At 43.0% G+C, this 66,793-nt stretch overlaps 2 protein-coding genes across 4 annotated transcripts; one reads left to right on the top strand and one right to left on the bottom strand.

Annotated features, from left to right (window-relative positions):
* Nucleotides 1-15,711: 15,711 nt before the first annotated feature.
* On the bottom strand, nt 15,712-51,735 carry LOC111968795 (TOG array regulator of axonemal microtubules protein 1-like). Of its 3 annotated transcripts, none has more exons than XM_023994667.2 (22): nt 49,729-51,735; nt 43,526-43,592; nt 38,525-38,650; nt 38,198-38,440; nt 37,802-38,103; nt 37,212-37,441; nt 36,897-36,997; nt 36,627-36,797; nt 31,062-31,127; nt 30,489-30,658; nt 30,159-30,336; nt 29,766-29,987; nt 29,134-29,257; nt 24,335-24,440; nt 23,812-24,047; nt 23,487-23,645; nt 23,245-23,371; nt 18,711-18,826; nt 18,287-18,467; nt 17,958-18,068; nt 17,678-17,764; nt 15,712-17,366 (listed from the first exon to the last, which is right to left on the bottom strand). In XM_023994667.2, exons 1-21 carry the CDS (start codon nt 50,764-50,766, stop codon nt 17,717-17,719), a joined length of 4,122 nt encoding a protein of 1,373 aa, XP_023850435.1. In that variant the 5' UTR covers nt 50,767-51,735; the 3' UTR covers nt 15,712-17,366; nt 17,678-17,716. The 3 variants fall into 3 exon arrangements, with proteins under 3 accessions (XP_023850435.1, XP_023850432.1, XP_023850436.1); XM_023994664.2 differs by having other exon boundaries at nt 17,849-18,068; nt 49,729-51,732; XM_023994668.2 differs by lacking the exon at nt 49,729-51,735 and adding an exon at nt 44,339-44,521 and having other exon boundaries at nt 17,849-18,068.
* Nucleotides 51,736-53,986: 2,251 nt separating this feature from the next.
* Nucleotides 53,987-60,822, top strand: LOC111968794 (kelch-like protein 28). The gene is made up of 6 exons (XM_023994663.2): nt 53,987-54,110; nt 55,378-55,638; nt 58,331-58,968; nt 59,080-59,523; nt 60,282-60,490; nt 60,591-60,822. The coding sequence occupies exons 2-6, from the start codon at nt 55,378-55,380 to the stop codon at nt 60,752-60,754; spliced, it is 1,716 nt and encodes a 571-aa protein (XP_023850431.1). The 5' UTR covers nt 53,987-54,110; the 3' UTR covers nt 60,755-60,822.
* The last annotated feature ends 5,971 nt before the right edge of the window (nt 60,823-66,793 follow it).

Raw genomic sequence — 66,793 nt, 5'->3', positions numbered from 1 at the left:
GAGGTACAGGATAACATGCACACCAACCTGTTGGGTCCCCAATAGGGGTCCCCCACGAATACCAGACATCAAACAGGAATGATGGCCTGTGGCATTTATTGCCCATTTTTGGCCCAGCTATTGTTGATGCTAAGCAGAATGCCTGAATCAATTATATCTACTATAATCACAATGATTTGTTAATTACACCCACACAGTACTTTACGGGGATGGCTGAACGATTGGATGCTACCTCTCAAACCAGTAGACAAAATAGACTAGAACTGGACATGATTCTGGCCAACCAGGGAGGTGTATGTAAAATGATTGGAGAACAGTGTTGTACGTTTGTTTCCTAAACAATAACTAGTCCGGATGGGAGCATTTCAAAAGCTCTGAGTGGGTTGGCAAGGTTTATCATGGAGATGAAGGGTCTTGCAGGTGTGGAGGAGAGTGGACTGTTCCCTGGCTGGGTGGTTGGTTTGGTAAGTACACTACAATGATGGTTACTGGATTTCTGACGCTAGTTGTTGTTTTTCTTATGCTCATGTGCTGTGCTGCCTGTTCATACCTTGTTTGAAGAAGTCTGTTACAAGATGTGGCAAGGAGGCTGATACGGAATCAAGCTTTCGCAGGAGGAGTGGGCCTGACAGAGGAGGACCCTTGGTTTGCTGTAGTAGAGGTTGTCGAATGAATAAAAAGTGATGTTTGTCCTCCCTATTGTGAAGGTTTGAAGTTCCCGGGTGCACGAAGCCCACCTGGTACAGGTTGTATAGAGGGATGGACCTGAGGGTGTTAACATTTTCTCGTTTTTGGTTAATAATGTGTGATTTTGGACTCAACAAGGCTTTGAGGCGGGTCCATGGACAATTGGCAGCTACATCCCTGATGGCATTTCAAAATAGAATCGCGTGATATGTTATTGCAGAAGGGGGGGGGGGGGTCTGTGCCATGTTGGTGAGCAGTGTTGTACTTTCATTCCCAACAACACAGCTACGGATGGGAGTCTGACTGTAGCATTGGAGGGACTTCGTACCCTTAATGGTAAGATGAAACAGCATTCTGGAGTGACACTTCTATGTGGGACTCATGGATGGATGCTTTTGGTAAATATAAGACGCTGGTTTCCTCTATCCTAGTATCTATTTCCGTTTTTGCGGGCATTCTTGTACTTTGTGGATGCTGTGCATTTCATGTGCGCGCACGCTTGTTAGCTGTGTTATCACTGCCGCCATAGACCCTAATCAGGAAAGGGCCCAAATGTCCCATTGCTTGATGATGGGAAGCTGGACCTGTCTATCTATTTGAGGACTAAGAAACTTTTATGTCACGTCTCTTGTGAGACGTGAAGAGGGGAATTAAAAATTTGTCTTCTGACAAATTTTATCCCATAGCTTTTGTCTTTTTTACTTTTATGTCACGTCTCTTTGAGACGTGAAGAGGGGGAATCAAAAATTTGTCTTCTGACAAATTTTAACTAGTTTATTCACGTCTATAAGACGTGAAGAGCGGGATTTGTAAGAAATTTGTAATAGATACTGGTAACTTGTTTTTAACAACTTCTCAACACTAGCTATACTTGACACAAACATGCACCCATCCCCCACTATACCCCCCACACTTTGTACCCTTATAAATAACCACAGAACCCACACACACTCCCCCTCCCCATGAATAGGCCCTGTTAAAAACAAGCGCACATCATTCTGCTCGAGAATGAGACTTTAAGACAAAGAACTGTGTGAAGAGCCAAATGGAAACGTCGACATCAGGCCCGGACAGACAGGACTACCCACGACCCAGATCGACCAATCGGAAGGCCAGACTACAAGATCAACCTACTTTACTTGTTGCCTATATAACCAGTACAAACTGTTTAGAGCGCTCTCTTTTCCGACGATTCCATACGAGTCAGACAGAAGGGGCCGTGCTGCACGATTGCTAAGATATTTTTACCTGTGAATAAACTGCCTTATTATACAAATATCCACCTCGTCCTATGTCTCAACTTGATCTCCTGTCTCCAGTAAACGTTTTATCAACACTAACTGGGATTTTCTACAAGGAATCTGCCTCCTGAAAAAAGCTTCTCCCAAGTGGGTGTGACACCTGCACTGCTGTTTGGATTCCACCTGGCGATCTGTTCACCATCTGCCCTGGCCTGTCTCCCCTGTCTGGTATAGGTACCCCCGTCACTCTCCCTCATCTCTTCCAAGCTTTCGCTCAACTACAGCACACACGCACTGTTGAGGCGAGTGACTCTGAACTTACAACGGCTAGCTCCAAGTTGTTATATTTTTCGCTTGTGCTTTATGCCATTTGCCTCATGACTACTGAGTGCTTTGTTGACTATGAACTTGCTTGTTTACCCAACCGTGGGACAGTCTATGTTTGTTCCCACACTCGGGACTCTGACTCTCTATTGGTTACACATACTCTTGGCCTCCCATCCTATTCTAACCACCTCTCGCCGGCTTTGTATTCATGTTACCTGATGAAATTGCTGTACAATATGATCTTGATGCCATCTAATGCACATTCAAATGTTATAAATCAACACTGCAGAGCTCTCCCTGTCCTCTGTCGTGCCCTAATTGTATTACTGCTGATTATAGCTGGAAATGTGTATATACACCCTGGCCCATCTACTGTTGCTAGCCCCAATTCTGATTTGTGCTCTGATATCTGCTTCACTGACTTCTGCTCTCGTAAAAAGCCTTGGTTTTCTCCACGTTAACACTAGAAGCTTATTACCTAAAATGGATCAATGGAAAGTGTGGGTTCACAGCTTCAATCCAGATGTGTTGGTCATTACTGAGATGTGGTTAAGAAAGAGTGTTTTGAACACTGATGTTAACCTTTCTGGTTATAACCTTTTTCGGGCAAGACAGATCTTCCAAAGGTGGTGGAGTGGCAATCTTTACCAAGGAACACCTTCAGTGCTCGGTTATCTCCACCAAGTCTGTCCCCAAACAATTTGATTATCTGGTTTTACGCATTAAACTTTCAAATAACACTTTGTTGACTGTTGCTGGGTGTTATCGGCCACCATCAGCACCGGCCTGTACCCTAAATGCCCTAAGCTCTCTCCTGGCCTCTTACACTAAGTCTGAATTTGTCCTGCTAGGTGACCTAAACTGGGACATGCTTAAACCACCTGACCAAGTCCTAAAGCAATGGGACTCCCTAAATATTTATCAGATTATTACCAATCCCACAAGGTATGACTCCAAACACCCAGAAAAGCTACTCTCCTTGATGTTATCCTCACAAATAATCCTGATAGGTATCAGTCTGGTGTTTTCTGTAATGACCTTAGTGATCACTGTTTTACAGCCTGTGTTCGTAATGGCTGCGACCTGTCCTGACTTGTCATAGACGCTTGCTAAAAAACTTTAATGAGCAAGCCTTCCTTCATAATCTGGCCTCTGTAAATTGGTATAGAATCAGCTTGATCCCCTCTGTTGCTTGGACCTTCTTTTTTTATATTTTCAGTGGTATTGTTAACAAATACGCGCCCATAAAGAAAATGAGAATTAAAAACAGGTTTGGCCCCTGGTTCGACCGTGATCTGGCAGAGTTACTCCACCTCAAGAATTCCATTTGGCAAATCGCTCGGCACACGCATACTCAGGCTGACTGGCTCTCGTTCGGGCAAATTAGAAATAAGTGCATTCAGGCTATCCGGAAGGCCAAAGTTACTTTAAGGAGCAGTTCTCTCTCTGTGGGTCTAAGCCCAAGAAGTTCTGGAAAACGGTTAGCGACCTGGAGAATAAACCCTCCTCCTCACAGCTGCTTATGTCCCTTAATGTTGATGATGTGGTTGTTACTGACAAGGAGCACATGGCTGAGCTCTTTAATCACCACTTCATTAAGTCAGGATTCCTATTTGACTCTGACATGCCTCCTTGTCCGTCCAACATTTCCTCATCTCCCACCCCTTCTAATGCGACTGTCCCCGATGCTCCTCCCTCTTTTTCCCCTGCCCCGCTACAAAGTTTCTCCCTGCAGGCAGTCACTGAGTCCAAGGTGCTAAAGGAGCTCCTTAAACTTGACTCCCAAATATTATCTGGTTCAGATGGTTTAGACCCTTTCTTCTTTAAGATTGCTGCCTCTATCATCGCCAAGCCTATCTCTAACGTTTTAACCTGTCTCTCCTCTCTTGGGAGGTTTCCATTGCTTAGAAGGCATCCACGGTGTGTCCTTTATTTAAAGGGAGAGATCAAGCTGATCCTAACTGTTATAGGCCAATTTCTATTTTGCCCTGTTTATCAAAAGTGTTGAAAAAACTTGTCAATAATCAACTGACTGGCTTTCTTGATGTCTATAGTATTCTCTCGGGTATGCAATCTGGTTTCCGCTCAGGTTATGGATGTGTCACTGCAACCTTAAAGGTCCTAAATGATGTCACCATTGCCCCAATATTGTGCTGCTATTTTTATTGACTTGGCCAAAGCTTTTGATACGGTAGACCATTCCATTCTTGTGGGCCAGCTAAGGAGTATTGCTGTCTCTGAGGGGTCTTTGGCCTGGTTTGCTAACTACCTCTCTCAGTGTATAAAGTCAGAACATCTGCTGTCTCAGCTACTGCTTGTCATCAAGGGAGTACCTCGAGGTTCGATCCTAAGCCCCACGCTCTTCTCAATTTACATCAACATCATAGCTGAAAGCAGTAGGAAGCTCTCTCATCCATTTGTATGCAGATGATACAGTCTTATACTCAGCTGGCCCCTCTCCAGATGTTGTGTTAAACGCTCTACAACAAAGCGTTCTTAGTGTCCAACAAGCTTTCTCTGCCCTTAACCTTGTTCTGAACAGCTTCAAAACAAAGGTCATGTGGTTTGGTAAGAAGAATGCCCCTCTCCCCACCGGTGTGATTACTACCTCTGAGGGTTTAGAGATTGAGGTAGTCACCTCATACAAGTACTTGGGAGTATGGCTAGATGGTACACTGTCCTTCTCTCAGCACATATCAAAGCTACAGGCTAAGGTTAAATCTAGACTTGGTTTCCTCTATCACAGTGGTTCACAAACTTTTTATAGTCCCGTACCCCTTCAAACATTCAACCTCCAGCTGCATACCCCCTCTAGCACCAGGGTCAGCGCACTCTCAAATGTTGTTTTTTGTCGTCATTGTAAGCCTGCCACACAGACACTATACGATACATTTATTAAACATAAGAATGAGTGGGAGTTTTTGTCACAACCCGGGTCATGGGAAGTGACAAAGAGCTCTGATAGGACCAGGGCACAAATAATAATATAATAATAATCAATCATTTTGCCCTTTATTTAACCATCTTACATATAAAACCTTATTTGTTCATCGAAAATTGTGAATAACTCACCACAGGTTAATGAGAAGGGTGTGCTTGAAGGGATGCACATAACTCTGCAATGTCATAAATAATTTTCCACACACCTGTATTTAATTTTTTGTATTTAATTTTCATGCTAGTGAGGGCCGAGAATCCACTCTCACATAGGTACGTGGTTGCAAAGGGCATCAGTGTCCTGACAGCACGATTTGCCAAGGCAGGATACTCTGACCGCAGCCCAATCCAGAAATCTGGCAGTGGGTTCTGATTAAATWAAATTTTCACAGAACCGTTTGTTGCAATTTCGATGAGAATCTCTTGTTCAGATATCGGTAAGTGGACTGGAGGCAGGGCATGAAAGGGATAACGAATCCTGTTGTTTGTGTCGTCCATTTCGGGAAAGTACCTGCGTAATTGCGCACCCAACTCACTCAGGTGCTTCACTATATCACATTTGACATTGTCCGTACACTTGAGTTAATTTGCACACAAAAAATCATACAATGATGGAAAGACCTGTGTGTTGTCCTTGTTAATGCAGACAGAGAAGAGCACCAAACTTTTTAATCATAGCCTCAATTTTGTCCCGCACATTGAATGTAGTTGCGGAGAGTCCCTGTAATCCTAAATTCAGAACATTCAGGTGAGAAAAAACATCACCCAGATCGGTCAGTCGTGTGAGAAACTCGTCATCATGCAAGCGGTCAGACAAGTGAAAATTATGTTCAGTAAAGAAAACTTTAAGCTTGTCCCTCAATTCATTAAAACATGTCAATACTTTGCCCCTTGATAACCAGCGCACTTCTGTATGTAGTAAAAGCGTTACATGGTCGCTGCTCATATCATTGAATAGTGCAGAAAATACACGAGAGTTCAGAGGCCTTGCTTTAACAAAGTTAAACATTTTCACTGTAGTGTCCAAAACGTCTTTCAAGCTGTCCGGCATTCCCTTGGCAGCAAGAGCCTCTCGGTGGATGCTGCAGTGTACCCAAGTGGCGTCGGGAGCAACTGCTTGCACGCGCGTTACCACTCCACTATGTCTCCCTGTCATGGCTTTTGGCCATCAGTACAGATACTAACATGAGCAGCAGCTACGTTTGGCAACATATGGACCGTTAGTGGAATTCCCGCAAGAAAGTAACGGTTAATGTGATTATGTTAATTATTTGACTAGGCTAACTGTATTTGACATTTGACATTAACTGTATTTGACATTATTTCACTGAACACTAGATTGTTTCATTTTATTTTTGGCTGTGAAACGAGCCTACTCAGGCAAGAAAAAAATCTCACCCAAATGTATAGCCCAGTTGGAAAACATAAATGGACTGTTTGAAAATGTGAAAAAATGAAATATATTTACAGTATATACAGTGGGGAGAACAAGTATTTGATACACTGCCGATTTTGCAGGTTTTCCTACTTACAAAGCATGTAGAGGTCTGTAATTTTTATCAGAGGTACACTTCAACTGTGAGAGACGGAATCTAAAACAAAAATCCAGAAAATCACATTGTATGATTTTTAAGTAATTAATTTGCATTTTATTGCATGACATAAGTATTTGATACATCAGAAAAGCAGAACTTAATATTTGGTACAGAAACCTTTGTTTGCAATTACAGAGATCATACGTTTCCTGTAGTTCTTGACCAGGTTTGCACACACTGCAGCAGGGATTTTGGCTCACTCCTGCTTCTTACGGAGCCACTCCTTAGTTGCCCTGGCTGTGTGTTTCGGTCGGTCGTTGTCATGCTGGAAGACGCAGCCACAACCCATCTTCAATGCTCTTACTGAGGGAAGGAGGTTGTTGCCAAGATCTCGCGAGATACATGTCCCCATCCATCCTCCCCTCAATACGGTGCAGTCGTCCTGTCCCCTTTGCAGAAAAGCATCCCCAAAGAATGATGTTTCCACCTCCATGCTTCACGGTTGGATGGTGTTCTTGGGGTTTGTACTCATCCTTCTTTCCTCAAACACGGGGAGTGGAGTTTAGACCAAAAAGCTCTATTTTTGTCTCATCAGACCACATGACCTTCTCCCATTCCTCCTCTGGATCATCCAGATGGTCATTGGCAAACTTTAGACGGGCCTGGACATGCGCTGGCTTGAGCAGGGGGACCCTTGCGTGCGCTGCAGGATTTTAATCCATGACGCGTAGTGTGTTAATAATGGTTTTCTTTGAGACTGTGGTCCCAGCTCTCTTCAGGTCATTGACCAGGTCCTGCCGTGTAGTTCTGGGCTGATCCCTCACCTTCCTCATGATCATTGATGCCCCACGAGTGGATATCTTGCATGGAGCCCCAGACCGAGGGTGATTGACCGTCATCTTGAACTTCTTCCATTTTCTAATAATTGCGCCAACAGTTGTTGCCTCTCTCACCAAGCTGCTTGCCTATTGTCCTGTAGCCCATCCCAGCCTTGTGCAGGTCTACAATTTTTATCCCTGATGTCCTTACACAGCTCTCTGGTCTTGGCCATTGTGGAGAGGTTGGAGTCTGTTTGATTGAGGTGTGTGGACAGGTGTCTTTTATACAGGTAACGAGTTTCAAACAGGTGCAGTTAATACAGGTAATGAGTGGAGAACAGGAGGGCTTCTTAAAGAAAAACTAACAGGTCTGTGAGAGCCGGAATTCTTACTGGTTGGTAGGTGTTCAAATACTTATGTCATGCAATACAATGTAAATTAATTACTTAAAAATCATACAATGTGATTTTCTGGATTTTTGTTTTAGATTCCGTCTCTCACAGTTGAAGGGTACCTATGATAAAAAAAATGACAGACCTCTACATGCTTTGTAAGTAGGAAAACCTGCAAAATCGGCAGTGTATAAAATACTTGTTCTCCCCACTGTATATACAGTATATAAAAAAGAAATGTGAATCACATTTTTATTTGTCGTACCTCCGTACCCCCGTTTGGGAATACCAGCTCTATCGTAATCGCTCCTCTTTCACCCCAGCTGCCAAACTAACCCTGATTCAGTTGACCATCTTACCCATGCTAGATTACAGAGACGTAATTTATAGATCGGCAGGTAAGGGTGCTCTCGAGCGGCTAGATGTTCTTTACCATTCGGCCATCAGATTTGCCACCTATGCTCCTTATAGGACACATCACTGTACTCTATACTCCTCTGTAAACTGGTCATCTCTGTATACCTGTAATCCCACTGGTTGATGCTTATTTATAAAACCCTCTTAGGCCTCACTCCCCCCTATCTGAGATACCTACTGCAGCCCTCATCTTCCACATACAACACCCGTTCTGCCAGTCACATTCTGTTAAAGGTTCCCAAAGCACACACATCCCTGGGTCGCTCCTCTTTTCAGTTCACTGCAGCTAGCGACTGGAATGAGCTGCAAAAACACTCAAACTAGACAGTTGTATCTCCATCTTTTCGTTCAAATATTCAATCATGGACACTCTTACTGACAGTTTTGGCTGCTTCGTGCCTTTTGCCTTCTGGTAGGTCATCATTGTAATTAAGAATTTGTTCTTAACTGACTTGCCTAGTTAAATAAAGGTTAAATAAAAAAATATTTTAMAAAGGGCAATGGTTATKTTACATGCTGTCTGTAAATAAGCAGAGTGTGGTTCTTCCCACACATTCATGTTTACATCCTTAGCAGATGCTCTTGAATAAAACAAATATCTATCACACTGACGTCTTTTGGACAACATCCAGTCCAAAAATGTGATAATGCATGCTTTTCACATCCTATCCAGGCACGCAGTAGTTGGCTGTGGAGAGGCAGCATACACTGACAGACCAGACAGTTTGACCTCAGGCCCAAAATGTGAAATGTGTCCATTGTTAGTTTGATTTCTAGCATCCACTGCTGTGGTGTGGTATGTGTGAGTGTACAGTATGAGTGAGTGTGAGTGTGGTGCGAAAGCCCTTCAGCTCATTAGAGATATGGGTGCCAAGAATACTCTGTAGCCATAGCAGCAAGCAATAATGTAGCAGCAAAACAGATGGGCTGTGAAATGAATTTTCTACTGTGTATATTAGCTAGTAGAATTTACTAATTTGGGCTGATCTAGGGCTTACTAACAGTGATACAATGATTGATGTGGTGAGATGTCATGTATTGAGCTAGCATTCTGTTGTTCTTTTGTTCTGTAAGCCTATACTTCCATCTAATTATGTTTTACTCTGATTACCCCAACATGGGACTATAAAAATGTAAATGTTGCAACAAGTTCCTAATAACACCTATATAAAGGCAAAAAAAAGTATTGAACACGTAACAAAGCCCTGGGACTACATAATCTTAATTTCCCCCTCAGATGGAACAACTCAGCAGCTCAATGTATTCTTTTCTAAATGTTCTCTCGCAATCTCTGGGATTCACCTGATTTACCAGGGAAAACACTGACTTTGACACTGACATCTATGTTTAGCTTGAATCCTTAATGTGCCTGTGTTGGATCCTTAATGTATTTGTGTCCAGACAAAAACTACACCTGGCTAAAAACCAGGACCTGCCCAAGACGTCTGGACGTTGACGAGGAAGATTAGGATGGCAGATCGCTCATCATCCCACAACGACGAGGAAAGGTTCCCATGATATTGATCCAACTGGGCCACATAGAGCCCCTGGTTAGATAAGGATTTGTATATGATTGATTGATTGATTCAAACAGGTGTCAAGCACATAATTTGTGATCTCGAGACAAATACTCCACATTCATAGCACAAGTTCTGCAATTTTAGATATTGTATGGTAGCCCATATCTTTTGTGAAGGAATATTGAGTCCACCACAGGCAGAACTTTTCAAAACTAATGACACATTCATTAGTATATCATATGGAACTGGAACGAATGAATGGAACGAATTGCAAAAATCGCTGAAGTTGGAGACTTATATCTCCCTCACTAACTTTAAGCATCAGCTATCTGAGCAGCTTACCGATCGCTGCAGCTGTACATAGCCCATCTGTAAATAGCCCACCCAACTACCTACCTCATCCCCATATTGTTTTTATTAACTTTTTTGCTCTTTTGCACACCAGTATTTCTACTTGCACATCATCATCTGCACATCTATTACTTCAGTGTTAATTTGCTAAATTGTAATTACTTCGCTACTATGGCCTATTTATTGCATGACTTCCTTACTCCATTTGCACACACTGTTTATAGATTTTTCTATTGTGTTATTGACTGTACTTTTGTTTATCCTATGTAACTCTGTGTTGTTTTTTGTCGCACTGCGTTGCTTTATCTTGGCCAGGTCGCAGTTGTAAATGAGAACTTGTTCTCAACTGGCCTACCTGGTTAAATAAAGGTTAAATAAAAAAATATACTAATTTATAAGATAATTAATGTGTTATTAGTTTTGAAAAGTTCTGCATGTGATGTGTGAGACCAGAGACACATTTTCTTTGGTTCATCAAAAAGTGTAAGATAAGACACCTTTGTTTTACTTCAACTTGCCAAGCCTAGCTCTTTTTCCAATATGGCCTGGACCTGAGTCCCATAAGAAGACCTGTTAAATACATTCTATTAGGTACACCCATCTCGTACCTGGACGGACCCCCTGTAGCCATGAAGGGCTGCGCCTGGTCAGTAACAATGTTCAGATACACTGTTTAAATGTTGCTTAATTAGTATCAAGGACCTAATGTGTGCCAGGGAAACATTCCCCACACCCTTACACCACCGCCACCAGCCTGTGCCGTTGACACAAGGCAGGATGGGKCCATGGACTCATGCTGCTTACGCCAAATCCTGATTCTGCCATCAGCATGACGCAACAGGAACCAGGATTTGTCGGACCAAGCAATGTTTTTCCACTCCTGTGATCGTCTGCCCAATGGAGTCGGCTCTTCTTGTTTTTAGCTGACAGGAGTAGAAACCGGTGTTGTCGTCCGCTGCAATAGCCCATCAGTGACAAGGACCGACGAGTTGTGCATTCAGAGATAAGGTTCTGCACACCACTGTTGTACTGCACCGTTATTTGCCTGTTTGTGGTCTGCCTGTTATTTTGCACGATTCTTGCCATTCTCCTTTGACCTCTCTCATCAACTAGCTGTTTTCGCCCACAGGACTGCTGCTGATTGGATGTTTTTTGTTTGTCGCACCATTGACGGTAAACCCTAGACCAGTGGTTACCAACCTTTTCTGAGTCAAGATCACCTTCTGAGTCCAAAAGCAAGCCGAGATCTACCGCACAGATTTGTTTTCAAATGATTTAAAAAACCTATGCAAAATAAGCCTATGCAGAATTAACCTGTTAAAAACAGTTCTGTAGCAATTAGGTTTGTGCAGTAGGCTATAGGCCCAATACCTTATCACTGCATATTGGCAATGCTTGAATTGCCCTGATAATGTTGTTCTTCTCTGACCATTACACTGGTAATACACTGCTCAAAAAAATAAAGGGAACACTAAAATAACACATCCTAGATCTGAATGAATGAACTATTCTTATTAAATACTTTTTTCTTTACATAGTTGAATGTGCTGACAACAAAATCACACAAAAATTATCAATGGAAATCAAATTTATCAACCCATGGAGGTCTGGATTTGGAGTCACACTCAAAATTAAAGTGGAAAACCACACTACAGGCTGATCCAACTTAAAACAACTCAAAATGAGGCTCAGTAGTGTGTGTGGCCTCCACGTGCCTGTATGACCTCCCTACAATGCCTGGGCATGCTCCTGATGAGGTGGCGGATGGTCTCCTGAGGGATCTCCTCCCAGACCTGGACTAAAGCATCCGCCAACTCCTGGACAGTCTGTGGTGCAACGTGGCGTTGGTGGATGGAGCGAGACATGATGTCCCAGATGTGCTCAATTGGATTCAGGTCTTGGAACGGGCGGCCAGTCCATAGCATCAATGCCTTCCTCTTGCAGGAACTGCTGACACACTCCAGCCACATGAGGTCTAGCATTGTCTTGCATTAGGAGGAACCCAGGGCAACCGCACCAGCATATGGTCTCACAAGGGGTCTGAGGATCTCATCTCGGTACCTAATGGCAGTCAGGCTACCTCTGGCGAGCACATGGCCCCCAAAGAAATGCCACCCCACACCATGACTGACCCACCGCCAAATCGGTCATGCTGAGATGTTGCAGGCAGCAGAACGTTCTCCACGGCGTCTCCAGACTCTGTCACGTCTGTCACGTGCTCAGTGTGAACCTGCTTTCATCTGTGAAGAGCACAGGGCGCCATGGCGAATTTGCCAATCTTGGTGTTCTCTGGCAAATGCCAAACATCCTGCACGGTGTTGGGCTGTAAGCACAACCCCCACCTGTGGACGTCGGGCCCTCATGGATGTTTTTCTGACCGTTTGAGCAGACACATGCACATTTGTGGCCTGCTGGAGGTCATTTTGCAGGGCTCTGTCAGTGCTCCACCTGCTCCTCCTTGCACAAAGGCGGAGGTAGCGGTCCTGCTGCTGGGTTGTTGCCCTCCTACGGCCTCCTCCACGTCTCCTGATGTACTGGCCTGTCTCCTGGTAGCGCCTCCATGCTCTGGACACTACGCTGACAGACACAGCAAACCTTCTTGCCACAGCTCGCATTGATGTGCCATCCTGGATGAGCTGCACTACCTGAGCCACTTGTGTGGGTTGTAGACTCCATCTCATGCTACCACTAGAGTGAGAGCACCGCCAGCATTCAAAAGTGACCAAAACATCAGCCAGGAAGCATAGGAACTGAGAAGTGGTCTGTGGTCACCACCTGCAGAACCACTCCTTTATTGGGGGTGTCTTGCTAATTGCCTATAATTTCCACCTTTTGTCTATTCCATTTACACAACAGCATGTGAAATTTATTGTCAATCAGTGTTGCTTCCTAAGTGGACAGTTTGATTTCACAGAAGTGTGATTGACTTGGAGTTACATTGTGTTGTTTAAGTGTTCCCTTTATTTTTTTGAGCAGTGTATATATTTTGTTGTATTACTTGTGAGGCACAGCTGAGCAAGCATAATCATTACCTTTTTTTTTACTGAACTGATGGCCTGCATCCGATGGTCAGACAGGGGATGGCGGGAGGGTGATAGCACTGGTGAGGCTGCCTCTCACCTGACTCACCTTCCCTCCTCTCTCCCTCCGCTGAGAAAAGAGGACACAGTCTTCCAGCTGATGGCGATTCATGTTATCACTCCGATGACCGATCAGAGACAGTGAAATATTCCTCGATATTAAAAAGGAGAAGCCGCTAATAATAACAATACAAGCTTTGGAAACACTTTGCTGTACTCATTCATTACAGCTGCAGTGCTGGTTGTAGTGTGAGTGGAAGTAGTGGGAACGCTAGCTTTGGGACACAAAATCGGGAACACGCATTTTATGGCTTATAGGCCTAAGTGCTAAACAAAATTTTGACAGTGCTGAATAACAATTTAACATGAACGTACTTATTAAAATAGCAGCTCTTGAGGAAACTGTGCAGACACAGTGATCTAAGCAATATGATTGGCCAGCGGTAGGCCTATAGGTGTACTTGATTTGCTGTCTGGGCCTGCCGGGTACGCAAAGTTTTACCTTCAGACACATTAAATAGTTCAAAATTCTGACACTTTGCCTTCCCGGTGCAAGGGCTGCTGAATCAAGTGCACCTAACGCCAACAGCACAAAACGCAAGGCTTTATCGTTGTTTTTTACAGAAATGTTTGGTGATCAACTACAAATGCCTTGGTGATCACCTCCCTAGACACTGTCATGCGTGAAAGGCCCAGGAGGCTGGCTATTACTTGCGCATACTGGACTCTGCGCACCTGACTCACTGTCTGTAGGAGCGAACCATTTTTGTGAATTGGATAGTGTTCCTAATAAACTGGCCACTGGGTGTATACAGTACCAGTCAAAAGTTTGGACACACCTACTCATTCAAGGGTTTTTCTTTTGTGAAGACATCAAAACTATAAAATAACACATATGGAATCATGTAGTAAACAAAAATGTGTTAAACAAATCAAAATACACTACCGGTAAAAGGTTTAAGAACACCTCATTCAAGGGTTTTTCTTTATTTGACTATTTTCTACATTGTAGAATAAAAGTGAGACATCAAACCTATGAAAAAAACACATATGGAATCATATAGTAACCAAAAAAGTGTTAAACAAATTGGGTTGATGTCAGGTAATTGTGGAGGCCAGGTCATCTGATGCAGCACTCCATCACTCTTCTTCCTGGTCAAATAGCCTTTACACAGCCTGGAGGTGTTGGGTCATTGTCCTGTTGAAAAACAAATGACAGTCCCACTAAGCGCAAACCAGATGGGATGGCGTATCGCTGCAGAATGCTGTGGTAGCCATGCTGGTTAAGTGTGCCTTGAACTCTAAATAAATCAGTCAGCAGCAAAGCACGCCCACACCATCACACCTCCTCCTCCATACTTCACGGTGGGAACTACACATGCAGAGATCATCTGTTCACCTACTCTGCGTCTCACAAAGACACAGAGGTTGGAACCAAAAATCTCAAATTTGGACTCATCAGACCAAAGGGTAGATTTCCACCGTTCAAATGTCCATTGCTAGTGTTTCTTGGCACAAGCAAGTCTCTTCTTCTTGTTGGTGTCCTTTAGTACTGGTTTCTTTGCAGCAATTCGACCATGAAGGCCTGATTCACGCAGTCTCCTCTGAACAGTTGGTGTTGAGATGTGTCTGTTACTTTAACTCTGTGAAACAATTATTTGGGCTGCAATTTCTGAGGCTGGTAACTCTAATGAACTTATCCTCTGCAGCAGAGGTAACTCTGGGTCTTCCTTTCTTATGGCGGTCCTCATGAGAGCCCGTTACATCATAGCGCTTGATGGTTTTTGTGACTGCACTTGAAGAAACTTTCAAAGTTCTTGAAATGTTCCGTATTGACTGACCTTCATGTCTTAAAGTAATGATGGGCTGTTGTTTCTCTTTGCTTATTTGAGCTGTTCTTGTCATAATACGGACTTGGTCTTTTACTAAATAGGGCTATCTTCTGTATACCACCCTCACCCCTAAACTGATTGGCTCAAACGCATTAAGACGGAAAGAAATTCCACAAATTAACTTGTAACAAGGCACACCTGTTAATTGAAATGCATTCCAGGTGACAACCTCATGAAGCCGGTTGAGAGAATGCAAGTGTGCAGCGCTGTCATCAAGGCAAAGGGTGGCTACTTTGAAGAATCTCAAATATATTTTGATTTGTTTAACACTTTTTTGGTTTCCAAATGATTCCATGTGTTATTTCAGTTTTGATGTCTTCACAAATAGTAACATTTATGAAAAACCCTCGAATGAGTAGGTGTCCAAACATTTGACTGGTACTGTATGTCAATGAGAACTAGCTTCTCAAGAAACTTGACATTTTCTACAATCTTTTGCTTTGCTATTATTTGCCATGTAGCCCTGCAAAACAATTTTATTTATTTATTTACATGTAAATAAAAGCAAATCATGTAAATCAGTGACAGTGGTCTTGTTTTAATGACTCAGAYGCTCAATCTTGCATGTCTAATCCCACTAATTGGAAATAGATCCTTACTTTACAGCACTCTCTTCCTCAAGACAGTTAAAGACCAGGAACAAACATATCCTCTTTTCCCCCTTTAGGCGACACAAGGCAACAAGGCCAACCACACTGAGCTGAGGCATTACAATGATAGCATAGGAAAGTTCAACAAAGATGTGAAGCAATAAAGTAAATTAAAAAAAAAMMCAAAGCATATAGTTTGTAGAAATAAACACTTTAAATATCAGTCAGTCTTTCATCTCGTTAACAAACAAGTTCGATATAATTTAAACATAGAATAGTGAAAGGCTACGTTAAGACTGGCACTATACTGAAACAGAATCACAGACCTGGGCTTCACCGTCTCTGTGTCAGTCGTTAGTTTAAACATAAATGGTTTCAATGTTACACTCAGCCAGTATAATTGGTTTACACCCAAAGTTGAGTTAGGCATCGGTGTACACACACATATACATATATATATATATATATATATATATATATACATACATATACATATACATATACATATACATATACATATACATATACATATACATATACATATACATATATATATATATATATATATCCTTAACAAAAATATAAATATATTTTTTGATCACGTCAGTACATTTTGGTCATGCAAAAAGTAAAATGCTAAGACATGCCAGAACACCACTTCATCAACTAATTGTTACAATAAGATTTACAAACCATATACAACAGCAACATCGTACAGCATACAGATTAGGCTAATACTGTGCAATCACACATTTGAGCTATACAAAATATTTGTAATCATTAATCTTCACTCTGACAAATCTTTTAAACAACCGTATAAGACATCTTAGAAATTTCACATCAAATGAAACAGCTAAAATATACATCTTTCAGGTCCCGTTTCCTTTATGTGCATTTCAAATGTACATTCTTCATAATGTTGTCTCTGATTTGCGTACCCATAAGATTCATAAAAAACAACAACAGCAACAAACATATGACGATACATACCAAGCCATATTCATGACGACAACTATCATGATAGTGAGCGACTTCTTCAAAGTGCAAAGAGGGCAGGTTGTTGAGAGTGTAAGACCTGATGCCAACAGCTGAAGTCTCTGTCTGCCTGTGCTCCTTTATTAAAGGACACCATAGCTCGCTGAGAAGAGGGTTGATTTAAGGGCTCTCATCTTAAGGACTTTCTATACTCTGTAACGTTAAAAAAGTGCAGGCACTATCAGAAATGTAGAACATCTCTGTCTTTAAGGAAGGTCAGTGTTTCTGTTCATCTGTCTGGGGGGGTTGATTGTGTTTTGAAGGCTGTGTTTTCTGAGGGGCCCTCAGGGGTAGGAGAGGGTCCTCATGAGCTCGTTGAGGCTCTTGTGGACGTTGGCAGGCTGGGAAGCGGCGAACTCTGCCAGCCCAGGCCCCATGTGGGTGTAGAGGGCTTGGCACAGGTTGGAGGTGGCCCCCCGCACGCTGCCACCCCGGCTGTGGACAGTGCCGCTGTGGCTGGATGTGCCCAGGAGGTGCCACAGCAGGGGTAACACCTTCTGTTCCACCACCTGGGGCTTACGGGGATATAATTCTGTCACCAGATCTGAAAGACAGACCAGAGGAGGAGAGGAGGGAGGGAGGTGGGAGGATGAGGAGTCAAACACGTTGTAACAAGGAACTTATGAAATGCTGAGAGCATATGGGCCTGACATCTGTATCTCCCTCCTTTTAAGAGGCTAAAGACTCTTTGGGTGACAGGCAGAAAGACAGTTGCCAGTGCACTGTTGCTTAGCAGCTTTTGTCAACTCAGATCCTAATCAAAATGTTAAAAGCCAAATGAAGTTTACAAAGTGCCATCTATGTAACTTAGGTACTGAAGGGAATATCTCAAGCAAACTGTTTCAGTGAACATACCTGCAACCTTCTCTATGAGATCCACCTTAGCCTTACCACTCAGGAACTGGGCCTTGGTGCAGAAGGGCTGGAGGAGGAGAGCGTTATCTGTGAACAAAGTCAAGCACAAAGTCAAGCTACGTTCAAGCCTCAAACCAGATGATGTGATGGGAAACATCATCAGACACCCACCCAGGTTTTGGATGAGTGTGTGGATGGCTCCAATAGCAGCAGTGTAGATAGCGTTGTTCTTGGAGTTGAGGTGATTGTCCACGATGGCTGGGACCAGGATGTAGATTACCTGGGCAAGGTTATCCTTCATGACAGTGACAATCTTCTGCAGAGACTCTAGAGCGTACAGGTTGACCTTACTGTTGGACTCCTGCAGTCTGGCCTTAAAGGCATCAAACACCTGCGAGAGAAGGACAGAGGAATGAGAGAAGCATTACTACAGATTCAACTATGACCTGCTTACACAGGTCATTTTATCTATGGAACTTTGCATGGTTGATTTCGTCAATAAAATGTATAGCTAGTATTTTTTGTGATAGTCAGACGATTTCGGCCTTTAGCAGCTTAGGGTATATGAGGCAAAAAAATATCCAGTTTTGTTCAGCTGACATCAGTTACCGGAAAGATACTGCTGATGACCATGTTGGGGTTGTGCTCGCAGTCCACCATTAGCTGGTCGATGCCCTTGATGCGCTCTCTAAAGTCCTTTGAACCCAGCAGGGCTGTGAGCTGCTTGATGTACTCGATCTTGTCTGCAATGCTGTGAGCTTGAGGTCTTCCGTTGTACTGCCCAGACTCCCTGCAGATACACAAACAGTAGGTAAGACATGGAGACGGAGTTCATACTGATGGATACACACATGAACAAACTCTACGTTCATTGACACAAACTGTGCTAATGCATAGACAAACAGCAAGGCTGGCTAGCCATGGCTTCAATCATAACAGTTCAGTATCTAAGGGATGTTGACCTGAAGAGAGACTAAATTCAGGGATAGTATGGATAGTGCTACATGTTTCAGTTGGTGTTGCGTTTTCCCACCTGTTGACCACTTTGAGTGGTTCCCTGTTGAGAGATGAGGCCCTCACTGTCCCACTGCCAGGGTGGGAACGCCGGCCCCTGGCTGACGGGGTGTCCTGGGGCATCTCTCCCAGGCCCTGCAGAACACATTAACACATGTAACTCATAGATGACACAAATGTACAGTACCAGTCAAAAGTTTGGACACCTACTCATTTAATGTATTTATTTATTACTATTTTCTAGAATAATAGTGAAGACATCAAAACTATGAAATAACACATATGGAATCATGTAGTAACCAAAAGGTGTTAAACAAATCAAAAAATATTTTAGATTTTAGATTCTTCAAAGTAGCCACCCTTTGCTTTGATGACAGCTTTGCACTATTGGCATTCTCTCAACCAGCTTCACCTGGAATGCCTTCCAACAGTCTTGAAGGAGTTCCCACATATGCTGAGAACTTGTTGGCTTCTTTTTCTTCACTCTGCGGTCCAAATCATCCCAAACCATCTCATTTGGGTTGAGGTTGTGGGATTGTGGAGGCCAGGTCATCTGATGCAGCACTCCATCACTCTTCTTCTTGTTCAAATAGCCTTTACACAGCCTGGAGGTGTGTTGGGTCATTGTCCTGTTGAAAAACAAATTATCGTCCCACTAAGCGCAAACCAGATGGGATGGCGTATCGCTGCAAAATGCTGTGGTAGCCATGCTGGTTAAGTGTGCCTTGAATTCGAAATAAATCACAGACAGTGTCACCAGCAAAGCACCCACACACCATCACACCTCCTCCTCCATGCTTCACGGTGGGAACCACACATGTGGAGATCATCCATTCATTTACTCTGCGTCTCACAAAGACAAAGACAGATTTCCACTGGTCTAATGTCCATTGCTAGTGTTTCTTGGCCCAAGCAAGTCTCTTCTTCTATTGGTGTCCTTTAGTAGTGGTTTCTTTGCAGCAATTTGACCATGAAGGCCTGATTCACGCAGTCTCCTCTGAACAGTTGAAGTTGAGATGTGTCTGTTACTTGAACTCTATGAAGCATTTATTTGGGCTGTAATCTGAGGCTGGTAACTCTAATGAACTTATCCTCTGCCACAGAGGTAACTCTGGGTCTTCCTTTCCTGTGGCAGTCCTCATGAGAGACAGTTTCATTATAGCGCTTGATGTTTTTTTGCGACTGCACTTGAAATGTTCCGCATTGACTGACCTTCATGTCTTAAAGTAATAATGGATTGTCGATTCTCTTTGCTTATTTGAGCTGTTCTTGCCATAATATGGACTTGGTATTTTACCAAATAGGGCTATCTTCTGTATACCACCCTTACCTTGTCACAACACAACTGATTGGTTCAAATGCATTAAAAAGAAATTCCACAAATTAACTTTTAACAAGGCACACCTGTTAATTGAAATGCATTCCAGCTCTTGAAGCAGGTCGACAAAATGCCAAGAGTGTGCAAAGCTGTAATTAAGGCAGCTTTAACATTAGAAGCCTCCACCCTAAGTTTGTTTTATTCGTTGCTTTAGCACACTCCACCAACCCGGTTGTCCTAGCCGTGTCTGAATCCTTGCTTAGGAAGTCCACCAAAAATCCTGAAATTTCCATCCCTAATTATAACATTTTCCGACAAGATAGAGCTGCCAAAGGGGGTGGAGTTGCAATCTACTGCAGAGTTCTGTCATACTATCCAGATCTGTGCCAAAACAATTCAAGCTTCTACTTTTAAAAATCCACCTTTCCCAGAAACAAGTCTCTCACCATTGCCGCTTGTTATAGACCCCCATTCAGCCCCCAGCTGTGCCGTGGACACCATATGTGGATTGATTGCCCCCCATCTATCTTCAGAGTTCGTACTGTTAGGTGACCTAAACTGGGACATGCTTAACATCCCAGCTGTCCTACAATCTAAGCTAGATGCCCTCAAACTCACACAAATTATCAAGGAACCTACTAGGTACAACCCTAAATCCGTAACCATGGGCACCCTCTTAGATATCATCCTGACCAACTTGCCCTCTAAATACACCTCTGCTGTCTTCAACCAGGATCTCACCGATCATTGCCTCATTGCCTGCGTGCGTGCGTAATGGGTCCGCGGTCAAACGACCACCCCTCATCACTGTCAAAGGCTCCCTAAAACACTTCAGCAAGCAGGACTTTCTAATCGACCTGGTCCGGGTATCCTGGAAGGATATTGACCTCATCCTGTCAGTAGAGGATGCCTGGTTGCTATTTAAAAGTGATTCCTCACCATCTTAAATAAGCATGCTCCATTCAAAAAAAGTGTAGAACTAAGAACAGATATAGCCCTTGGTTCACCCCAGACTTGACTGGCCTTGACCAGCACAAAAACATCCTGTGGCGTTCTGCATTAGCAATGAATAGCCCCCGTGATATGCAACTTTTCAGGGAAATCAGGAACCAATATACTTTTCAAACAGAAATTTGCATCCTGTAGCACTAATTCCAAAAAGTTTTGGGACACTGTAAAGTCCATGGAGAATAAGAGCACCTCCTCCCAGATGCCCACTGCACTGAGGATAGGAAACATTGTCACCACCGATAAATCTATGATAATCGATAATTTCAATAAGCATTTTTCTACGGCTATTTATTGCCTTACCTCCCTACTCTTCTACATTTGCACACACTGTACATAGATTTTTCGATTGTGTTATTGACTGTACGTTTGTTTATGTGTAACTCTGTGGTGTTGTTTTTGTCGCACTGCTTTGCTTTATCTTGGCTAGGTCGCAGTTGTAAATGAGAACTTGTTCTTAACTGGCCTACCTGGTTAACTTTTTTAGGATAGGGGGCAGCATTCGGAATTTTGGATGAAAAGCGTCCCCAAAGTAAACTGCCTGCTACTCAGGCCCAGAAGCTAGGATATGCATATAGGTAGATTTGGATAGAAAACACTCTAAAGTTTCCAAAACTGTTAAAATAATGTCAGTGAGTTTAACAGAACTGATATGGCAGGCGAAAACCTGAGGAAAATCCATCCAGGAAGTGCCAATGAAAACTTATCCACCATTTAAAGGGATAGGACCCGTATTCCGTTCCCTATGGCTTCCACTAGTTGTGAACAGTCTTTAGTCATTGTTTCAGGCTTTTATTCCAAAAAATKAGGGAGAATGACCACATTGAGTGAGTGGACCCTGGGATGTCCCCAGAGCTGGTTACTGCGCACGATCGAGAGTTTGCCTTTCTTGTTTTTCTTTTATATTGACGACGATATTGTCCGGTTGAAATATGATCAATTATTTAGGCTAAAAACAACCTGAGGATTGATTATAAACATTGTTTGACATGTTTCTATAAACTTTACGGATACTATTTGGAATTTTCGTCTGCCCGTTGTGACCGCATTTGAGCCATTGGATTACTGAACTAAACGCGCCAACAAAATTGAGGTTTTTGGATATAAAGAGGGACTTTATCGAACAAAACAAACATTTATTGTGTAACTGGGAGTCTTGTGAGTGCAACCATACGAAGATCAAAGGTAAATGATTCATTTTATTGCTATTTCTGACTTTCGTGACTAATCTACTTGGCTGCTAACTGTTTGTAATGTTTTGTGTGCTGAGCGCGGTCTTCAGATAATCGCATGGTTTGCTTTCGCCGTAAAGCCTTTTTGAAATCTGACACGGGGGCTAGATTAACAAAAAGTTACGCTTTATTTTGATGTATTGCACTTGTGATTTCATGAAAGTTAAATATTTATAGTCATTTAATTTGAATTTGGCGCTCTGCAATTTCACCAGAAGTTGATCCATATGAAGTTAAATGAAGGTGAAAAAAAATGTATAAATAAAAAGGCATAAGGTTGCTTCTTTGAAGAATCTCAAATATTAAATATTTGAGACACTTTTTTGGTTACAACATGATTCCATATGTGTCATTTCATAGTTTTGATGTCTTCTCTATTATTCTACAATGTAGAAAATAGTACAAATAAAGGAAAACCCTGGAATGAGTAGGTGTGTCCAAACTTTTGACCGGTACTGTAAATTAAGTGCAGCAGGTTCATACAGGAAACCCGACTGATAGCATCAGCTGATATTGCAGCAAATAGATTCATCACGCTACCTTAATATGGCGGTTTATTTAGTCAACCGAGTTCTGCACACACATTGTGATGGCTACCGCCCAATGCCATGTGCTGGTGTTCTTGGTGACATGCCATTGCTGTAACACGTTACTCGCCATTCATTTCTGTTTTCTGCTTTCCCACCACTCTCCCCAGCCTCCACTTGTTTGGGCTTTGCTTTTGTACAGTCAGAGGCATTGGTATAGTATACCTTGGCATTGGTATAGCTACCATGAAGGAGCAGGGCCTAACGCAAAGACTAATGTACTGCATTTATTGTCGTCTTTTCTAATAAATGGTTAAATGAACGTGGCCTTTCCTGTCTAAACTGCTGCTTTCTTACAGTAACAGTGTCTTGTCTCAAAACGCAAGTCCCCAGCAAGGGGAGACTAAAATAGACAGGAATGACTCATAACAGTCCCACACACCTTCTCAGTTAGACAGTGTTCTGTACCTTAGTGTTCAGTGTGGCGACAGTGTCTCTGATGGGAGCCAGGTCTTTGGCAGGGATATATTTCTCCAAAATCTTATCGAAATCACTGTGCAGTGACAGAAATAACAGCATGCGACGCCCCTGGTACCTGAGGAGCAGAACAGCCTCAGAGTCAAACAATGTCACTCACTCTATTGATAACAGACACACCTGCTACTATTAAAACAGACACTCATTGGTATTGAACAGAATTCCCTCCCTACCTAGCTTCCTGGGAGGAGTCTTGTGCTAGCTTGGTGACGGCAGGTAGTATTCGGTCGGTGAGGTCTTTCCCTCCAGACAGCAGGCGGGCAGCACCAATGTTCTCCATCAGGTTGGCCATGTGATGACCCGCGCACTTCCTCACCACAGAGTTCAGGTGACTGTTCACAAGAGACAATATCAGGGATGTGGTCAGTGCCTAATGGCCTATTTTAATGATAAGATACAAGCATGATAAAAATGTAATATCTACACGCAAAGCATGTAGCCCTAATTCAGGTAAAGAACTGCTAAAAGTGCTATCTTGTGACAGTGAGTGTGTCTGACCTGAGGCCGCTGGTGAGCAGAGCGTTCAGGCTGCGTGTCGGGGTGCAGTGTTGCACCATGCTGTCCAACGCTGCATCCACATCCTGTCTGATGAAGGCGTTGGACTCCCCAGCTTTCTGCAGCAGAGCCTTGGAAGTGCCCTCCAGCTCCTGGTCCATGCCCTTCTGCAGCGCAGTGTACAGCTCACCCATTGCCCCAACCGCAACACGGGACACACCCGAACGAAGGTTCCTCACCTGAGGAGCAATACACTCAGATGATGATATCATTAAATCAGTTAGATAAAAAAAATTATAATCAGACATCTGAGTAAGGATGGTCAAATGAATGGTCAAATGTCCTCATCAGGACATAAGAAAATCAATCATTGAGGGCTAAAGTCTACAAGGACCACCCTGTATTGAATTGATTGAGGCTGAGATTATGATTAGAAGGGGATTGGATGAAGGTCCCCAGGACAATGGACTGCCGTTTCACATGAACATTTATAGAAGACTAAAAGAATGAGGAGTCGTGGTCGTACCTCTTGGATGAGTGCGAGACAGACGTCATGCAGCCTGTTAAGCAGTATGTCTGAATGGTACTGCGTCAGCCCACGGAGAAAGGTCAGGCCCTCAATCTTCTTCTCCCTTCAATCAAAAATAGAGAAATATAAATTTTGTAAATCCAATCCATTGCTTATATGCATAGAACAGTCATACATTGACTTTTGACATAGGGTCTGACTAGACAATGTTGAAGTATAGCATCTGGTTAAAGTAACTGTCCAGTGAAAAAATGAAAAGTCCAGTGAAAAGTTAATATTATGTTAACTCATACCCAAATAATGTTGACTCGTCCTACACTTTGTCACGATCGTGTTGACGTGAAAGAGAGGACCAAGGCGCAACATGACTTGAATACATCTTCTTTAATTATAACGACGAAGATGAACACGTAACACACTAACCAAACGATCGTGAAACCTAAAACGCAAGTGCACACACAAACTACTTACGTCGACATGTACAATGACCCACAAACAGCTAAAGCCTATGGCAGCCTTAAATATGGCTCCCAATTAGAGACAACAGAAATCAGCTGTCTCTAATTGAGAACCCATTCCGGCCACCATAGACTTTCCTAGTAAACTACACACCCATAGACACAGCTAGATACATACACTCAACACAAAACCATAAACTACAACCAACACCCCCTCTACCATATAATACCCCAAAATACACACATACCCCATGTCACACCCTGACCTAACTAAAATAAKAAATAAAACAAATAATACTAAGGCCAGGGCGTGACACACTTGTATTTCTGGCAAAAGCATAATTTGGAGAGAAAACACTTAAAAACTCAAACTCAAACTGCAGCGATTTGAACGAACATTTAAAAAATATATTATGAAGGCTACAACCTTCTGTCTGCTGTAACAGATATTACTGTAGCACAAGCAAAACGCAGTCTACACATTGCATTGGGGCAAATCTATCAGCGTTTTGTGTGATGACGCAATCTTTATAGTTATGCTGCCATATGGCCAGAGTTGCTGAATAAAGAACACTACGACATTGACTGCCTGTCTGCCTCCCAATAGCCAATGTTTGCACATTAAATCGATGTTGACTGCCTGTCTGTGTCTTGCCTGTTTGATATGCTGCATACATATAGCTTGCCTAAATAGTGCATATAGGCTAACTCACCTGAAAAAAGAACATGAAATCGCTACACTGCATGTTATGTTGTGCTTATGTTTGCAATAGATTACTGTTACAACAAAGAACTATGTGTGTTCAAACTGTCTTTCGTGTATAAGCAGCAGCGGAGCACTGAGCAGCAGCTGAAAGGATGAGGAAGCGGTAGCGGATCCTGCAGGGTCCTTGGGATCCTCCCGAGTGGCGCAGAGGTCTAAGGCACTGTATCTCTTACAAGAGGCGTCACTACATTCCCTGGTTCAAATCCAGGCTGTATCACATCCGGCCTTGATTGGGAGTCCCATAGGGCGGCGCACAATTGGCCCAGCGTCGTCCGGTTTTGGCCGTCATTGTAACTAAGAATTTGTTCTTAACTGACTTGCCTAGTTAAATAAAGGTTACATAAAAAATGTAAATTTAAAAAATGCGCAGAAATCCCTATATACACTATATAGAAAAGTATGTGGACACCCCTTCAAATTAGTGGATCCGGCTATTTCAGCCACACCCGTTGCTGACAGGTGTATAAAATCGAGCACACAGCCATGCAATCTCCATAAACAAACATTTACAGTAAAATGGCCTTACTGAAGAGCTCAGTGACTTTCAACATGGCACCGTCATAGGATGCCACCTTTCCAACAAGTCAGTTCGTCAAATTTCTGCCCTACTAGAGCTGCCCCGGTCAACTGTAAGTGCTGTTATTGTGAAGTGGAAACGTCTAGGAGCAACAACGGCTCAGCAGCGAAGTGGTAGGCCACACAAGTTTACAGAATGGGACCACCGAGTGCTGAAGCGCGTGGCGAGTAAAAATTGTATGACCTCGGTTACAACAGTTATTAATGAGTTTCAAACGCCTCTAGAAGCAACGTCAGCACAATAATTGTTCGTCGGGAGCTTCATGAAATGGGTTTCCATGGCCGAGCAGCCACAAACAAGACTAAGATCACCAACGCGCAATTGCCAAGCGTTGGCAAAAGGGGTGTAAAGTAGAGGTCGACCGATTATGATTTTTCAACACCGATACCGATCATCGGAGGACCAAAAAAGCCAATACCGATTAATCAGCCGATTTTTTTAATGTATTTGTAATAATGACAATTACAACAATACTGAATGAACACTTATTTTAACTTAATATAATACATCATACAAATCAATGTAGCCTCAAATAAATAATGAAACATGTTCAATTTGGTTTAAATAATGCAAAAACAAAGTGTTGGAGAAGAAAGTAAAAGTGCAATATGTGCCATGTAAGAAAGCTAACGTTTAAGTTCCTTGCTCAGAACATGAGAACATATGAAAGCTGGTGGTTCCTTTTAACATGAGTCTTAAATATTCCCAGGTAAGAAGTTTTAGGTTGTAGTTATTATAGGAATTATAGGACTATTTATCTCTATACGATTTGTATTTCATATACCTTTGACTATCGGATGTTCTTATAGGCACTTTAGTATTGCCAGTGTAACAGTATAGCTTCCATCCCTCTCCTCGCCGCTACCTGGGCTCGAACCAGGAACACATCGACAACAGCCACCCTCGAAGCAGCGTTACCCATGCAGAGCAAGGGGAACAACTACTCCAAGTCTCAGAGCGAGTGACGTTTGAAACGCTATTAGCGCGCACCCCGCTAACTAGCTAGCCAGTTCACATCAGTTACACCAGCCTAATCTCGGGAGTTGATAGGTTTGAATTCATAAACAGCAGAGCTGCTGGCAAAACGCACAAAAGTGCTGTTTGAATGAATGCTTACGAGCCTGCTGGTGCCCACCATCGCTCAGTCAGACTGCTCTATCAAATCATAGACTTAATTATAACATAATAACACACAGAAATACGAGCCTTAGGTCATTAATATGGTCGAATCCGGAAACTATCATCTCGAAAACAAAAAGTTATTCTTTCAGTGAAATATGGGACCGTTCCGTATTTTATCTAACGGGTGGAATCCATCAGTCTAAATATTCCTGTTACATTGCACAACCTTCAATGTTATGTCATAATTACGTAAAATTCTGGCAAATTAGTTCGTAATGAGCCAGGCGGCCCAAACTGTTGCATATACCCTGACTCTGCGTCCAATGAACGCAAGAGAAGTGACACAATTTCACCTGGTTAATATTGCCTGCTAACCTGGATTTCTTTTAGATAAATATGCAGGTTTAAAAATATATACTTCTGTGTATTGATTTTAAGAAAGGCATTGATGTTTATGGTTAGGTACACGTTGGAGCAACGACAGTCCTTTTCCGCGAATGCGCACTGCATCGATTATATGCAACGCAGGACACGCTAGATAAACTAGTAATATCATCAACCATGTATAGTTATAACTAGTGATTATGATTGATTGATTGATTGTTTTTTATAAGATAAGTTTAATGCTAGCTAGCAACTTACCTTGGCTTCTTACTGCATTTGCGTAACAGGCGGGCTCCTCGTGAGGCAGGTGGTTAGAGCGTTTGCCTAGTTAACCGTAAGGTTACAAGATTGAATCCCTGAGCTGACAAGGTAAAAATCTGTCGTTCTGCCCCTGAACAAGGCAGTTAACCCACCGTTCCTAGGCCGTCATTGAAAATAAGAATGTGTTCTTAACTGACTTGCCTAGTTAAATAAAGGTGTAAAAAAAATAATAATAATCGGCATCCAAAATTAACGATTTCCGATTGTTATGAAATCTTGAAATCAGCCCTAATTAAATCGGCCATTCCGATTAAATCGGTAGACCTCTAGTGTAAAGCTCGCCGCCATTGGACTGGAGTAGAGGAAACACATTCTCTGGAGTGATGAATCACGCTTCACCATCTGGCAGTCTAACGGACGATTCTGGGTTTGGCGGATGCCCCAATGCATAGTGCCAACTGTAAAGTTTGTTGGAGGATGAATAACGGCATGGGCCTGTTTTTCATGGTTTGGGCTAGGCCCTTTAGTCCCAGTGAAGGGAAATCTTAACGCTACAGCATACAATGACATACTAGACGATTCTGTGCTTCCAACTTTGTGGCAACAGTTTGGGGAAGTCCCTTTCCTGTTTCAGCATGACAATGCCCCATGCACAAAGCGAGGTCCATATAGAAATGGTTTGTTGAGATCAGTGTGAAAGTACTTGACTGGTCTGCACAGAGCCCTGACCTCAACCCCATCGAACACCTTTGGGATGAATTGGACCGCCGACTACGAGCCAGGTCTAATCGCCCAACATCATTGCCCGACCTCAGTAATGCTCTTGTGGCTGAATGGAAGCAAGTCCCCGCAGCAATGTTCCAACATCTAGTGGAAAGCCTTCCAGAATAGTGGAGGCTGTTATAGCAGCAAAGGGGGGACCAACTCCATATTAATGCCCATGATTTTGGAATGAGATGTTCAATGAGCAGGTGTCCATATACTTTTGGTCACGTAGTGTATTTAGTATTTAGTATATGCCTACACCATTCCAACACAGAAAATCTGTTTTTTAAACACCCTTAATTACAATTTTTGTGAAGAAAAATTATTTGACATATTTCATAGACATCCAGAAACACTGGACAGTTACTTTAAATGCGGGAGGTGGGGTTCAGTTGGACTCCAGGAAGATTAGCAGTTGATAAAGCGTCAGCTAATAGGGATCCAAATGAAGAATAAAGCTCACCAGTCGTCTGAGTTGAGGAGTTTGAAGCTCTGTGTCAGTGCTAGCTCAGGTTTGGAGAAGGGCCGTAGTTCAGGCTGCTCTGTCAGGTCTCTCTTCTGGCTGGGAATGCCTGGGGACATCTCATCTGGAGGACAACCATATCATTAAATACAACACTATAATAATGTATCTCTATGGCCACAACAACACACAGCAGAGTGTTACATTACACCTCTATTGTTACATTACAGTTGTATCAGTCATTGGCTAAATGAAGCAGCGTGCGTGGGAGGAGATGTATTAATAGAATGTGTAAAAACAAAGCATTGCACTCCATTATCTACATCTCATTTACCGTTGCTAAGCTCTGCTACTGTTGGGGGCTCTGAGGGGCTAATTAGTAGTGCACTAAAACACTTTAGAGTCAGGCTATACCTAAATGCCTGAGTGAGATATGATGTGTTGACTTATTAATCTATTCACCATGTTAAAAAAACATCAAATTTTGCTCAAATTAATGAGAGAAATCACAGAACAAACAGTTCTGTATTGAACGCTATAATGAAAAACAGTGTAGCGCTTTAGCTGCTATAACCCTATAACTGCAAAGATGCAAAGATATTACATGATGACTGCCAGACTGTTACACTGACCTGAGCTGTGTGAGAGAGACAGCCGTGTCCTGCTGAGACTGGGAGCCCTCCTCAGGCGGGGCAGGGTGCTCCTGGGGTTGGCAGGGACCGTGGGGGGGCTGGGCTGGTGGGGGGGACTGAAACATTTAATAGGGCTCTGGGATGCCCGGGGGCTGGTGGGAGACTCGTCTTGGAGAGAGTCAGCCTTGGTGGACGTCACCATGTTACCATTCAAATGAAAGTCTGTTAGGGGAAGAAAAAACATTTTAGAGAAGAGCCACAAGCCCACGCAGGAAGACGTACTACTGTCAGAGTAAAATTACCCAAATTATTGCAACATAACAAAAACAGTTTATTTAGATTCTAGTGCATGAAGTGAAATCTTGTGCTAGGGTAAAGGAAGAAATATTGCACCGTTGGAAATGGCTGCTGTATCCTCTGTAGCCACGTCATTTTGCACCTGTCTGAGGCGCAGACGCATCCTGTCAGCTCTCTGGCGATCCCCCAGGGCAGGCTGGCCCTCCTGCTGCTCCAATCGGTGCTGCCGCATCTTGTCCCGAGCAAACCGTGTCATTCTCACCTTCTCCTTATCCTGCACACAAACACACAACTCCCAGTTACGCACATTCCACAGACTGATAGCAGTGGTAGAGGGCCATTTTTTTCAAGCTGCAAAGCCTGATGGGAAATGTAGTATCAAAGAGGTTGTTGGTGGTGTATGTACAGTATGGTGGACCTGCTCACCCTGGCCACCTCTGAGGCTGGGATGTCTTCGGGGTCCAGATGGTTGCCGGGGACTGCATGGCCATAGATGCCAGCTGGGGGGTCACTGGGCAGCCTGGTCATACAGTCGCCCTGGTCCATCAACATGGCAACGCCTGGACGGCTGGACAAAACCACCGAGCCAAACACTCCTGCAGAGGGGGAGGTGAGGAAAATTCAAGAGTACTTAAGCTAATTTTCATTGACACCATTATTCAGCAAAGCTGAAACTTTAAGCAGCACAGTGTATTCACATAGCTAAAAAATACTGTAAGCAGTGATGACTTCCAAAATATGGCATGCTCTGTCCTCTGCATGTCTTAGCATCTGTTTATCTGCCAACAATAAGTATATTGCCAACTACAAAAGTTATTCCAAACAATTCTTTAAACTTGGCCCTGATACTGTGTGGCCCCAGGCAGGGCCTTGTGTACTGTGAGACTTGGCGATCTGTTGTTAAACACAGCCCTGAGCCAGAACATCACAACCTCAGAACACAATATTGGATATCTGAACAATGGCACAGAGTCGTAAATAAGACGGATGTGGCCTGACCTCTGCCAACCACACCTTCAGGCATGTCAGTGGCTGGTGAGTTCCTGTTGCTGTAGCTCTGGGAACCTGAGGAACAGAGAATGGAGAAACACATACTGAACAAAAATATAAACTCAACATGCAAAAATTTCAAATGTTTTACTGAGTTACAGTTCATATAAGGAAATTAGTCAGTTGAGATACATTCAGTAGCCCCTAATTTATGGATTTCACATGATTGGGAATACAGATGTGCATTGGTTGGTCACAGATCATTAAAAAGAATGTAGGGGTGTGGATCAGAAAACAAGTCAGTATCTGATGTGACCACCATTTGCCTTATGCAGCACGACACATCTCCTTCGCATAGAGTTGATCAGGCTGTTGATTGTGGCCTGTGGAATGTTTAGGGTTGCACATTTTGGGGAATATTCAGAGGTGGAAACCTTCCGTGGGAATTAACGGGAATATATGGGAATTAACGGAAATATGTGCAAATTAATATTAATACCATTTAAATGTAGATGTTTTTTGCATTGGATAGATGTACCATATCATATGGAAACAGAAACAAACATTTTACCTTAACATAAGTAGACATAATTGCAAATGACTAAATCCTTCCAGTAGAAATTTAAAAAATTTAACTTTAATTAAATGAGTTGACACTTCACATTGGATGATTTCACTGAACAACAAAATAAAGGGAATATTGAATGATCCACAATGATCCATCACATCTCCCAAAAACATTTTCAACATACATAGTCTAGAAACTAAAGCTTTGGTTGTCTTCCTCTCAGGCTTCCATGTCTTCTCCCAGGACCTCCTCAATGTCCACCTCTTGAACATCAGACTCTGAGGCCTCATCTTCACTGTCACTTTCCAACCTTGTTGAGGATGGCTCGTTGTCAGGCTCAAAAAGCCTCAAATTTGCCCGGATGGCCACCAATTTTTCAACCCTTGTATTGGTCAGCCTGTTGCATGCTTTGGTGTGTGTTCCCAAACAAGGATCAGTTGCGCTCTGAGGCGGCTGAAGTTGGCGGGATTTAGAGGATGATGGAGGCAACAGGGGAAAGAGCCTCAGATCCACAAAGTCCATTTCCAACAGGTGGCTGATGAGATATGTTGGCACGACTGCCATATTGCATCTCCATCCCAAAGCCCTTGCTTGGAAGTGTACTTCGCCAAACTGCCAAGAACCCTTCTCTCATCCAGGCCAAGGTGGCGAGACATGGTACTGATGACAACATAGGCCTTGTTGATCTCTGCACCAGACAGGATGCTCTTTCCAGCATACTTGGGGTCCAACATGTACGCTGCGGCGTGCATGGGCTTCAGGCAGAAGTCTTCACGCTTTTTGATGTATTTCAGAACTGCGGTTTCCTCTTCTTGAAGCAACAGTGAAGTGGGCAGGGCAGTATGGATTTCTTCTCTTGTATCTGCAAGCAGAGTCTGAACACCAGACAGGATGGCATTGTCTCCCTCAATCCGTGCAATGGCTACTGCTATAGGTTTCAGGAGTTTCAGGCTGTTTACCACTCTCTCCCAAAATACATAATCCAAGAGGATCCTCTTGATGGGGCTGGCCATATCGGCAGACTGTGATATGGCCATTTCTTGGAGAGACTCCTTCCCCTCTGTCAAACATGATGATAACACCACCCAAACGGGTGAAGCTTCAATGCGGTGCTCTTATTCTTCTCACTTTGCTTGGTGAGGTAGATTGCTGCTATAACTTGATGACCCTTCACATACCTAACCATTTCCTTGCCTCTCTTGTAGAGTGTATCCATTGTTTTCAGTGCCATGATGTCCTTGAGGAACAGATTCAGTGCATGAGCAGCACAGCCAATGGGTGTGATGTGAGGGTAGGACTCCTCCACTTTAGACCAAGCAGCCTTCATGTTCGCAGCATTGTCTGTCACCAGTGCAAATATCTTCTGTGGTCCAAGGTCATTGATGACTGCCTTCAGCTCATCTGCAATGTAGAGACCGGTGTGTCTGTTGTCCCTTGTGTCTGTGCTCTTGTAGAATACTGGTTGAGGGGTGGAGATGATGTAGTTCATTATTCCTTTCCCACGAACATTCGACCACCCATCAGAGATGATTGTAATACAGTCTGCTTTCTCTATGATTTTCTTGACCTTCACTTGAACTCTGCATCCAGCAAATGAGTAGATAAATCATGTCTGGTTGGAGGTGTGTATGCTGGGGGAAGAACATTCAGAAATCTCTTCCAATACATATTGCCTGTGAGCATCAGAGGTGAACCAGTTGCATACACAGCTCGAGCAAGACATTTATCAGCATTTCTCTGATTACGTTACTCCATTGAGTCAAAAAACTTCTGATTCCAGGAGGACCATGAGACATCTATAAGTACCTAGGTGTCTGGCTAGACTGCAAACTCTCCTTCCAGACTCATATCAAACATCTCCAATCCAAAATCAAATCAAGAATCGGCTTTCTATTCGCCCAACAAAAGCCTCCTTCACTCACGCGCCAAACTTACCTAGTAAAACTGACTATCCTGCCGATCTCGACTTCGGCGATGTCATCTACAAAATAGCTTCCAACACTCTACTCAGCAAACTGGATGCAGTTTATCACAGTGCCATTCGTTTTGTTACTAAAGCACCTTAACGACCCACCACTGCGACCTGTATGCCCTAGTCGGCTGGCCCTCGCTACATGTTCGTCGTCAGACCCACTGGCTCCAGGTCATCTACAAGGCTATGCTAGGTAAAGTGCCGCCTTATCTCAGTTCACTGGTCACGATGGCTACACCCACCCGCAGCACGCGCTCCAGCAGGTGTATCTCACTGATCATCCCTAAAGCTAAAACCTCATTTGGACGCCTTTCTTCCAGTTCTCTGCTGCCTGCGACTGGAACGAATTGCAAAAATCTCTGAAGTTGGAGACTTTTATCTCCCTCAACAACTTTAAAAATCTGCTATCCGAGCAGCTAACCGATCGCTGCAGCTGTACATAGTCCATCTGTAAACTACCCACCCAATTTACCTACCTCACCCCCATACTGCTTTTATTTATTTACTTTTCTGCTCTTTTGCACACCAGTACCAGTATCTCTTCTTGCACATGATCATCTGATGATTTATCACTCCAGTGTTAATCTGCTAAATTGTAATTATTCGATTTATTGCCTACCTCATGCCTTTTGCACACATTGTATATAGATTCTCTTTTTTTCTACCATGTTATTGACTTGTTTATTGTTTACTCCATGTGTAACTCTGTGTTGTCTGTTCACACTGCTATGCTTTATCTTGGCCAGGTCGCAGTTGCAAATGAGAACTTGTTCTCAACTAGCCTACCTGGTTAAATAAGGTGAAAAAAAAAGAAAAAAAAATGAGCTGTTGCTATCGATAAGTTGTCTAATTCATAATTTTCTCCTCGAATAGAAGTAGAGGGACTTTTGTCAGAGGTTGCTTGTTGTGAGCACTGAGGGAACTTTATGCACTTGGCCAGATGATTCTGCATCTTTGTTGCATTCTTCACATATGATTTGGCACAGTATCTGCAAATGTACACAGATATTTCTTCTACATTAGCTGCAGTGAAATGTCTCCACACATCAGATAGTGCCCGTGGCATTTTCCTCTAAAGATTAGAAAAAAATTAGTACAAAAAAAACAAAAACAAWTCTATGTACAGATAAATAGTTAACCAGTTAGATTAAACAACTCCTTCGTAAGATAAATGTTTTAAAATGAAACATGTACGGAAACAGTGAATTAACACTCCTCAGTTAGCAGGCTCAAGCAAGCTAAAACCCACATGGTAGGTAGCAAAAACTAACTAGCAGAAATTGTTAACAAGTTAGAAATGATTTAAACACACTTTGCTGTAGGCTACTATTTACTAGTTAACAACAAATCATTTATGTCATATAATATATTCACCCCACCCAGTATTGTAATCAAAACTTACGAGAAAACATGTAGTCCTTGGCTCAGACAGTGTAGTAATGTGGGCTCAATAGCATCTCATTAGTGTGCAAGATCTTGAGAATCAGCTGTACATGTGCATGCGTGAATGCACTGTGAATGCACTGTGCATGCAGAGGGTTGCAATTCCATTGAATTGGGGATAGTTTAACCAAAATATGCCACAAGACCTAGAATTGCCTTATGTGTATCCCACAAAAAGGTTCACTGTTTTAAGCTAACCTTTTTGATGAATTTAAGCAAAATTCCCCAAATTCCAGGGCTTAACTTCCCATGGAAAATTCCGGAAATTTACCGGAAAGTTTCCGACCCTTTGCAACCCTAGGAATGTTGTCCCACTCCTCTTCACTGGCTGTGCGAAGTTGATATTGGCGGGAACTGGAACACGCTGTTGCACACGTCAATCCAGAGCATCCCAAACATGCTTAATGGGTGACATATCTGGTGAGTATGCAGGCCATGGAAGAACTGGGACATTTTCAGCTTCCAGGAATTGTGTACAGATCCTGCGCCATGGGGCCATGTATTATCATGTTGAAACATGAGGTGATGGCGGCGGATGAATGGCACGACAATGGGCCTCTGGATCTCGTCACAGTATCTCTGTGCATTCAAATTGCCATCAATAAAATGCAGTTGTGTTCATTGTCCGTAGCTTATGCTTGCCTATACCATAACCCCTCCGCCACCATGGGGCACTCTGTTCACAACGTTGACATCAACAAACCGCTCGCCCACACGACGCCATACATTCTGTCTGACATCTGACTGGACAGATGAAACTGGGATTCATCTCTGAAGAACACTTCTCCGGCGTGATTTTCCCACTGAAGTTGGGTACAACCGGAAACTGCAGTCAGGTCAAGACCCTGGTGAGGACGGTGAGTACGCAGATGAGCGTCCCTGAGACGGTTACTGACAGTTTGTGCAGAAATTCTTCAGTTGTGCAAACCCACAGTTTCATCAGCTGTCCGGGTGGCTGGTCTCAGACGATCCCGCAGGTGAAGAAGCCAGATGTGGAGGTCCAGCGCTGGCGTGGTTACATGTGGTCTGCAGTTGGGAGGCTGGTTGGACGTACTGCAGAATTCTCTAAAACGACATTGGAGGTGGCTTGTGGTAGAGAAAATAACATTACTTTCTCTGGCAACAGCTCTGGTGGACATTCCTGCAGTCTGCATGTTAATCGCACGCTCTCTCAAAACTTGCGACGTCTATGGCATTGTGTTGTGTGACAAAACTGCACATTTTAGAGTGGCCTTTTATTTCCCCCAGCACAAGGTGCACCTGTGTAATGATCATGCTGTTTAATCAGCTTCTTGATATGCCACACCTGTCAGGTTGATGGATTATCTTGGCAAAGGAGAAATGCTCACTAACAGGGATGTAAACAAATGTATGCACAAAATGTTAGCAAAATAAGCTTTTTGTGCATATGGAAACTTTCTGGGATCTTTTATTTCAGCTCATGAAACATGGGATCAACACTTTACATGTTCTGTTTATATTTTTGTTCAGTGTAGTACTGGACAAACAACATATTGCAAACATAATGAAAATACACTGTTTTTAGACAGCGATATGCCTCAATGGAGCAGACCTCCTTGCAGTGACTGACCTTTGGCAGGCCTCAGGGCTCTGATTGGCTCGCGGCAGGCTAGTCTACTTGGGGGTGGAGAGTATTCTGTAGTCCTGTCCTCTTCCTCAGTTTCCATTGGTCCGTTCAAGTAGGTGACTCTTTGACCAACCACACTCACTTCAGGTATGATTTTATCTCTGACTGGAAAGCCTGGTGGAGAAAACACAGAAACACCATTAGAGCTAAATAGAAACAACGACTCAGCCAGTAATAAGAGAGATCCTTTTACATGTTGAATCCTCACTGTACCTTGAAGGGCACTGAAGTCCATGGAGACGGAAGATCTCAGTTTAGCAGAAGGCACTCTAGCAATGTGAGGCTTTGTTGAAGAGGAGGCAGAATTCCCAGGGCTTTTGAAAGAGGTCAGAGGTGAGTCATCAGGAGGGATATCAGATCCATCATACCTCGGGTGTGTGTACTTGAAAGTGTGACCATCATAGCATGGTCCCTTTGCCCATGATAATTATTGAAACAGGATCTCATTTGGTTCAACTTAGTTGAACCAAATGGTTCAACTTTGTCTACTGGTTGTCTACTTAGGTCTAAGACTCTTGTGGAATGTACCTGGTTTTGGTGCCATTGAGGGGGGTGTTTGGGGGTGAGTAGAGGCTGGAGAGGCCGCTCTCGCTAGCTGGGCTGGTGACGGTGGGGGAGTTGTGAGAGGGGGAGTCCAGAGCCAGCTCCAGTTTCATGGCTGAGTCTGGGCTATCTGGGTCAGGGTCTGAGCCACTCAGACTCACCTTGGCCTTCTTCTTAGCTGCGCTGCAGCGCAGAGAGCGCAGGGAGTTCAACATCTAAAAACAACAACACATTAGCTCATCAGTAACCTGAGAGCAAGGCAAGAGGGTGTTGTGCATACAGATAATATTTTATGCATGGGTGTTATAGCCATGACAATTTAGATGTCAAGTACAATTCCCCCAGCACTAACATTACATCAAGAATACTTAGTCCCAAATATGACCCATTTCACCACCACTGCAGTAATGAAGGAGAAACATTATCCACATTCCATATTCCTGCACTGAGTTATTCTGAGTACAGATATGAATAAAACCCAGATGGCAAGATGGTAGCTTTAAGACAGTGTCCTAGCTAAATCCATCTGGAGACTTCACTAAGCAGAGCCTTGTGTGTAAAACATTGATCCTGACCTCCTGCCGGTCCAAGGGGTCCTCTTCCTGGTCTTGGTCCTGCAGGCTGAGGTGATCTAGGTCTAGGTGAAGGTCCCTCTCAGACAGGTGGTCCTGCAGGCTAGATGGAGATGGAGCTAGAGGACTAGACCACTGGCCATTCTGAGACAAGCCCCGCTCTGGCAGGAGAAGGCCTGGGGATGGGGAGATAGGCAGCCCGGTCCGCGTCCTGCTCAGAGCCTGTCGGAAAGACGAGGCAGATGAGGAGCTCACCAGAGAAGCACGGTGAGGCCGTGGAGAACACCTGCTGGATGAGAAGTCACCTGTGGGGACAAAGAAAGCACTCAAAAACATGCTTCAAATAAATTACATGACTATCAAGATCTACCCAACATGCAGTAGACACCAGACCCATACTTGATATGTCTTTCCAGGGGCTGGGGTCTCGTCTTTGGGGGCTGCTCTCTCTCTTGTTGGGCCAAGTGTTGGACATTGACAGTGAGGAGTCAGCGCAGCGGTGGGACAGTGTTGGGGTCAGCAGGCCCCCGGGGAGTGTAGCCAGAGGGTAGGAGGGCAGTAGGAAGGTGCCCTGGGCCGAGGGGTTGGATAAGGTGTGCTCAAAGCCGGAGGTCCCAGAGAGGAGACGGGCCTTGTGTACCACTGCAACACAAAGATCCTTCAGTTACCTTTCAATGAAACTGTTCTGTAGAAGGCACAGACTGAGGAGAGTAAAGACTTCCTCACCTCCCTCTGCGTCAGAGAAGTTGGTAGATTTAAAGATGTCAGGATCTAAGTCAAGGCTCCCACTCCTTCTCAAGCGTCCCAGGGATTCCCTCCTAGAGGACAGGGTTTTATGGGGCTCTGCAGAACCTAGAGGACAACAAATAAGCTATTACTGTATTGTACCTCATAACTATCATATATTGTCTATCAATACAATATGATGACTGGTTGCTGGTTGCTTCAGCAACTCATGTTAAGTTTCAAAGTGATATGGTCAATAGAGTCCTCTTCATTGAGGCCAAGCTAAAGCTGGGGTCAGGCTGGCTTGTGAGCCCAGTTCCTGGCATGGGGAATGTAATCTGATCCTAGTTTGTTTCACTTGATAAATTATTCTGTCTAGGTTTAATACCTTTGGCTAAGCCAAAGCTTAGTTAAAACATCCATTGACAAACCCATTCGTTCAGTAATGTTTGAAAACAGATTTAATTAAAGAGCAGCGAAGTGGAACATTTGTTCGGACACTGTTTGTTTATACTGTGCAGAAAAAGTTGTTGGCATGTTCTGTAGCCTGCTTTAAAAATATCCAAGTCCAGTCAAGCCTGCAAGCACAGGCTAATCTTGTAAACAGTGGCTACATAGAGGGTCACAAACACTCCTGACCCCGAAACAATTATAACTAACTCACACAAGTTTTACTTTTGTATTCCACTGCATGCTTTACTAGCAAAAAACATACAGCAGAAATATTGTATTATCATTTTACATTATTTGTAGGCTACTTTAGCAAAGTCTTGTACAATATTTTGGACTAATTTCAAATTCCCAATGCACCTGATTCAATAGTGTTCACTTAGATTACTACATTCAGCATTGTGTTAGATTACATAGGTATACAGTACGGATGGGCAATACAGTACCAGTCAAAAGTTTGGACACACCTACTCATTCCAGGGTTTTTCTTTATTTTTTACTATTTTMTACATTGTAGAACAATAGTGAAGACATCAACACTAAACTCAGAAAAAAAAGAAACGTCCTCTCACTGTCAACTGCGTTCTTTCAGCAAACTTAACATGTGTAAATATTTGTATGAACATAACAAGATTCAACAACTGAGACATAAACTGAACAAGTTCCACAGACATGTGACTAACAGAAATGGAATAATGTGTCCCTGAACAAAGGGGGGGTGCAAATCAAAAGTAACAGTCAGTATCTGGTGTGGCCACCAGCTGCATTAAGTACTGCAGCGCATCTCCTCATGGACTGCACCATATTTGCTAGTTCTTGCTGTGAGATGTTACCCCACTCTTCCACCAAGGCACCTGCAAGTTCCCAGACATTTCTRSGGGGMAATGGCGTGCTCAATGGGATTGAGATCCAGGCTCTTCGCTRGCCATGGCAGAACAYTGACATTCMTGTCTTGCAGGAAATCACGCACAGAACGAGCAGTATGGCTGGTGGCATTGTCATGCTGGAGGGTCATGTCAGGATGAGCCTGCAGGAAGGGTACCACATGAGGGAGGAGGATGTCTTCCCTGTAACGCACAGCGTTGAGATTGCTTGCAATGACAACAAGCTCAGTCCGATGATGCTGTGACACACCGCCCCAGACCATGACGGACCCTTCACCTCCAAATCGATCCCGCTCTAGAGTACAGGCCTCGGTGTAACGCTCATTCCTTCAACGATAAACGCGAATCCGACCATCACCCCTGGTGAGACAAAACCGCGTCTCGTCTTTGAAGAGCACTTTTTGCCAGTCCTGTCTGGTCCAGCAACGGTAGGTTTGTTCCCATAGGCGATGTTGTTGCCGGTGATGTCTGGTGAGGACCTGCCTTACAACAGGCCTACAAGCCCTCAGTCCAGCCTCTCTCAGCCTATTGCAGACAGTCTGAGCACTGATGGAGGGATTGTGCGTTCCTGGTGTAACTCGGGCAGTTGTTGTTGCCATCCTGTACCTGTCCTGCAGGTGTGATGTTCGGATGTACCGATCCTGTGCAGGTGTTGTTACACGTGGTCTGCCATTGCGAGGACGATCAGCTGTCCGTCCTGTCTCCCTGTAGCGCTGTCTTAGGCGTCTCACAGTACAAACATTGCAAATTATTGCCCTGGCCACATCTGCAGTCCTCATGCCCTCTTGCAGCATGCCTAAGGCACATTCACACAGATGAGCAGGGACCCTGGGCATCTTTCTCTTGGTGTTTTTCAGTCAGTAGAAAGGCCTCTTTAGTGTCCTAAGTTTTCATAACTGTGACCTTAATTGCCTACTGTCTGTAAGCTGTTAGTGTCTTAACGACCGTTCCACAGGTGCATGTTCATTAATTGTTTATGGTTCATTGAACAAGCATGGGAAACAGTGTTTCCCTTTACAATGAAGATCTGTGAAGTTATTACGATTTTTACGAATTATCTTTGAAAGACAGGGTCCTGAAAAAGGGATGTTTCTTTTTTCGCTGAGTTTATGAAATAACACATATGAAATCATGTAGTAACCAAACATGTGTAAACAAATCAAAATATATTTTATATTTGAGATTCTTCAAAGTAGCAACCCTTTGCCTTGATGACAGATTTGCACACTAATTGCATTTGAGGTTTGTTCCAACAGAATCGGTAATTTGGACACCAACAGACATTGAGACATTATTTTACTGTAATAGAAGAGTAGTTAACCTTTCCAACGATACCCTTTTTATGTATCAACTCCTAAAAATGTGTGCAGAGTAGACGCTACTAAAACAGGAGTATCAGTGAACATTGATTCTGGAAAATGAATGCTCAGTTTGTCACGTGCAGAATTAAGCCAGCATTTTAGCCAGACTGTTATACTAGCTGTCTAGTCTATTTATAAATGTGCAATAAGCATAAAACAATTATACACTGAGTGTACAAAACATTAAGAACACCTTCCTAATATTGAGTTGCGCAGGGATGCTGGCCCATGTTGACTCCAATGCTTCCCACATTTGTGCCAAGTTGGCTGGATGTCCTTTGAGTGGTGGACCATTCTTGATACATACGGGAAACTGTTGACCATGAAAAACACAGCAGTCTTGCTAAGGGTTAGGGTTAACATACACAATCCATGTCTCAAATGTCTCAAAGCTTAAAAAATCTTCTTTAACCTGTGCCCTCCCCTTCATCTACACTAATTGGAATGGATTTAACAAGTGACAACAATAAGGGATCCTAGCTTTCACCTGGATTCACCTGGTCAGTCTGTCACTGAAAAAGCAGGAGTTCATAATGTTTTGTACACTCAGTGTATAAGGTCTTGGCAATTCGTTCTCATTCTGAGAAATAAGTAAGTTTACTTGATTTCAACATCTGAACAAAGTGGACAGACTAGCATGCTGTTCAAATGGAGTGTGCAAAGCTGTCATCAATGCAAAGGGTGGCTACTTTAAAGAATCTCAAATATAAATATATTTTGATTTAACACTTTTTTTGGGTTACTACTTGATTCCATGTGTTATTTCATAGTTTTGATGTATTCACTATTATTCTACAATGTAGAAAATAGTACAAATAACGAAAAACCCTTGAATGAGTAGGTGTCCAAACTTTTGGCTGGTACTGTATATCGTGATTCGCCCATAAGCAAAAAAATAATAATTGAGATGATTTTTAGGGCATATCGCCCAGCTCTAGTATACCAGAAGGTACTAAAAGTAGTGGAGGTACTAGTTTCTAAGTCCTATAACAGAACAATACTTATTATGTCCAAATCAACCAACCAACCATACAAACCACATCAGGAGTGTGGCATGCATCATATTCTCCTGTCACTACTAGGCTGCTTCACTGTAAGGTATCTTGACGAGAGGTCAAGTTGCACAAAAATACCCTGGCAATTGAATACCTAAGTACTATCGCTAGCATTCCCGCTTGAGATGATACCACGTTTATGACACAGTATCTGCTGTATAATCTCTATTGGCTTCCCCACCTAGTCTGGTCCTTTCCTTCCTTTGAGAGCTTTTCTCCTGACCACTCTGGCTGTCTGACTGGGTCTTTTCAGAGTGAGCCAAGTCAACCGTGGGCTAGTTGACTGCAATGGGAAGGAAGCCTCTGACAGGGTGGTAGCCGTGATCACAAACCAACTGTGACTGCAAAGTGGAGGAACTCTGATAAATCACTGAAGCTAACTATTGCTTTCATCAACTTTAGTCATTACTGGCCTTCCTACCTAAAAATCAATACCTCATATAATCTCCTTTGTCAACAGAGAACACAAAATTTATGTATTTGATCACACTGTTTTCATAGTGAGAACCAGATCAAGGTTTAGTACTAACTTATTGCATTCTCAACAACTCATTCTCAATGCTAGCCTCCATGCCTCATATTAAGTGTCTATTTATTGAATGCCTACGAACGGCATTGGCGCTAAACAGCAGGAACATGAAGAGGAGTGACTGACTGACTCCCACATCAACCATGTTTAGAGAAAGCACCACCCCCTCACTTCAAGGACACCTCCATATATTGTCACAATACATTACACAACTCTCCATCTACCGATGCATTCTTGTAGAGACATTTTTACACCGGTTCAAGATGGAGAGCACAACAGTGGTAAGGATTTCAAGGGTGAAGCATGCTAATGTCCATACTGGCCTTGCTTGGTACTTGTCTTGTGTACTCAATGTCTTCCCAACAATGGCAGCAAAATATAGGCAATTACACCATGGCATTGTTAAATACTAGTTTCCGATTGGCTTAAAAGGCGTTCTAGTGGGCATTATTTCTCTATAATGTACAGCAATAACCAACGGCTATGAATTTGTTTAATCCTTGTTGCGCGAGACCTGCATGGCACTCTTCTTTCTACTCAGTCATGTCAGTGCTCTGAATGGCGTGCAATGGTGTGGATCCATTGACTCTGTGTGATAATCCTATTCAAAACTGGTTTAATCTATAGCCTGGCTAACTTCGGCACTGACAGCAACTGAACTGCATCTCGTCAGCTTGTGCGGTAGCTCTTGATGCATGCAAGAGACAGAAGTGGGCACCTACCGAAACTGGGGACATATGTCTCCGGACTCAGCTTCCGGGAATGGGACTGGCAGTCTTCACTGATGACCTGAGGAGATAAAATCAAGGGGTAACAATGGTGACAATTATCCATCACTGAGAGCTACAATACTGGGTCAAGTTCACATGTCAAACATAAACGATTATTTGAAAACATAGAGAGCCTACCATGGATCAACTGTAATTTCATCCATTGGTCTCAACAAAGCAATGTTTAGCTCAAAGTAACTGTGTGCTCTGGGACTGTCAGTGTATAGAAACAAGCTCAAATTGGCGTCTGTCTACGTCAATGACATGTACCACTCTTATTAAACTTTTAAAGGTGTTGCCATGGCACATTTGTAAGCCTCACAGTAAAATAGATCTCTGAGGTAAGGAGAGTGATGAGCAGTTTTCACCTCAAACACCAAAGCTTCCCTCAGACAGGGTGTTGAGATCCATCTCACGGCTATCTGATTAAAAGCAACTCACGTTGCCTTCAGCCAAACCCACTGGGATCTTAATCAACATTAGGGACGTAAGTGGTTGATGTTCCACAGTTGCATCGGGCCCTATGATCTTCACATGCATTGCGAATTAAGTTTCAAACCCTCTCTGAATACAAGTGTGTTGTGTGGCAAAGATGTTGCTGGGAGATGGGGACTACTGTAAACATAAGGTTTCACTGGAAGGCTCCAAAATTACTTTGGGGCACAGAGCAAACAAAATGCCTCTGAACAAGTAGCTCTAGTTTTCAACTATTGTGATCAATGAAGGTCATTCTTGCAAATTACAATGCTTTGCCTTTGATAGTACCTGAATGCTCACTGAAACTTGTTGCAGTGTATTCTTTCCAATACATTTTGGTGGCAAACTGCTCCAAGGGAAGGAGATCATCTGTGAGAGGGGTTTCACTTTCAAAATCATAGAAATTAATAAGTTTAAAAACATCATTCAATCGAGTTGTTTTTTAACTTCAAGTTCACGTTTCATTACAACATCAAGACCGCTGAGACAGACATCAGTGATTGTTTCTGCAATCCACATGACATAGTCACGTGAATGAAGAGATTAATAAAATATGCCAGCCAGCCCCTCCCACCTAGTCTACAGTCAGCGTCGTGTGGGGGGTGAAACCAGACCTTTAATCTGTTATCCCCACCAGTCTCTGTGACAGTGCTGGGATTTCTCCCCCGCAGATCTTCATCTGAGCGCATTGCCTATACTTTTGTTGCATCTTTGCAACTACAGTTCAGTAGTCTAAGTAGGTTACTCTCTATTATGCGAAACAGGAAAGATGGCCAGTGTTTCCCCACTACGAACCTATGCCACTGTCTGACACTGACACAGTGAAACGAGCAGATTAGCAAATTGACTTCCCTGATGAGAGGATCTTGGAGTAAACCCATTGTAGCCTGGGGTTCCCCCCCAGCTACATAGATAAAGCTCTTTGGATTATCACTCATCGAGGAACAGGTGCCCTGTAATATTAGGTACTTGTCTCCCCMAAGCAGTCAAATCTGTAGTCTCACCTTTTCTGTCTAATGTGGATCATGCAATAGATATGTATCCACACCCTCTATCGACATACAGTAGGCCTATATTATTATCCTACGTATTCTTCAGATATACTACATATTCTATCCATGTCTATACATCCCATCACTCACACACACATATATTTTATACAACGGACTCCGACATTACTCATCCTAATATTTCGGGCTCATGAGTGGCACAGCGGTCTAAGGCACTGCATCTCAGTGCTAGAGGCATCACTACAGACTCCCTGGTTCTAATCCAGGTTGTATCACAATCGGTTGTGATTGGGAGTCCCATAGGGCGGTGCACATTTGGCCCAGCGTCGTACAGGTTTGGCCGGTGTAGGCCGTCATTGTAAATGAGAATTTGTTATTGACTGACTTACCTAGTTTAAAAAAATATATACAGTGGGGAGAACAAGTATTTGATACACTGCCGAATTTGCAGGTTTTCCTACTTACAATGCATGTAGAGGTCTGTAATTTTTTTTATCATAGGTACACTTCAACTGTGAGAGCCGGAATCTAAAACAAAAGTGGCACAGCGGTCCAGAAAATCACATTGTATGATTTTTAAGTAATTCATTTGCATTTTATTGCATGACATAAGTATTTGATACATCAGAAAAGCAGAACTTAATATTTGGTACAGAAACCTTTGTTTGCAATTACAGAGATCATACGTTTCCTGTAGTTCTTGACCAGGTTTGCACACACTGCAGCAGGGATTTTGGACCACTCCTCCATACAGACCTTCTCCAGATCCTTCAGGTTTCGGGGCTGTCGCTGGGCAATACGGACTTTCAGTTTTCTTTGAGACTGTGGTCCCAGCTCTCTTCAGGTCATTGACCAGGTCCTGCCGTGTAGTTCTGGGCTGATCCCTCACCTTCCTCATGATCATTGATGCCCCACGAGGTGAGATCTTGCATGGAGCCCCAGACCGAGGGTGATTGACCGTCATCTTGAACTTCTTCCATTTTCTAATAATTGCGCCAACAGTTGTTGCCTTCTCACCAAGCTGCTWKCCTTGTGCAGGTCTACAATTTTATCCCTGATGTCCTTACACAGCTCTCTGGTCTTGGCCATTGTGGAGAGGTTGGAGTCTGTTTGATTGAGTGTGTGGACAGGTGTCTTTTATACAGGTAACRAGTTCAAACAGGTGCAGTTAATACAGGTAATGAGTGGAGAACAGGAGGGCTTCTTAAAGAAAAACTAACAGGTCTGTGAGAGCCGGAATTCTTACTGGTTGGTAGGTGATCAAATACTTATGTCATGCAATAAAATGCAAATTATTTACTTACAAATCATACAATGTGATTTTCTGGATTTCTGTTTTAGATTCCGTCTCACAGTTGAAGTGTACCTATGATAAAATGACAGACCTCTACATGCTTTGTAAGTAGGAAAACCTGCAAAATCGGCAGTGTATCAAATACTTGTTCTCCCCACTGTATATATTTCTTAATTCCATTCAACTTTTTTTTTTAGATGTGTGTATTGTTAGATATTACTGCACTGTTGGAGCTAGCAACACAAGCATTTCGTTTCACCCACAATCAATGTTCCCTGTAAGCTGCGCCGGTGTGCAGCTCCCCTCAAACTGCCATGCAAAATAAATTTCAGCCCGCGCAGAGAAGCACAAGGTTGAACTTCACTCAACTTTCCAGAGATTTCCACTTCAGTCAACACTATCAATGTTTCGCTCTACTGCAGGAAATGTGCTTGAATCAACGCAATATTAGCCACTTTCAATGTAACATACCGAAACAAAACAAACTATGGAAAACTTAGTATGCAAAACTGTGCAAGAGATTTTCCTGTAGGCAAAGCGCATTGGAGTAGGATTCTATTGCATTGACAGTCAATACTCAGGCTCGTACTCTACACAGACCTGTGCGCCATTAACCAATCAGAGCTGCAGTAGGCCCATATACAAATAGTAATTGCCATATACGGATCTGTGCTATTCACTTTGAACTGGACTGTGTTCATAGCATGAGCGGTCGCGAGTTGATGCACTTGTTTTGATATCAAAGCAAGTGCTGCATGTAGACACCTGTGCACATTTGTTCATATTCTTTGCTAGTTAATAAGTTATTAGCCCAGTTATCGCTCATTTCTAGTCAACAATGGGTGAGTGGTTGCTTCCTATAAGAGCACAAAATGTGTGCATTTCTAGCCATCTTTGAAAAAGGAGCAGTGTTGTATTTTGAGACGGTTTTGAATAAGCTAAGTAGCCAATAGGCAGAGGATAGCATAATTTGTCTGTTTCTCTAATAATGGTATGGGAATAATAATACATTTTATTTTGTAAAGTGGTTTCTTACATCAAACAACATTTTTAGTCACGTACTTGTATGAAGGACAAGTGGATAAACAGGTTAATGTCAAGCCCTGTATGTTTTTTCAAAAGTCTCATGGAATGTAGGCCTACATTGAACACCACACATTTGCTGCTACTGACAGAACAGCTATTTCCATTTAAAAATGTTATGGGATGCATTTTTCTCCATTGTTTTTGATGGTAGGCCACCCTGGTAGGCCTACATTATGATCAAATAGCCACAGAAGCCTACTTGGCCACTGTTAAAACTGTAACTTAAAGTGGGTACAGCCTCAGTATTCACAGTGAATGCGCCCTGGTAGATGCACAGAATTTTCACAATGTTCTAGTTTGTGCTCAGCAAACCTGAAATTTCCTCAGTGCCTGATTTTTTTTTGAGGGAACATTGTTCGCAATAACATCTGCTAAATATGTGTATGCGATCAATAAAATTATTTGATTTTCCATGACTGACCACAACTTGAAATGCCTGAGAATGCATCTCTGAAATGACAAACACACGAATAGCCTTATGTTCAATGTCACATCAGGCATCAAACAAATAGTTTGCTTGCCTTCAGAATATGGTAGAACCCCCCCTTTTCTTATCTCAAATTTAGACTAAGTTGATTGATAAACACTGACATGGTAGCTGTCATCTCTCTCCTCCTAATTGGCCACAAGGCAACTGACTGCTCACCAAATTATTGTCATGGCAACAAAACAAACAAACTAGCATCCCTTGCAGACAGGTGACAGTCCTTTTCAGGCCCTTTGCAATCAGTGCACTAGGACTTTGATTGTGGAGACAAACAAATCAACTAAAACACAGCACCTCAGGTGGACGGTGAAGTCAATAGGAAAGATGCTACTCCAAGAGCACAGTCAATCAGTGACTGATTGAAAGGCAACTTATTCCATTGGATCTGTATTAATATTTTTAGAAGCCCTTTATACCATTAAACATGTGAACTTTGATTGCTGAGTCAATAATTCCTCCATTAAATGCCAATCAATGTCACCTAAAGGGAATCATTTGCATCATCTCTGCATACATAACTACACTGAACAAAAACATAAAACACAACAGTTAAATGCTGGTCCCATGTTTCATGAGCTGAAATAAAAGATCCCAGAAATGTTCGTTATGCACACAAATATTATTTATCTCAAATTTTGGGCACAAATTTGTTTATATCCCTGTTCGTGAGAATTGTATCCTTTGTCAAGATAATCCATCCACCTGACAGGTGTGGCATATCAAGAAGCTGTTTAAATAGCATGATCATTACACAGGTGCACCTTGTGCTGGGGACAATAAAAGGCCACTAAAATGTGCAGTTTTGTCACACAACACAATGCTACAGATGTCTCATGTTTTGGGAGAGGGTGCAATTGGCATGCTGACTGCAGGAATGTCCACCAGAGCTGTTGCCAGAGAATTGAACATTCATTGCTCTACCATAAGCCACCTCCAATGTCATTTTAGAGAATTTGGCAGTATGTTCAACCAGCCTCACAACTGCAGACCACGTGTATGGCATCATGTGGGCGAGCGGTTTGCTGATGTCAACATTGTGAACAGAGTGCCCCATGGTGGCGGTGCGGTTATGGTATGGGCTTAAGCTACAGACAAAGAAAACAATTACATTTTCAATGGCAATTTGAATGCACAGAACTACCGTGACGAGATCCTGAGGCCCATTGTGATGACAATTTTTTTTTTTTAAAGGTATCTGTGACTAACAGATGCATGTCTGTATTTCCAATCATGTGAAATCCATAGATTAGGGCCTAATGAATTTATTTAAATTGACTGATTCTCAAATTAATTGTAACTCAATAAAATCTTTGAAATTATTGCATGTTGCGTTTATATTTTTGTTCAGTATACATTAGGCCTACCATTTTCACAGTATGCAGTGAGCCAATTAATATAAATTGTGTCCTGGATTTTTGCACGTACAATTCCATATAGTCCTAACACAAGCATTTGTCAGTATCTAGTATACTGCGTGTTGTATACTGATGTATACTGATGTAGTATACAGCGTATTATTGATTCAGTGTAGACATGCTTGGGGTTGTTTTCATCAGGTTCCTGAAAACTAATATTTGATAGATTTGTACTTTGAGTGGTCGCAAACCTCATTCTATTTGCACCTTATTCAATGGAATTATGGTGTCTCTATGGAAATAAGATTATTATACCTATATAGCCTAGAGAGGATGTTTTGATATTTCTTTCTCTAATGGGACTTTGCTAAATCAAAACAGCTAGATAGACCAGTGTCGTCATCATACTTTTGCTTGATGTAACCTTGTCGTCATCGATGACCAACCTGATCAGAGGATTTCCCCTTAGGAGCACTGCGTGGCTGGGTGTTCACTGTGGAAGGGAGGCTTGACCTCTCCCAGGGCAGTTTGTTCTTCCCTTTGCCTGCACTGACAATTCTCCTCTGCAGTGGAAGGTCATCAACGAGGGAGCCCAAGCTTCCATAACCATGATACAGCCTGTCAGAGTCTGGTTCTGTCCTGATGTTCCTGGCACTGCTGATCCGCCCACCATTGAGCACCCACTCCAGGTCAGCTCCCGACCCAAACTGAGGTGAGCATCGTTGTCCTGGTTTAGGGATTACAAGGGCATACTCCACCATTCCATCTGAGGACAGTCTGGGAAGTACTTGCCTGGCTCTTCTTGCTTGCACAGCTGCCATAAGACCCTCCTCATCCCCATTGAGCTCAACTCTGTCTACAGCCTTCATTAGGGGCTGTTTTTTCCCTGTGTCAAGGCAATGGTCAAAAACAGCAAATAGTTCTAGGGCTGCATGGCGAACCTTCTTCTTGCTGTCTGCCAGGTATGGGGCAACTTCAAAGCAGAGGCTGGGGATGTTGAAGTCCTTCCTGGGGTGGGTGAGCATAGCTGCTGTGATGATGTTGATGACATCCTCTCTGACCCGGGAGTTCTTGTGTCTCAGGTGTCCAATGACAAGGTCCAACACTTTCTGTGGCCCTACAATTCTAGTCAACTGCCTGAACACATTCATATACTCATTCCTGGTGACAGCGCGGGTGTCCCCAAGGGTTTTCAGAGCCACACACGCTAATTGTTTGAAATATTTGTCTACATTGTAATCCAATTTCTGAATGAGTAGGTTTATCACCTGTAAAGTGCCGTACAAGACTTTGAAGTTGCTGTCATCTAGAAGTCTGCGGAGAAAATTGATAAACTCCACAATACTGTCTGAGGGGACTGGCTTCAAGTCCAATCCAAAGAGGATATTTTTCAGCTGTTCCACACCATTTGTTCGATTTTGGTAGTTTTTGAGGTCTAGGAGCTTTTCGTGTAACTCTTGGGGTATCAATCCAAAAATCATCATTGATGGTCCTTTGGATGTGGTCAAAGGGGAAAATCTAAAGAAGCATTCACATTTCTGTGAGGACAGCAATATTGTCCTTTACTTTGAATCGTCATCTTGGTGGGTAGATTTAGCCTCTTCGATGCTGTATTTCAGAGTGGCAATACTGTGGTTGCCGTCCAGTAAAATTGCACTCAGATATGTCTTTATATGGTAATAGTCAGTTCAACAATACGTTTTACACCTGTAGGCAGCTGGTATTGGGAAAGACATTTGAACATTTCCAAGCATAATCAATGCATTACATTAAAATACTTCATATTTGCAGCTTCTTATGAATAAATGTTCTTTGTTTTGTTCTACGAGACAACTGGAACGTGAACAGTGAAAGCAACGTTGAGTGAAAATAAAACCACTTGTAGGTTGGTGTGCTTTCCCTACATAGCCACGACGAAAAAAAAGCACAGTGGAATGTTATATTTGAAAGCCCCTGTTGTATTTCAGCTAACTGCATTGGTAACTAGGTAGCCCACTAGATGTTTCCATTGCTTCTAACATCATTCATTGTTCAGAAATGGAGTGTCAGGGCGACGTCGCTGCCAGTACCTCTTCTGATTGATGTTTTCCATATAATTCAATATCATAGATAGCTTTTAGCTACGTCTTCAATGCTTGCGGCTGAGTAGCAACCTGGTGGTGGCTAGCTTGGCTAACTACTTAACGTTAACTGGCGAAGTTAGATAACAGACAAATTATGACTTCGCATTCCGATTATTCGTTCAAATTTGACGTCCGGGGTACGAAAACGTTTCCCAAATCTTCATGACCTCCTCGGTTAAATGTCCGATTAATAATACTCATAGAAATCCCCTTGTAACTGTATGAGATTCTATGTTGAATGTTTGTAGCTAATCTAGCTAGCTGCGCTGTAGTAGAGACATTCATCGCCGTAGCCCACGCCAAGAAGCATCAAAATGGCGAATACAACATGACACAAACGGACCGCTTCCATGGTGACGCGAGTGGTAGGTTGAGAATCAGATGGAATTTGATGTATTCCATTCCAGGGTTTCTTTATTTTTACTATTTTCTACATTGTAGAATAATAGTGAAGACATCGAAACTAGTACCTCCACTACTTTTAGTACCTTCTGGTATACTAGAGCTGGGCGATATAACGTAAAAATCATCTCAATTATTATTTATTTTGCTTATGGGCGAATCACGATATACAGCACCAGTCAAAAGTTTGGACACACCTACTCATTCAAGGGTTTTTCTTTATTTGTACTATTTTTACATTGTAGAATAATAGTGAAGACATCAAAACTATGAAATAACACATATGGAATCATGTAATAACCAAAAAAAGTGTTAAACAAATCATATATTTTATATTTGAGATCCTTCGAAGTAGCCACCCTTTGCCTTGATGACAGCTTTGCACACTCTTGGCATTCTCTCAACCAGCTTCAGCTGGAATGCTTTTCCAACAGTCTTGCAGGAGTTCCCACATATGCTGAGAACTTGTTGGCTGCTTTTCCTTCACTCTGCGGTCCAACTCATCCCAAACCATCTGAATTGGGTTGAGGTCGGGTGATTGTGGAGGCTAGGTCATCTGATGCAGCGCTCCATCACTCTCCTTCTTGGTCAAATAGCCCTTACACAGCCTGGAGGTGTGTTGGGTCATTGTCCTGTTGAAAAACAAATGATAGTCCAAATAAGCGCAAACCAGATGGGATGGTGTATCACTGCAGAATGCTGTGGTAGCCATGCTGGTTATGTATGCCTTGAATTCTAAATAAATCACTGACAGTGTCACCAGCAGAGCACCATCACACCTCCTCCTCCATGCTTCATGGTGGGAACCACACATGTAGAGATCATTCGTTCACCTACTCTGCGTCTCACAAAGGCACGGCGGTTGGATTTGGACTCATCAGGACTCATCAGACCAAAGGACAAATTTCTACTGGTCTAATGTCCATTGCTCTTGTTTCTTGGCCCAAGCAAGTCTCTTCTTATTATTGGTGTACTTTAGTAGTGGTTTATTTGCAGCAATTCGACCATGACGGCCTGATTCACGCAATCTCCTCTGAATAGTTGATGTTGAGTTGTGTCTGTTACTTGAACTTTGTGAAGCATCTATTTGGGCTGCAATTTCTGAGGCTGGTAACTCTAATTAACTTATTCTCTGTAGCAGAGGTAACTCTGGGTCTTCTTTTCCTGTGGCACTCCTCACGAGAGCCAGTTTCATCGTAGTGCTTGATGGTTTTTGCGACTGCACTTGAAGAAACTTTCCAAGTTCTTGAAATGTTCTGCATTGACTGACCTTCATGTCTTAAAGTAATGATGGATTGTCGTTTCTCTTTGCTTATTTGAGCTGTTCTTGCCATAATATGGACTTGGTATTTTACCAAATAGGGCTATCTTCTATATACCATCATTGTAGGCCGTCATTGTAAATACGAATTTGTTCTTAACTGACTTGCCTAGTTAAATAAAGGTTAAATAAAAATAAAATAAAAATATACCACCCCTACCTCGTCACAACACTGATTGGCTCAAACGCATTAAGAAGGAAAGAAATTCCACAAATGAACTTTTAAGAAGGCACACCTGTTAATTGAAATTAATTCCAGGTGACTACTGGTTGAGAGAATGCCAAGCGTGTGCAAATATGTCATGAAGGCAAAGGGTGGCTACTTTGAAGAATCTCAAGTATAAAATATATTTTGATTTGTTCAACACTTTTTTGGTTACTACATGATTTAATATGTGTTATTTCATAGTTTTGATTTCTTCACTATTATTCTACAATGTAGAAAATAGTTCAAATAAAGAAACACCCTGGAATGAGTAGGTGTGTCCAAACTTTTGACTGGTACTGTATTGCCCATCCGTACACGGTATACTAGTAAAAACAGATTCATAGATTGATATGGTGGGCACCTCTGCATGGCACCAGAGGACGAGTGCAACTTCTTGAGAAGCTGATGACGATGTCGCCTCCCTGTATCTGCAAATGCATGTCAATTATATACATCAAACACGTAATATCAATGATAGGATTTTTTTTATGCTGATCATTTTATTTTCATGACACCTTGTTGGGTATTGCCTTCTTTCCCGTCTATCTCTCCCCTAACTTGTATATTGTATTATGGTTGTGCACAAAAAAAGACGATACATTTAAAATGTGTGCAAAATAGCTACAAAATTACCATTCCCTCTGAAGTCGCCCGCGCGCTCCCGGAAGTTACGCCGCATAAAGTGTTTGGCGTTTGTTTCCTGACAGACGCTGGGGTTCCTGCCGCTACTGCGATAAAAACAGCTATTGTCGGGACATCTGACGCTCACCACAGGTTTGTCTCCGTTGCACATTCTTGTAAATGTTTGGACATATGTAGTAGCTATCAAAGTTCACAACTGATTACCGCTCAACTAGATGGAGATCAATGTATAGCTTGCTTAGTACTGTGTTTATTTTTAGCATCAAATTTGCACTGGCGTGCTCTGCAGTGCCAATGCATTGGACATAACATGCCCTTGTTATTGTAATTTCTCACAAGAGGCCGCAGAACCCCCGTACATCCGATAGCCTGGCTATTCCAGCCTACGCCAATATTACAATGTTGTTAAATATAATATTCATTAGCGGATCTGAAACATCTGAACAGTACTTGTGGCTTGCAAGGCTGATGCTAAGAAAGTGGACCGACGACGCGAAGGCAGCAAACGTTAGCTCGCTAACGAACGTTACTTGGCAGATTATATGTCAAGATAGCTGGCTAAACTAGTAAACGGATGTTACCCTTTGCTTGAGAAATTTCATGTTTATTTTTTCCGTTTCTATTCTACAAGCTGTCGAGGAGCTTTGAAAAAATTTGATCACCGAGATTTGGCAAATAGGTTGTTGCGCTACCTGGCTACTAGCAAGGTTAGCGTGTTTGCTCGCTCAGCTGAGCTATAGCTACAGTATCTAGCTAAGCAAATGTAGACTAGCTTGCTAACAACATTTGACAGCTAGTTGATTTTAGCGATTTTGAGGCGTCACTCAAGCTTTGTCTATTGCTGCGAAGATGCTAAATACTAATGGCAGAGCTAGTTACATGTTACTATTATTTAGAAACCGGGGTTATTAGCTCACTAGATGAGCCAAACTGTAGAGTGAAATAAGTATTTTAATCGTGAGGATTAATATAAATTTAAACTGATTTCTTATAATATTTTCACAGTGAAAAAAAATAAAATCGTTTTTTTCATCTTCCGTCCGGACAGTTTTGCAATGCCATTCGCTATTAATCAGATCTATATAATTAGCCTATGTGATGAAACTTGGCCATGTTCAGGGTTACACATGTCAACACACATTCTGATAATATCTGGTATACAGTGCACTGCCACTGCATATAGTATGTTGTACTTGATTCAGTTAACTTATTGGCATGACTTAGGTGGCTCACATTGCCAGATAATTTCCTTGCAAATTGCTTCTAAATCATTCCCTTCGATTTCACCTGGAGAGGAAAATGTGGTCTTGAGTGTCTTCTTCAACTTGTCCATAGTTCTGTGCTTTTCTCCCTTGTCTTTGACAGGATGTTAATGATGTGCATTTTCTCCCCCCATAAGATGGACCAGCAGGCCCAGTCCTACATGCTTGCCAGTCTGACGCGGCCCCACTCTGAGCAGCTGCTGCAAGGCCTCCAGCTGTTGCGGCAGGACCATGAGCTGTGCGACATTGTGCTGCGAGTGGGGGATGCTAAGATCCATGCCCACAAAGTGGTGCTGGCGAGCATCAGCCCTTACTTCAAGGCCATGTTCACAGGAAATCTGTCAGAGAAGGAGACCTCTGAGGTGGAGTTCCAGTGTGTTGATGAGGCTGCGCTACAAGTAAGGCTCAATTAAACAAATCAAATGTTATTTGTCACAAGCACAGAATACAATGGGTGTAGACCTTACCGTGAAATTCTTACTTACAAGCCCTTAACCAACAATGCAGTTCAAGAAAGAGTTAAGAAAATATTTACTAACTCAACTATTAACAATAACTAGGCTATATACAGCGGGTACCCTTGCAGAGTCAATGTGCGGGGGTACAGGTTAGAGGTAATTTGTACATGTGGGTAGGGGTGAAGTGACTATGCATAAATAATAAACAGTGAGCAGCAGTGTAAATAGTCTGGGTGGCCATTTGATGAATTGTTCAGCAGTCTTATGGCTTGGGGGTAGAAGCTGTTAAGGAGCCTTTTGGTCCTAGACTTGGCACTCCGGTAGCAGAGAGAAGTCAATGACTTTGGTGATTGGAGTCTTTGAAAAAAATTGGTCCTTCCTTTGACACTGCCTAGTTTATAGGTCCTGGATGGCAGGAAGCCTGGCCCCTTTGATGTACTGGGCCGTACGCACTACCCTCTGTAGCGCCTTTCGGTCAGATGCAGTTGCCAAACCAGGCGGTGATGCAGTTGCCAAACCAGGCGGTGATGCAACCGGTCAGGATGCTCTCGATGGTGCAGCTGTAGAATTATTTTTGAGGGTCTGGTGACCCATGCCAAATCTTTTCAGTCTCCCTAGGGGGAAAAGGTGTTGTCGTGGTCTCTTCACAACTGTCTTGGTGTGCTTGGACCATGAGTTCGTTGTGGACACCAAGGAACTTGAAACTCTCGCCCCGCGTCACTTCCGACCTGTCGAAGTCTACGATTGGATCCTTTTTCTTGCTCACGTTGAGGGAGAAGTTGTTGTCCTGGCACCACACTGCCAGGTCTCTGACCTCCCTATAGGCTGTCTCGTCGGTGATCAGGCCTACCACTGTTGTGTCGTCTGCAAACTTAAATCAAATCAAGTTTATTTTATATAGCCCTTCGTACATCAGCTAATATGTCAAAGTGCTGTACAGAAACCCAGCCTAAAACCCCAAACGGCAAGCAATGCAGGTGTAGAAGCACGGTGGCTAGGAAAAACTCCCTAGAAAGGCCAAAACCTAGGAAGAAACCTAGAGGAACCAGGCTATGAGGGGTGGTCAGTCCTCTTCTGGCTGTGCCGGGTGGAGATTATAACAGAACATGGCCGAGATGCTCAAATGTTCATAAATAACCAGCATGGTCAAATAATAATCACAGTAGTTATCGAGGGTGTATTAAGTCAGCACCTCAGGAGTAAATGTCAGTTGGCTTTTCATAGCCGATCATTAAGAGTATCTCTACCGCTCCTGCGGTCTCTAGAGAGTTGAAAACAGCAGGTCTGGGACAGGTAGCACGTCCGGTGGACAGGTCAGGGTTCCATAGCCGCAGGCAGATGGTGTTGGAGTCATGCTTGGCCACGCAGTCATGGGTGAACAAGGAGTATGGGGGGGGACTAGGCACGCACCCCTGAAGGGCCCCAGTGTTGAGGAGCAGCGTGGCAAATGTGTTGTTGTCTACCCTTACCACCTGGGAGCAGCCCGTCAGGAAGTCCAGGATCCAGTTGCAGAGAAAGGCTTTTAGTCCCAGGGTCCTTAGCTTAGTGATGAGCTTTGTGGCCACTATGGTTGTTGAATGCTGAGCTGTAGTCCATGAACAGCATTCTCACATGGGTGTTCCTTTTGTCCATGTGGGAAAGGGCAGTGTGGAGTGCGATTGAGATTGTGTCATCTGTGGATCGGTTGGGGAGCTATGCGAATTGGAGTGGGTCTAGGGTTTCCGGTCTGATGGTGTTGCTGTGAGCCATGACTAGCCTTTCAAAGCACTTCATGGCTACCAACGTGAGTGCTATGGGGCAGTAATAATTTAGGCAGGTTACCTTCGCTTTCTTGGGTACAGGGACTATGGTGGTCTGCTTGAAACATGCAGGTATTTCAGACATGGTCAGGGAGAGGTTGAAATGTCAGTGAAGACACTTGCCAGTTGGTCTGCGCATGGTTTGAGTACACGTCCTGGTAATCCGTCTGGCCCTGCGGCTTTGTGAATGTTGACCTGTTTAAAGGGCTTGCTCACATCGGCTACGGAGAGCGTGTTCACACAGTCGTCCGGAACAGCTGGTGCTCTCATGCATGCGTCAGTGTTGCTTGCCTTGAAGTGTGCATAAAAGGCATTTAGTTTGTCTGGTAGGCTCTGGGCAGTTCACGACTGGGTTTCCCTTTGTAGTCTGGAATAGTTTGCAAGCCCTGCCACATCTGACCAGCGTCAGAGCCGGTGTAGTAGGATTCTATCTTACTCTGTTTTGACGCTTTGCCTGTTTGATGGTTCGTCTGAGGGCATAGCGGGATTTCTTAGTGTCCCGTTCCTTGAAAGCGGCAGCTCTAGCCTTTAGCTTGGTGCGGATGTTGTCTGTAATCCATGGCTTCTGGTTACGGTCACTGTGGGGACGACGTTGTTGATACACTTATTAATGAAGCTGGTGACTGAGGTGGTATACTCCTCAATGCCATTGGATGCATCCTGGAACTGTGCTAGCAAAAGTCATGTAGCGTAGCATCCGTGTCATCTGACCACTTCCGTATTGAGCGAGTCACTGGTACTACCTGCGTTAGTATTTTGAATATTTCACTGTGTTTACTAAAACAAGCCTTTTCTGGCTTTTTCATATCATTGTTTTATTTTCCCTCCTGTAGGCCATCGTTGAGTATGCCTACACTGGCACAGTATTCATCTCACAGGAAACGGTGGAGTCCCTACTGCCAGCTGCTAACCTGCTCCAGGTCAAGCTGGTGCTGAAGGAGTGTTGCTCTTTCCTAGAGAGCCAACTAGATGCTGGGAACTGTATAGGCATCTCTCGCTTCGCTGAGACCTATGGCTGCCATGATCTCTGCCTGGCTGCCACTAAATTCATCTGCCAGAATTTTGAAGAGGTGTGCCAGACAGAAGAGTTTTTTGAGCTGACACGGGCGGAGCTGGATGAAATAGTGTCAAATGATTGTCTGAAGGTAGTAACCGAAGAGACTGTGTTCTATGCCCTGGAGTCGTGGATCAAGTATGATGTCACTGAGCGGCAGCAGCACCTGGCTCAGCTACTGCACTGCATCCGCCTGCCTCTCCTCAGTGTTAAGTTCCTTACCCGCCTCTATGAGGCAAACCACCTTATCCGGGATGACCACGCCTGCAAGCACCTGCTCAACGAGGCTCTCAAATACCATTTCATGCCTGAGCACCGGCTCTCCTACCAGACGGTGTTGTCTACACGGCCACGCTGTGCTCCCAAGGTGCTCCTTGCTGTTGGAGGCAAGGCTGGACTCTTCGCCACCCTCGAGAGGTAATGCTGAACCCCAAACAGTAGCAAATGTTTTATTTTAGCAAATGTTTCATATGAATTGGAAATGCATTTAACAAATGTAACTAATGTTCTCATTTCTTTCTCTTGTAGCATGGAGATGTATTTCCCTCAGACGGACTCGTGGATTGGGCTTGCCCCTCTCAGTGTGCCCCGCTATGAGTTTGGAGTGGCATTGTTGGACCAGAAGGTGTATGTGGTGGGTGGCATCGCCACACACATGCGACAGGGCATTAGCTACCGGAGACATGAGAGTACAGTGGAGAGATGGGACCCTGACAGCAACACCTGGTCTACAGTGGAGCGCATGGCAGAGTGTCGCAGCACCCTGGGGGTAGTGGTCTTGGCTGGGGAGCTCTATGCCCTGGGGGGCTACGACGGCCAGTACTATCTACAGTCTGTGGAAAAATATGTCCCCAAGGTGAAGGAGTGGCAGCCTGTGGCACCCATGACCAAGTCACGCAGCTGTTTTGCCACCGCTGTGCTGGATGGCATGGTCTACGCCATCGGAGGCTATGGTCCAGCCCACATGAACAGGTACGTTTTAATATAGTCAATCTGCGGTGGAATTATTAAATTAACAGGTGATTTTGCTCATGTGGTTCTAGTAGGCTTTTGAAATACTATGCCTACTTCAACTTACCGTGAACCTCCATTTGTTCCTACACATGCTAATGCTCACATCAGGAAGGTTTTTTATGGTAGACCCCACAAGACCTTTTGAGGTCTTTGATCCATCCAAGGAAAGGGTTTCAGCCACCCTTTCAATCATGCTCTGTTACTAGCCTGCAATGCAACCCATATTCTGTAGGATCAAGATTTGTTGTCTTCTATTCAGACAGACATAGTTGCTTTTGTAGAACAAGAGCTCTCTTGCTGGTTAGACCCCTGTTGTCTTTGCTCACTAGAGAGAGAGAGAGAGAGATGTTGTAGTTACCAGTCTCCTTGACTCCCCAAACCCCTCAGGAAAATGTTTGGACAGGGAAGCTGTTGAGGGTTTCATTACTTGATATATCCTGCAAAATATAGAACTGGAATAGATGGCCTCATTAAATTGAGCTGTGACAACGGTACAGCTATATAGTATCTAAAAGCAAAAAGGACCAATGGTGAATTGTATTGGCTTAGATTCAGAAAATGTTAGTTAGTCATTTTCTTTTATATGATGGAGTATTAGGCTTGCTACTGTACTAACCTGTTAAAAAGAAACGGCTGCAGTGACAGTCAAAATGCACAGTGTAACTGTACCCTTTTATTGACTGAGTTTTATTTCTTGAACTCTTTTTACTGTGCAGTGTGGAGCGGTATGACCCCAGCAAGGATGCCTGGGAAATGGTAGCCCCCATGGCAGACAAACGGATCAACTTTGGTGTTGGGGTCATGCTAGGGTTCATATTTGTGGTTGGGGGACACAACGGGGTATCACACCTGTCCAGCATTGAGAGGTATGACCCACACCAGAACCAGTGGACAGCCTGTCGGCCCATGAATGAACCACGCACAGGTGAGCTGGGAAATTACTACAAGGTTTATGTTGATGCTGGGAAGTTGACCATTCATATTGCATGGCCAGGAATAACCATTTATAATATTTATCTTCCCAGGGGTTGGCTCCGCGATCGTGGACAACTATCTCTATGTGGTGGGGGGTCACTCGGGGTCATCCTACCTGAACACTGTCCAGCGATACGACCCCATCACAGACAGCTGGCTGGACTCAAGCGGCATGATGTACTGCCGCTGTAACTTTGGGCTGACTGCACTTTGACCCATGATACCCCTGGGTAGGACTCCTTAAGAGAAGAGTTGGACGAAAGGCTTTTCTTTTCTCCCCCCCCCCNAGGCTGAGGGCGGTGCCACACTGCCGTGAATCCCGGCGAGCGAGCTTGCTGCTGGATGAATGTGCCCGGCTGGCGACAGGGGACCACCGAGATGGCCAGAGTGAGAAGGGTCTGGTTTGGGTGGAGGAAGGCGCGGGGCAGATCACCATGGATCTTGTCACGGAGATGACCACTACTGCTGCTGGACCACAACGAGGACTCTGACATTTTACAGAGGACTGTGGGAGAAAACTAAGTAAAAAAAAAAGAAAAAAAAGAAAAGAAAAAAAATGCGTAGACCTGTGTTTATGCCATTATTTCTGTTAAACACTCCAGACTTTTTTTCCTTCTTCCTGCTATGAGCAGAACATGTGTTCCAATTTTCTGGATCCTTAAAGTTTGTGTGCGTGTGGCGCAGAATGTCTGTATGCTTGTGAGTAGATGCATGTCAGATTAAATGATTGTTATTTTGTCTCTGTGTGCTGGACTAAAGCTCAGGCAAGGTGATTGGCTCACACACTGAGTTTGAAATGTCTGCACCTAAATCAGTGCTTCACAAAGAGAAATTGGAATCTTTATATATTCATTTACAAGGGCTGCCTTTTTTTCTCTGTAAATTAAAAGAAATAGATAAATATATCCTCTAGTGCATTGCCTGTAAATGTTTTTTGCACTGGGTTACTAGTGTGTGTGTATTTGAGTCAAGGGTTGAAGGATACGCAAACCCCAATGAATTCTCCTGAGAGTACTTGCCACCTGTCTGTTTCATCCTTGGAGCAATTCTGAGATCCCTCATGTTACAGCTTCTATTACATCATCCTGTGGTAGGGTCACACTTCATCCCTCTTCATAAGCATTCAAAAGTGACCCTGTCCCTCTTCACTGCTGGGTTTGTATGCTGCTAACTGGTGCTATATTCAGGATTCTCTTATTTTATTTGTTCCTCTGTTACTGTTGTAGATGTTGGTTGTATACTAATGTATATGCCCCAACTTGACAAGCTCCCATGCAATAAAGCAGTGTCTTTACTTTGAGCCCCATGTTAAATTGAACTCTTTAGGCAGTCTATCAATACATTACTGATCTGATGCTTTCATTCTTTAGCCCCAGGGATGCCATCCGTTAAGCTATGGTTTGCCTGAAACATTGTCCCTGCATTTAAAAAGTAGTACATCTGGCTGCCCGCTATCACTGCCAGTTTCCTTACAAAGAAAGTCTGTGATCGTTGTGCTCTAATGGGTTAGGAACAAGCCTCTTGTTTAGCATGTGAATGATCCCTACACCCTCTCTGCTTGCTTGCCACCTCTCTGCTGAAGCATGTGTGAGGAGCTGCATGTGGCCATGGCCTTCCTGACGAGCTCAGGGAAGAGTGCATATACACAGCCTCATGAGACGTGCCAAAATATGCTTTCACAAGTCTGGTGTAACTTTCCCACCTTACATAGAGCTACAAATAGCTTTCCTCTGTGTGCCAGAATCAAAGGGTTATTTTCACTGCTAATGTATGGTACGTGTGACATACCGCCCTGCTGTCATATGGAGGGGTGGATGCGGTGTTGTCTCTGTCAAGGGAAATTGTCAGTCACAAAGTCTTTGACAGACCAAGGGCATGGGGACAGAGCTCAAAGTGCCCCCCCCCCAGAAGGCTGCAGGCTGAGTCTGAGTGTAGCTTTGGGTCACTCTAAAGGGCAGGTAACATGAGGCAATAGAGAGAACTAATGTGATGTGTAAACCTCAAGAATCCCTGTTGGTTCAGAATGAAAGAGTTGTTTACTTGTATTGTACATTATAGATGTTTGCACATGTGGAAAACTTAAATGGAGCTCTGCATTGCACTTACCAAATTATTTGATCGATTTAGGTTAATGGCATTTAGACAATGCAATATTGTTTTCAGTGGATACAATTTTTGCTTTGAATTTGGCTTCCTCAAAGTCAAGGTGTCTCATATTGCTGTGATGTTATCACATGTGGCATGTCTGTCTGTTCACATGTTTATCTTGTCTGATGAAAGACCACTGTTATTCAAACCTGTTTTCCTTATCCCACTTTGCATGGTGTGCTCTTGTCTTTGGGAACATTTCCAATGTTGTGCCTGTCAGTTCACATGTACTAGGAAAAGTTTGCAGACAAATGCATTGTGTACTCCAGTAAAAATACCAGTTATTGTTTAGCATTTTTCACAAGTAATGTAAGATTGGCACAAGACTTTAACTGTGTATGGGTCTTGCTCTAAGCCATTTTATCGGTCTCACCAGAGAGCAGCCGTGCAGTTACAGTACTGCAGTTTTGTGTGTTCTTCCATTTAACACACTTGTCAGTTGTGGTTACAAATGAAAGTACACTTTAGCTCTTACCCTGTAACTTTACCTTGGACTATTTAGTCTTGCTCTAGCAATAAGAGGCCGAGTACGAGCTTGTCCAAACAAGCATGTGAGTTCTTCACTTGAGGACTCTTTTTCAAAATACTTCATTTATTTTTGGTTGAGTCTTAGGGGTAGTTAAATTGGATTTCAAGGTGTCATGGTTAGATGGCTGCTGCTGTTTTTTTCTCATCCTGGAATAGTGGGCTTTATCATTTCACACTGGAAACATCTCCAGAAATCCAGTCATTTTCTTTCTCCATGTTTTTTTAAAGACGCCATTGTTAAGTTGTCACGGGATGCAAGTAAAGGGTGAGCCATTTTAACCTGCATGACTGTACAGCTCCTATTCTAAATGCATACTATTTATCTGCATAACTATGAAATGATTCTGTAATTTCTTTGGATTTTATTCATTTGGAATAATGTGAATGCAAATCTAACATTGCAAACAAGCAAATAGGTGAAATTTTATATCCTTGGGAAATCCTAAGATAGACAAACAGTGCATTTTTTGGGGGTGAATAAACGGCCATTTCATATAGTTCAAAAGGATCTAATACTTTCTTTTAAACATTTGCCATTTATTGAATATTTTTTCCATTTAGATTGTGTGTACTTTTTAACTCTTGATGTTAGGTAAATGAGGCATTTGTCTATCCACAACAGGCTGGTAGGATGAGCCTGAACATCAGAACAGTGAAAATCACGCAGGCGTGATTGTCTGCGGCTACCATCTGTTGTCAAGCATTTGTTACACTAGCATGTATAGAGAGGTTATCCTTGTGTGGATATTGAAAACCACAATGTTAGGGATGTATTTTTACTGACTTATTTACTGCGTTGGAGGGAAAACTCTTGGTCATACGTGGAATCTGAAAAYGTCAAACTGCAAAATGAAGGGATGTATAAATGTGTGTGTGATATTCATTTACTTATTTATCATAGCCTAACCATGTCTTGTTTTGACACCTTTCACCAAAGTGCTTGTTTTAACGGATGCAGAGGGAGTACTAATATCAAGTCTGGAAAAGACTCACTGCTATCTCGTGTCTAAAAAAATAAAAATAATTGAAACCGATGTCAATGTTAGCCAAATGAACACTGCTTCATTTACATTTCCCATGAGTGTGTCTGAAGGTGATATTTTTGAATGGTATATCCTGTGGATTATTACTGGAACTACAAGAACCTTGCTGTAGAAGCTGTATTTCCCCCACATTTTATCATGCTTTGAACATACATTTTAGCCAGTTTATTTATTTGGTGCAGTTGTACTGTTAAAATTAATAAATGCCTGCCTTAAAGGTACGCTTTGTTCTTGTCTCTAGTTTCTTGTACAACAAACCAACATACAAATGCTAGAATATAAAAATATATGTATTGCTTAAGACTTCAATGACTGCATAGAAAAAAAAAAAAAATGCAATTCAAAACATGAACAAGGATTGTTGCTCAAAGACAGTTTCATTATTTAGTTCTGACAAAGATGAAATTGGCAGAGGTCAATGCTTAACATTACATTGTGCATATGAAGCCTGTGATGAGCAGTAATGTTATTTCCAAATGATCAAAAGCATTACAAAATCACATTTATTTACTAATGTTTTGACATCTTGTTTAGATTGGGATGTAACAATTTACCTTATTGAATTGTGCAGAATAATTTTAATTCAGGGTATTATATGCTACTGTGAAAGGCAAGCACTCAAGAAGCACTTATGTAACATCACTATGCTGGGGTACTTGTAAGTACAAGTAATTACTTACATTTAAGACAGAACTGATTTTATCCAATGATACATTTTCACAATTTATACAAATATTTGAGCAGGTATTCATTTTAATACAAGTTAACGCTGTGTGACTCACTTCCAAGTTGAAGTCCAATGGACAGCTTAAAACAAGTAAATCAAGGATAATGATTGAATTTCCACAAAATGCAAATACTGTTTCAAATTTTTTTTTAAACAGGGGAAATAGTACAAAAAAGCACCAGTTTGATCTGAGGTCAGGGCTAGTATGCACAAATGGATTGTAGTAGATGAGTCCTGTACAATCTCAGATGCTTCACTAGTCTAGCCTATACAGTGGGGTAAAAAAGTATTTAGTAAGCCACCAATTGTGCAAGTTCTCCCACTTAAAAAGATGAGGCCTGTAATTTTCATCATAGGTACACTTCAACTATGACAGACAAAATTTGATTTTTTTCTCTCCAGAAAATCACATTGTAGGATTTTTAATTCATTAATTTGCAAATTATGGTGGAAAATAAGTATTTGGTCACCTACAAACAAGCAAGATTTCTGGCTCTCACAGACCTGTAACTTCTTCTTTAAGAGGCTCCTCTGTCCTCCACTTGTTACCTGTATTAATGGCACCGGTTTGAACTTGTTATCAGTATAAAAGACACCTGTCCACAACCTCAAACAGTCACACTCCAAACTCCACTATGGCCAAGACCAAAAAGCTGTCAAAGGACACCAGAAACAAAATTGTAGACCTGCACCAGGCTGGGAAGACTGAATCTGCAATAGGTAAGCAGCTTGGTTTGAAGAAATCAACTGTGGGAGCAATTATTAGGAAATGGAAGACATACAAGACCACTGATAATCTCCCTCGATCTGGGCTCCACGCAAATCTCACCCGTGGGGTCAAAATGATCACGAGCAAAAAATCCCAGAACCACACGGGGGGACCTAGTGAAATGACCTGCAGAGAGCTGGGACCAAAAGTAAACAAAGCCTACCATCAGTAACACACTTACACCGCCAGGACTCAAATCCTGCAGTGGCCAGACGTGTCCCCCTGCTTAAGCCAGTACATGTCCAGGCCCGTCTGAAGTTTGCTAGAGAGCATTTGGATGATCCCAGAAGAAGATTGGGAGAATGTCATATGGTCAGATGAAACCAAAAATAGAACTTTTTGGTAAAAACTCAACACGTCGTGCTTTGGAGGACAAAAGAATGCTGAGTTTGCATTCAAAGAACACCATACCTACTGTGAAGCATGGGGTGGAAACATCATGCTTTGGGCGCTGTGTTTTCTGCAAAGGGACCAGGATGACTGATCCGTGTAAAGGAAAGAATGAATGGGGCCATGTATCGTGAGATTTTGAGTGAAAACCTCCTTCCATCAGCAAGGCATTGAAGATGAAACGTGGCTGGTCTATTTCAGCATGAAATGTTCCAACACACACGCCCGGGCTTCGTAAGAAGCATTTCAAGGTCCTGGAGTGGCCTAGCCAGTCTCCAGATTCTCAACCCCATAGAAAATCTTTGGAGGGAGTTGAAAGTCCGTGGTTGCCCCAGCAACAGCCCCAAAACTCCAACTCGTCCAGGCATCCCTTGTCTAAATGCTCTATCTGTGACGCTGACAGGCGAGGAACTCGGGTGGCGCGCAGATGTATGAGCCAGGGACAGCAACACGATATTCATGCGGAAAGACCCAAGCCACGGTTTCCATCTTCACATGCACCTTGACTGGATGGAAGGAGGTTTTCACCTCAAAATGATAACTTGCTAAAAACAACCCGGTTGGATGAGACAGGAATCTGGTACACGAAAACCGCTATTTCTGACCTGTCTGTCTGTCCATTTTTTTAGCAACAAACGGCATCAAGAG

The sequence above is a fragment of the Salvelinus sp. IW2-2015 genome, linkage group LG9 (assembly GCF_002910315.2).
Source record: "Salvelinus sp. IW2-2015 linkage group LG9, ASM291031v2, whole genome shotgun sequence".
Classification (NCBI taxonomy): domain Eukaryota; kingdom Metazoa; phylum Chordata; class Actinopteri; order Salmoniformes; family Salmonidae; genus Salvelinus; species Salvelinus sp. IW2-2015.
The sequence above is the reverse complement of the archived record's forward strand: the minus strand, read 5'-3'. Positions and strand labels throughout refer to the sequence as shown.

Bases quoted from the DNA above. Each gene is read 5' to 3' on its own strand.
- LOC111968795 (XM_023994664.2), bottom strand. From the start codon at position 50,766: ATGATGATTTTTGGATTGATACCCCAAGAGTTACACGAAAAGCTCCTA. The intron at 23,372-23,486 runs GTAGGGAGGGAA...TCTGCTCCTCAG, and splicing joins GACTCCTCCCAGGAAGCTAG to GTACCAGGGGCGTCGCATGC. The intron at 17,367-17,677 runs GTATGTTCACTG...TCTGTCTTTCAG, and splicing joins TCTCATAGAGAAGGTTGCAG to ATCTGGTGACAGAATTATAT.
- LOC111968794 (XM_023994663.2), top strand. From the start codon at position 55,378: ATGGACCAGCAGGCCCAGTCCTACATGCTTGCCAGTCTGACGCGGCCC. The intron at 59,524-60,281 runs GTACGTTTTAAT...TTTACTGTGCAG, and splicing joins GGTCCAGCCCACATGAACAG to TGTGGAGCGGTATGACCCCA. The intron at 60,491-60,590 runs GTGAGCTGGGAA...TTATCTTCCCAG, and splicing joins CATGAATGAACCACGCACAG to GGGTTGGCTCCGCGATCGTG.